General features: G+C 45.2%; 3 protein-coding genes across 5 annotated transcripts in view; 1 reads left to right on the forward strand and 2 right to left on the reverse strand.

The window, feature by feature from the left end:
- Positions 1-23184, reverse strand: part of CD58 (CD58 molecule) — a 26562-nt gene extending 3378 nt beyond the window's left edge. Inside the window, exons 1-10 of one of the 2 annotated variants that reach the window (XM_069020991.1) lie at positions 23088-23184; positions 10817-11110; positions 9912-10166; positions 7809-7901; positions 4501-4560; positions 4264-4320; positions 2729-2776; positions 1039-1110; positions 334-396; positions 1-2 (exon numbers count right to left, since the gene is read on the reverse strand). The exon at positions 1-2 is cut by the window's left edge and continues 67 nt beyond it. In XM_069020991.1, the coding sequence (XP_068877092.1) occupies positions 1-2; positions 334-396; positions 1039-1110; positions 2729-2776; positions 4264-4320; positions 4501-4560; positions 7809-7901; positions 9912-10166; positions 10817-11110; positions 23088-23130 (987 nt within the window). In that variant the 5' untranslated portion in view covers positions 23131-23184. The remainder of the gene's footprint in view (positions 3-333; positions 397-1038; positions 1111-2728; positions 2777-4263; positions 4321-4500; positions 4561-7808; positions 7902-9911; positions 10167-10816; positions 11111-23087) is intronic. The other variant, XM_069020995.1, reaches the window with a different exon arrangement.
- Positions 23185-29110: 5926 nt separating this feature from the next.
- On the forward strand, positions 29111-44535 carry PLA1A (phospholipase A1 member A). Its single transcript, XM_069020978.1, is given in 12 exon segments — positions 29111-29213; positions 30771-30972; positions 32554-32731; positions 33458-33507; positions 33509-33564; positions 35563-35664; positions 36486-36575; positions 37410-37577; positions 38624-38713; positions 39170-39278; positions 42623-42787; positions 44075-44535. Coding segments are annotated over 12 exon segments (1389 nt in total). The 5' UTR covers positions 29111-29119; the 3' UTR covers positions 44160-44535.
- A 2390-nt stretch (positions 44536-46925) lies between these two features.
- POPDC2 (popeye domain cAMP effector 2) lies at positions 46926-57901 on the reverse strand. Of its 2 annotated transcripts, none has more exons than XM_069021018.1 (4): positions 56963-57899; positions 54515-54623; positions 50896-51256; positions 46926-47094 (listed from the first exon to the last, which is right to left on the reverse strand). In XM_069021018.1, the coding sequence occupies exons 1-4, from the start codon at positions 57505-57507 to the stop codon at positions 47012-47014; spliced, it is 1098 nt and encodes a 365-aa protein (XP_068877119.1). In that variant the 5' UTR covers positions 57508-57899; the 3' UTR covers positions 46926-47011. The 2 variants fall into 2 exon arrangements, with proteins under 2 accessions (XP_068877119.1, XP_068877107.1); XM_069021006.1 differs by having other exon boundaries at positions 47007-47094; positions 50758-51256; positions 56963-57901.
- Positions 57902-60948: the final 3047 nt, after the last annotated feature.

The raw sequence follows: 60948 nt of genomic DNA on the forward strand, positions 1-60948 counted from the left end.
CTCTGCAAGGACAAAAGCAATACTCAAGACAGTCCTGGATCTCACAACTCTCTGACTCTCTGGCCCAGATGGATCAAGAATAATCTGACTGAGATTTGGGCCATTTGTTTGGCAACAGTAGTAACCCTGACCAACATGCCCCATTCCCATGGGATCACCATCCAACACCTTCCTTCTCTCCTCCATTCCTGACTCTCTACTGTCTCCATGATCCCTTACATACCCTGCAAAGGCCAAGCAGGGGAGGCACTCAGTGCCCGTGGTGCCACCCATTAGGTGGCATTAGGCAAAAGTCACAAGGAACAAAGGCTGCTCCACAGTCCAGGCACTTACCTCCTTCATTTATGCCATGCTCATCTGCATGGTTGGCCAGCACACTGCTGTTCCTAAAGGTGTCTGAGGAGAGATAAGAAGACAAATGCAGTCCCCTGCCTTGCTCAGCGTCAAGATATGGCTCTACTGCATCAGACTGAGTTGCTAGTTGCAGCTCTACGTGTATACACAACATAGAAAAGCTACTGGAGAGCATCCAAAGGAGGGCCATGATGATGGTGAAGGGTCTGAAGGGGAAGCCTTATGAGAAGTGGCTGAAATCACGTGGTTTGTTCAGCCTGGAGGAGAGGAGACTGAAGAGAGGCCTCAACACAGTCTACAACTTCCTTGTGTGGGGAAGAGGAGAGACAGGTACGATCTCTTCACTCTCATGACAAGTGACAGGACTCAAGTAAATGGCCTGAAGCTGAGTCAGGGGAGGTTTAGGTCAGATATCAAGAAAGGGTTTTGCACCCAGAGGGTGGTTGGGCACTGGAGCAGGCTCCCAGGGAAGTAGTCACAGCACCAAGCCTGACAGAGTTCAAGAAGTGTTTGAACAACACTCTCAGGTACATGGTGTGATTATTGGGGTGCTATCTGCAGGGCCAGGGGTTGGAGTCAATGATCCTGATGTGTCCCTTCCAACTTAGCAGATTCTATGAAGGGATCATGGCCTGTTTGCTTACTGGGTCAATAGCACTGACTGCTCCATAAACAGGCACTTACCTTCCTGATTTACACCATTCTTAACTATCTGCTTGTCTTTCAGGGCACTGTCCTCCTCATTCAATTCTCTGTCTGAAAAGAGATCAGAGAACAACTGCAGTCCCTCAGGAGCACAGTCCATTGCTTCTGCCCCTCCCCAGCACAGGCCACTGCTCTGTGCTGTCTAGGGCTCAGAGCACACCTCCTCCTCCCCAAGTACTGCTGTGCTGTCAGCAGAAGCCCTGCTTGGAACTGCTTTGTACACAAACCTCAGAGAACACCAGAGCCTCACCTACAGCTTCCCATCTGGAGAGCAGTGACTGTTCCCTAAGTGCTGCTGGGTGTACTGCACAGAGGTGCAGTAACTCCCCTTCCTGATGTTCTGTTCTATACTGCAACAAAAGAAAGTATTTTATTTTCTGCATCTCGTGTCCAAACTGACAACCTTTATCTATGGACCTGATTTCTCTTTTGCCTGAACTGTGTGTTTCACTCCTTTCTACTTTAAGACAGGCATAAAATAAGCCTCCTTTTCCTGTATCCATGTCTATGTATATGGAAATAATTACACAAGTGATAAGACAATCCCGCAGTACACCACACCTTCACAATTCCTATTTCTTCAGATGAAAAAAAGCTGTTCTACACCCATTATAATTCATGCAGGAAGAATAAGCAGCAAACTCCAGGGGCTCTGAGTTTTTCTGAGTTTCCTTTTCCTTGTTGTCATCACTAGTGATTTTTTCCTTTAGACTTCTGCCTTTTCCAACCCCGCTATTATCAGCCACTTGTGGAAAATGGTGGAAGAGATAGGGACTGAATGAATCACTAGTGCAACAGACTGGGGAAAAAACTGACAATTTTTTCTCAAGTTTAACAATAATGTTCAATTTCACTAGCCCTTTGGAGTTAAAAGAACTTCTAGAAAAAATACAGGTCCCAGAACATCCTTGAAATTTACACTGACTGGACTAAGAAAACAAAACTGAAGCTTTGCTTAGCTGCCTGATGAATGCAGTCAAAAGTGTTCTAAAGCATAAAGCAAATGGAAGATACAGCAGGCTTCTTTCCTTAGAGAAGCACATTTCTGGATGAAGTATTCTCCCAAATACGAATTTTGCAAGTTGGTAAGCATCCTGTCTCCAAATTGGTGTGCTGAGGCTTGAATCTATTTGGCATCAATACAAAGCTTTGAAGCCACAGCATTTTATTGTCTAAGGTCCTGGGTTTCTTTCCAGCAGAAAGCGAAGACCACCTACCCATGATGACATCCTATAAAAATATCCTTGCACTCTTTTGCATGCAAATAAAAGGTAACATTAGACAAAAGGGTAATTTGCTTATTTACTGTAAAAAGGGGTTCTTTCTTCCATGCTTAGTTCTTTTTCCCACAGCTGGAAAGATGGTTTGGAAACACACAGTAAGCACCATCATCCTCATCAAGAGGGAAGGTGAAGCCCCAAGAAGGTATTTGCTCTGTGCTGTTTTGCTGTTTACCAAACACAGGCCCCAGGTCTTTCTGACTTCTCTTCTAGTGATCTACCCATCAACGTTTCCTGTTCCTAAGGCAACAGGTTCTTCTAGGCCAACAGGAGAATGGTAAACTCTATACTAAGAACATGCTAACATGGCTTGGACTACAAAAGGCCATGTGCAAAATTACTTTCCCCCTTCATATATCTGTGTTTTAGGGCTCCATCTCACTTGTTACCTGCTTCAGGCTCTTCATTCTCATAATGAACAGCTTGTGAAAATGCAGCTGCAAAAAAACAGAAATCCTTTTCCAGAAACGTGTATGGAGGTAGCACAATAAGTCTGCAAAATATGCAACTTAGCCTTAAAGTGACAACTTCATCATAACACTTTCAACAGATATGGCAGTATGCTGTGCCACTTTAAGGACTCACAATTAATTTCAACTTCAACTTCCCTCCAGTAACCACTTAATGTCCCAGACCATGACCAACATTGTTCATATTTATGCCTACAACTTTACAAAAGCCTTGCTGAAGTAGATCTACTGATAAAGCTGCACAAATCTGCCATAAAAAGCCAGAGATAGCTGAGAAGAGAATCTGCATCTACCTTTTTTACTTCATCTTTGTGTTGCACTAATACTGTAACTTTAAACCCTTCCTCTTTGCAGACCCTAAAGAACCTTTAAAAGAAACATTCTAAAGCAAATCTAAGTGCAGTACCAAAATGAGGTGTTTTGCAGGGTTTATTGGCTTTTCCCCCTACCCCTCCTTCTCCTTTTTTCGCCTTCAGATTCATCCCTAGTTTCAACTTCAGTGGTCTCTGAACGATGGGCTAGAACCACAGCTTTAACAAAGGTAAGGTACCAGACTGAGCAACCCACATGAAGGCACTGAGCTCAACACCAGAACACTCCAAGAGGGCACTGAGCCTGCACCTGATGGCAGGAGCTTTGGCCATTCCCCACTGAAACACTGTTTGGTCTGGTAACAGAATATTTTTTAAGAATCTTCCCCTGCTCTCCCCAGTCTGCTTGACTGCCTTGGGGGTTGGTTTAGTTTGGTTCCTAAAAACAGACCACAGTCCTGGCAACAAGACTCATATATGTTAAAGCTAGAACATGATAGCCAAATTCACCCTTATGAAAGGAGCACAGACTAAATGAGTTGTCCCCTTCCTTAGCTGCTCACTATATAGAGTGATTTCCACACCCCAAAACACAAGAAGCCAGAGAACAGAACAATCTTGCTACAAATTAAGGAAGTAAGAAAACCCAAAACCACTCCAACAAAACACTTACAAAAAACAAAACAAAACATCCACAAACAAACAAACAAACCCCCCAAACCAAAAAAACCCCAATGCAGATTAGAATGGACAGCAGAAGTCCAAATGGAAATCTGGACAGGAAGAGAGGAATGACAGATTGCCCTACAGTGTGCACTTTTCCAGCCCTCATCCTTAGGCCAGCCCCAATTCTCCATCGTTAAAAAGGTAACTCACTTCCAAAGACAGCTGCTGACCAGGAAATTCTCAGCCCACTCACTGTCAGTAACTTTGCCAGCCCCACTAACACATTCATTAAGTGCAAGTCCCTATAATCATCCAATATTGGACCCCAACTGAGATTTTGAGTCTGCCTGTGCACACACTGAAAATCAATTCAAAAGCTTAGACCCTGCAAAAAACCAAAAAATCAAATCAGACTCCCTGCTCCAACCAACAGCAGACGTTTAGAAACATTAATACCCTAGAATACAGGTTTCTTACCTCCCTGTGAGGTAGGCTGTTGTTGGCTGTCCCCATAGAAAAGTTGCTCATGTTCTCCTATAAAGAAATGTATTTGTTTTAGAAAGTATATATTAATGACCTGCAAAAAATCACTGCATCCAAAGAAAACTTACTCCTTTACTTCTCCAATGCAAGGCTACACTGACACAGAATAAAAACTGACAAGCCCAGACCAAGCACTGGTCTGATTTCCACACATTTGTGACACCGTCTTACCTGAGCCATTCACTGGACTGTTCTGAGCAGTGTTTTTTCCTCTTCTAAAGTTAATTATACCTGCACACAAGCAAATAGAATACCTGGAGAAATGACTCAGAAATAAAGTTTTGTGCCTTCAGAAACTTGTTGACGGCTTCCATCCATTCCATCCCCCTCTCCCACCCCCAAACAAAAGAAAATACACTTCACTGAGAACATGCAACTGAATACTTGACTTGAAGAAAGAACAAAGAATGAAATACTGTTTTGAGGGAAAGACAATCAGTGAGAGAACAACAGAATGGGTCTCCTGCGACAGCAAGTAAGAACACTTCTAATCAAATCTAAGGTAGCGCTTAACAATTCCTGATTCTGAGTCTTGTACTTAAATCAGCAAATCTCTGCTGTTTGATTATACCTGTGCAATGCTTATCCTACCAAGGTATAACAGGTTTATTTTCTTGCATGTTCAAACACTCATTGTTTCAAGGGAAGTAACAGAATTGCTTTGATTCTAACTGCTGGTCAGTTTTGAGAGACATTCTTTGCATGTTGTCACCAAGAGCAGTGTTGTTTAACGCCACCAACATGAGCAAGGACAAAGAAGACATTTTCAGAAAGTTTGCAGATGGCATCAAACTGGGGAGAGTAGGGGACATGCTGGAAGGCAAGACTGCCACTCCAATTGACTTCAACAACCTGGAGAAATATGCTGTCAGAAAAGATGTGATATTCAAAGGGAAACAAAGTCCTGAATCTCTTGAAGTCACCCCATGGACCACTACAGGCTGGGCTCTGCCTGGCTAGGAAACAGCTCTGCTGGAAAAGACTTGAAAGCATGAACAAGCTGAACATCACTCAGAAAAATGTGCCCTTGCAGTAGAAGGCTTCCAAATACTGGGCTGTGTTAGCAGAAGTGCAGTCAGCCCAAACACATAAATAATTCCTCCTCTCTATTCAATATTTGTGACACCACATGTGGAGTATTCTCTCTAGTTTTAGTCTCCCAGTTAATGTAAAAACACCTACTTTCTGAAGTTAGTCTAACAAATGTCCACCAAGATGTCTAGGGGCAGGAGCTGTGCAAGGAGATGCTGAGAGAATTGGGTTTGCTCAGCCTCAAGAACATTAAGAGGATGATGGCTAACTGCTGTCTACAACTAACTAGAGAAAAAAAAGGAAACCCCTCTCAGAAGTATAGAGCCTAAAACCAGGAGGCAGTAGCTAGAAGTTGCCAAAGGGCAATCCCTAAGAGAAATAAGGAAAATATCCTTCCCTACAAGAGTGATTCAGCACTTAAACACGTGCTGAAAGAGGCTAGGGAATTTCCATCCTTGGAACTATTCAAAGTTGGACTGGACAAGGCCTTAAGTAACCTGATCTAGCTTTGAAGTTGGTCATGCTTTGAGCAGCAAGTGGGATGAAACTTCCAGAGATTTATTTTATTTTATGATTTAGCTTATTTTATGATTCCATGCCAACAGAAACTAAATGGACAATGAGCAGGAAAGCATAAGGTCCACATGCAATATGTATCTATTTATGTCCTGATCAAAGCCTCCCTGCAGAATATCATCAATTAGTCATTCCCAGATGGGATGCATCCAGTACTCTTCACCCTGCAGCCACCTCCAAGTGGTGGCCCCATCTGGAAGTCAACATGAATTTTCCATGCAGGGCATGAATAGGATGAAGAAATGTATTCCTGTTTGGGACTCTCTCCAACACAAAGAGAAAAGATGGTGTGCCCCTCTTTTTCAAACCAGAAGACAATTTGACACAAATCCAAAAATGCAGCAGAAAAAAATACACAGTGATAGCCTATAATTACCATTTCTGATTAAAGTGTCAGACTTACAAAAAAGATACTTGAATTCAGTGTAGGGATGGATCAAAAAACAAATACAGAACTCCAAGATGATGGCAATACAGGCTGACAGGAGGCACAGAAGGTCTCACTTACCAGTTGACCACACTGAGTTGTCAGACTCGGCATATGATATTCAGCCCTGGTATAAGCCTGTCCCAACAGTAAGTGTGATCTTGAGGGCAGCTTTATGATGCTCTCAAAAAATGCTATGAAAACACGCCCAGGTAGGAACGGGAGAGGCTACAAATACTTGGTAAGTAGAAACACGCAGTAAATCAAACATGCAGCCTGAAGGAGAAACATGGAAATGCAAACTGCCATGTTTCCTAGAACGCAGAGCCCAGTGTGTTGGGGTTTTAAGAGTTCTAGGTTTTTTTCTGTTAAAGGAATTTTCCCCCCATACTGTTGCTAGGAAGACAAATCACTGGATACTTAAGAAAAACAAAGAGCTACCCACTGGGGGTGGGGTGCTCCTGGCTACTCTTTTGTTTCACCTGGGTGTGTGGGGCAGTTCAGTCCCGAACTGTGGGAGAAGGAAGGTGTTTTTCATCGGCTGCTTTTTCCTCCTGCGGAGAAAGACCCCAGGATCCCTGGCCCACCTTCCCTGTCCCGCTGGAGGCCAGGCCGTGGCTGACCTGCCCCGCCGCTGCTTTGAGCCTTCGCTGCGTTGTAGCCGTGCTCACCCTGCCTGCCTGACCTCCAGGGGGTTCTCCCTTTGGATACACCTCATCTGCCATCCAGGATTTGTGCCCGTCCCTGCCGCTCCAGCCTGCTGTTCCAGCCTGCTGTTCCCGCCTGCTGTTCCCGAGGGTCCGGCCGGACACCAGGATCAGCTGCCCAGGGGTTTGTGAAGCTTTTTTGTCCCATCCCTTCCCGGGATCCCAGGGCACCGGTGCCGCGTGCTCCCCGAGCTCGCTCCGGAGCGCCCCCTGCAGCCGCGGGGGAACCATCGCACCTGCCCTGCTCACCGGGAGCCGCCAGCGCCCCTGCCGGCTGCGAGCGGAACTGCACCCGAGGGGAAAGGGCCCGACAGCCGAGAAGGCTGGGACTGGGTTTGGGATTGTTTGCTGTTACTGCCACAGTTATTGCTGTTTGTTTGACTGGTTATATATATAATAGTAAAGAACTATTATTCCTATTTCCCACATCTTTGCCTAAAAGCCCTTGATTTCAAAATTATAATAACTCAGAGGGAAAGGGGTTACATCTGTTAATCCAAGGGAGGCTTCTGCCTTCCTTAGCAGACACCTGTCTTTCAAACCAAGACAAGTGTCAGAATGCAAGAAAGTTCAGTACATTATTTCCTTCAAATATATTAGTCTTTGCCTAAATCGGACTTGTTTCTTCTACTGTTTTAACAAAACATCCAATGGTCAGAAATTTTCATCCATTCTACAGAACCTTAGATGAGCTTAATCTTGAAGCACATAAAGCTGTAAGGAAGTGTCATACATACCTTTGTAGAACAGGAATACTAGGATTACTACAGCTACAAGAAGGATGAAAGCTCCGAAAAGAGCACCTCTGTTTCGTATGTGAGAACTGCCTCCTTAAAAAAAAATCACCAACAAAAAAAACCAAAAGAGACTGGTTAGTTAAAAAGCAACTGTATGATACACTAGTTCAATAGAAATACAGCCCCAAATGTTTTATAGGTATTTTTTAAAAAGTAACCTCAATAAATTAATGCACTAGTCAGTTATTAGCAAAACCTTCAGCCATGTCCAGGACAGTTACATGTGAAGTAACTCATTTCAGTGAAGGCACATCACTTGAAAGGCAGTGGCTGTTCCACTTCTTGGCCTATGAAAGGCTGAGCCAGATTTCAAACAAATGAAATTTCAGCGAATATCGTGTATTGCATTTGCACTGCAAGGTTTTGATGGGTTCTGTGAGAAGATGCCAGAAGCTGCCCCCATGTCATATAGAGCCAATGCCAGCTGGCTCCAAGCTGGATCTGCTGCTGGTCAAGGCAGAGCCCATCAGTGGTAGTGTCTCTGGGATAACACTTCTAAGAAAGGGGAAAAACTGCTGTACAACAACAGCAAGGGTGAGAAGGGAATGACAACAGATGAGAGAATCTGCCAAACAGACACTAAGGTCAGTGCAGAAGGAGGGGCAGGAGATGCTCCAGGTGCTGGAGTTGAGATTCCCCCTGCAGCCCATGGAAGACCTCACACTTAAGCAGGTGAATGCCTCAAGGAGGCTGTAACCCTGTGGGAAGCCCACGCTGGAGCACACTCCTGGCAGGACCTGTGGTCCCATGGAGAGAGGATCCCACACTGGAGTAGCTTTGCTGGCAGGACTCATGACCCTGTGGGGGACCCACACTGGAGCAGTTTGTGAAGAACCATGGCCTGTGGGAAGGACTCTCATTGGAGTTCATGGAGGTCTCCTGTGGGAGGGACCTTACAATGGTTCAGGGAAGAGAGTGAGGAGTCCTGCCCCTAAGGAGGAAGGACAATGTGTAATGAACTGTCTGCTGACTGCAAGCCCCATTCCCTGTCCCCCTGCACTACTCAGGGGGATGAGGTAAGGATATGGGGAGTGAAGCTGAATCTGGGAAGAAAGGAGGGGTTTGGGTGAGGTGTTTTAGATTTGCTCGCTTCTCATTATCCTGCTCTGATTTTGATTGGCAATAAATTAAATTCATTTTCCCAAAGTTGAGTCTGTTTTGCCTGTGACAGTAATGGCTGAATGGTCTCTCTCTGTTCTTACCTCAACCCATGAGGCTTCTGTCATATTTTCTCCACCCTGCCTCACAGAGGAGAGGAAGTGACAGATCAGCCTGAAGGGCACCTGGCAGCCAGCCAAGGCCAACCCATCACATCCCTCATTTCTAACAAGTTTCTAACACATAACTCCAGTAAAGGAAAAATTCTATACTAGTAAACCATGACAATGACTTTTGCACAGAAATGAGCAATACTGTCAGTTAGGGACTGCCTTACACACCCTACAAACCACATGGTTCCAAACAGGTCCTCACTCTGTGTTTAAAAAAAACCCTAAAAATGCAAGCCTCAAGCTGAAGGCTGTCCCAAAGCAATAAGCAACAGGAGGAAAACTCTCTTTTCTACCTTTTATACCTCTCTATGAAGGAGGAAAGAAGTATGCTCACTGACTCATGCACATCCTAGATGAGAAATTATTTTATCTAATGGCTGCTAGATGACTCACTTGAAATGGCTGAATAGTTTCATTCCAATTCATGGAGAGCAGTACAAAGAGGACAAGTCATTAGCAGTAATTACATAAGGCCAGAAGATTCAGAAGAGATCGTCTAAGATCTTCTAATCTTTATTATTACTCAATCGAGTCATAGCTAAAGGCTTTCTTCTGTGGAGATCCCTGCAAAAAGTATCTTTCTAGGGGGATCAAACTGTCAACCTGATACTTTTCCCAAACTTTACACAAACTTTTAGCAGACAAATCACTTCTGATGCTTTTTATTCTTTAAATTTAACTTCCCGGGAAGTCAGGAGAAATCTTACAAAGGCCATGCTGCTTCCCAACCAAGCCTCTCAGACCTGTGTTTGCAACATGACACATTCATTACCCTTTTCATCTGAAAGGCATTGCATCAAAGAGATTTCAGAGCTCCTTTCCATTTGTGAGAATTTAATGGTACATGTAGCTTTCGTGGTAGCATTAACATCCTCCAAATGGATGGAAAGCTCCTGCTTCTCATGACTCTGTGGATTGTCACTCAGCTTCCAGCTGTAATTCAGAGGCCCCTGGAAATTTGCTGTACAGTTTAATGCAAGTTTACGATCGCTGGTGTTGCAGCTTATTTCAGGTTCTGGAAGGGCATCTAGAAGGAGAGAAAACATTCTGTATTACTTTAGTTATAAACTACATAGAATTTCAGCACAGGACAAGGGCTGGAGCAACAAAAACAGCAGGAGAGTGCATAGACAAAAGTGTAAGTGTGTACATGCGCATGAGAGAGGAATGTGTTTCTGAAAGTGACCTGTAAACCACCTGTTTGTGGTTCTTCCATGCCTAGTCCAAGCATCCTCATGGCTCACTGTCCATAGGACTAATAGACACACTGGTCACGCATATTTCCCAAAGGCTGCTAGTGAGGCTGAGTAGATCTGCACAGGATGATGCCACAGATATTGAAGCACGTATAATATGCCTGCAGGAACATCTTTAATAGGTACATAATGTCTGGGATTACCTGGTCAGATTGCTCCAAAAGTTTGGTTGTCTACCTCAAAGTGCAGTGTGCCATCTGCACACATTCTAGAAGTCATTCCAAGGTGAGTAATGATGGGCACACAAATGAGATGCCACCTTTGAAAATTTGTTCAAAGTGCCTAAGCAACTTAAAATTGAGACAAAGAACAGCCCGCTCTGTTTCTGTTTGCTTCCCTGACAAATATACAATCCCCTTTCTAGACATTTTAAAGTGAATGAAGTGGTTCACATTCTCTATGCAGCTCTTCCACTACTTACCTAACACAACAAGTACGAAGTTTAAGCAGTGATCGTTCACAGAATCCCAGTACTGTAACTCATATGTGCCAGCATCATCCTTCTCCAAGTCAACTATAGTCAAGGACCCATTCTCCATAAGCACACTCCTGTTCTGGAGACGACCAAAATACATTGGTTCGTTCAGCCCTTCCCATTCAGCCACTTTATCCCTGTTTTTCTTCCAGGTAGTTTCCACTACTTTTTGGTCTATTTTTACTGGAAAAGTAAAATTTTCTCCCACGATGCCAAAGACGTCCTCACTGTAGATGCGTGCTATGGGGAGGGGAAGAAAAAGTTACTTTAACAATCATTTTATAAAACACTGCTTGACTAATGCCATATGCTATATCAGATGCATTCAAATTTAGGCAAGAAACACATCACAAAGTTGCTGCATCAGTTAGGAATTACCCATCAGTTAGGAATTACCCAAACCCAGGCTGTCAGCACAATTGTATGACAGGCACAGGAAAGGAATCCAGTTTCCACAATCTGGTCCCAGGCAGAATCCTTGCCCTGATGATCTTCCCTATCCTAAGCCCCCCTATATCAGTACTTTCCCTCTGTTCACCTGAATTAGGCCTCCTGCCCATGATCTGGTGAAAAATATTAAAGAAGAATTGTCACTAGCAAAATCTGTTTTAACATCTTGTTGCAGAACACCCAGACTGAAGTTCCTGCTGATGAAATAAACCCCAATTTTTCCAGCATGAATACTTAGTTTTGAAAAAGCACACTTCTCACACAAAACTGCTACTGAGTTCAAAGCACCTGCTCTGAAATCATGGGATTATTAGAGATTTCCCTTGAAATGTCACTTAAGAAAGTTTATTTCGCAGCCAATATATGTGAAACAGCATCCCAGCCTCTGAGATCTAACAGAGCTGTCAGCAAGAATGAAGCTGTTCAGAAATCTCTACTACTTTCAGTCTTGGCCAATTACATTCTGCTAAAAATGCCCAGGCATTCAATATAAATAAACCACAATAGAAGAGAGGTAAGAGATTTTTCCTAATTTTCATTGAAAACAGCTGCGTTTGTGAGGAAAAAAACCCTACTGATCTAACAGACAAAATCCTGCTGTGAGGAAAAAAACCCTACTGATCTAACAGACAAAATCCTGCTGTGAGGAAGGGACCACAACCTTTAAACCATCAGCATCTCTGATGCTGCTTCAGTCCCCGCTTCAGTCTTCAGCAATCACCTCCTCCTCCCAAATAGCTCTGAACGGCTCTAAAACAATTGCAAGATCACTGCCATGTCAGACAGGAACATAGACAAAAACACTTTGGTACTGAGTTCAAGCTAAACTTGCGTTTAGGAATCAATTTTTCTCCACAGTAGCTGGTAACTTTTTACTACTACAGAGAAGGAAGGACATGGTTAAGATACAAATGAGGTCTCAGATTAAGTCAAGATTCCCATTGTGCATGATGCAAAACTTCCCATTAAACAGTAACTGTGCATGGTGAAACAAATATTTCAGATATTTACTCCTCAAGCCAACTGATTCCAAGTGACAGCTACTATTTTGGGTTTGATATTTTTTCATTTATTCCCAAATGGCATCAGTTTACGAAACCACCAATTCCTATATCATTCTGTGCTTCCCTTGCTTCTCATGTCATCATTGTAGGCAAGCTTACTGCTGTTGCTAAACCAGTGCAGATACTACAGCTTTATCACACCAAAGCAAGTCTTCCCTACACTGAATATGAGTCCAGAAAACCCATCTTTCTCCACATCTTATCTCCTTTCCATATGAAAGCAGACAGAAAGATCAGCTAGGCCTTCTTTTCCCACTGGCAAAGAACAGTGCTCATCAGGTCTTCTGCCACACCAGAGAAACACAGACTTTCTCTGACAGGACACTGAAGACAAGCAACAGAAATGCACTTCCGTGTGCTTGGGTAGAGAACTGCACACACAGGTCTTCTCCATGCCTTGCTTTTTATGGAATATCCAATCTGTTTGTAATTTACCCATTAAAGCACTCTTCTTGCTCCATCAGAGTTCCAACTTCTTGTTGCCTGTGCTTACATGGTGGCCTTTTCCAGGTACAGGGACTGTAGAAGTAATCAGGGTAAGCTATCAACTCCCACATCTTTTCAACACAACCTACCCATTTTCTTTGTATTCTACCCTGTTCAGGAAGATTTAAACATTTCACTTGAGCATCTCATTCCACACATCTCAATTAATGATTTCCAGAAGAAAAAAGAATGCATGAGCTCCAGAATTTGTGTCTGGAGACCACAAGATTGTAAGATGTTGGGTGGGGTGGAACACTGTTTTGATCTGACGAAGCTTGAAGCCTTGTTAGAGACTTTTGTTTCCTAAAGACTGTGGAAACCATGCCTTTATTAGAAAATGGACATAATGTGAACCAGCCATAAGACAGAAAATCCAGAGCATGTAAGACAGAAGGACTTGAACAGGGGAAAAAGTCCATGGGAAGGTTGCGAGAAAAGAACAAGCAGCATTGGGGAGGATGAGAATGAGGAACAAGCAAAGGAAGAAAAGGATAAGAAAATGCAAACTGAAGGACAGTTGTGACATACACAAGGGACAATGTGACACACATACAAGAGCCAATCACAAAGCATAAAGTAGCGTGTGAAAATAGGCCTCAACCAATAACAATTATGCATGATCGCATGCAGGGAAAGCAAGATTTGTATATTAGGGACAGTAGTTCATCAATAAAATGACTTCTGCCTGATTCATATTGAATCGTGTAGAGTCCATTGTTTCTGGCCGCAAAAGACAATTTCCAGGAGCGCATATTCCTCAAGAAGTCACCCCTCACTGCCTAAGGACCTATAGTATTCCTAGTATGGAGAAATACTCCCTGCTCTTCCGACTTTGAATTTCTACCTCTCAGTAGATTTGGGGTGGTCAAGCTGTGGTGGCTTGACATCAGCACAAGCCAAACCACAGTGGCTGTTGACAAGAGCCTTCAGGAAGGACAGCAGCTGTTTGCTGGGAACTAAGAAGATGAGCAAGGACAGCCACCACTGCTCAGCCAACCACTAATAACTTCCTAAGGTTGAATGTTGATCCTGGTAAACACTCCATGTCTTTACTCTCTTTCAGTTAGTCATAAGTGCTAGGCTGGAGTTATGAGAGCAAAATTGTTACTTCTTCAAGCCCAGGAATGAGACTGAAGGAAAGCAGAGCTGAAAAAACCCCACATTTTCTCTTCACAGGTTCTACTCGGCACAAGGGGCACTGCTGTCTTCAGCACACTCTCTTCTTGCTGGCTGGTGAAACCAAGGCTTGGCAGCAAGGAGCTGAAGAGCTCCTGCCCAAGGGCATTCAGGGCTCCCAACAGCAGGACAAGGAATGGTTATTCCTCAAGGATAAGTTATCTCCTCCCATCTTAAAAAACTCAGTCTCTGGTTTTATTTCCCTGCTTCATTGGTTGAGAGAAAATGTGAAGAAGTCTCTCACTTAGTGCTGTCAGCTTCCTTTTTTTGAAGAAATCATAGAGAAATGCTGCATAAGGTCATAACCATGCATGTTTGAGCTTCTGGAGAAAGCATGTGTCATCATGTTTTATAGATTCCTAAGGAACCCTTCCCCATTTTTCTACTTTATTTTAAATGGAAACATATTTCCCAGTCCACAGTGGTGGGCAAAGAAGGAGAAATGACAACCAGACACTCTCTCACATACTTTTTGGAAGGCTAGAACTGCCTTTTTTTAAGTTTCTCTGCTTTCTCCCTCTCTCCTTATTGTAGCCTATTATTCCCAGATAAAGTTCACACAATAAAATACTGCTGTGCTAAGGCCTCCAGTAGTCTCTACAGAAACCATCATACTAACTACTCCTGTATTGCCTAAAATCCACTCCAGATTCCTTCTTATGCCAAGTGCTAGTGTTCTTTCCTTCCAGTCAAATCACATGCTCAAAGTGTCACAGATAAAGAGGAGCTAACATTGTGTGGGCAAAGCCTCTTCTGCAAACCCACCACCTCACCTTGTCTACATCATCTTCTGCTCCCACTTCTCCAGCAGCCAGACCCACAGAACCCAGTGCTGTACTGGAGTTTTAATACTCTCCAGACTAGTTCTGACTCTTTCAGCATTTTAGCAGGCTAAAGGAATCCATATTCAGCTCAGACTAAGTAGAACTTGATACTCCATTTATCAGCAATAAATGCTTCATTACTTACTTGTCCGTTTATCAGCAATAAATGCTTCACTACTGTATTTATCTACCTGGTTTGACTATTTTTCTTGGAGCTGATGTAAGGCCTAGTTATTTTGGAGAACATCTGTAAGCTAATCCCTTTTTATTTTTAATGCTATCGTTAATTTTTTTGGTCTCAAATACCTATTTGAAATGCATATAGGGATATATTAGGTCTATACAGGCAGCAGCAGGGCTCTCCTATTACCATTAAGACACAAACATTCCACCTGCCAAAACTCGGTGGAAAAGTCCTTACTGCTTAGTTTATGGCAAAGAACTGTTTGCTTCAGGAGCAGGGCTTTTTAAAGAGCAGATTTTTGTTTGATTTTTTTTGTAACTTCCCAACTACCCCCTTTTAAGGCTTTTAAAAAATTTTTAATTCGCCCAGCAACTGTAATTAGCAGGGCCAAATATGTTCCCTGCTAGCCCTCAAAACCACCAGGTGCAGAAAACCCTGAAATAAATGTTCAGTCCAGAAGGACTATGGGAATATTCACCAACCATAGTCCTCTTAATTCCCCCACAGGCCACAAACACAACCCACTTCCCAAGCTCCAGTAAGAAAGCACTTAGACCCATGGTATAAAAGCACAGGCAAAAGCTACAGCCAGGAGAGAGAGAACACAGACAACAATAAGCTGTAGCAGCAACCCAGGCTGTTGCAAGATAAAATCAGGTTTGTGCAGGAATGAATGCAAATCCTACATGTAACACCCAAAGCAGAGGTTTTCTCCTGCATACTGCAGCATGTTCAGAGGTGTCTTTTGCTCCTCCCAGACAATGCAGAGCTGCCTGCATCCACACAGCTCTACACATCAGCAAAGGCAGGACCCAAGGGTGGCACCCAGCAACAGGCCTGGGTCCCTCCCATGTGGTGGTGCATTCCAACCCCCTCTTTTCCTGGTTGGAGTGTAATCTGAGAAATGCCTGCTAGGCCTTGGCCTTGAAAACAGCCTCTGGGCTCAGCTTTTTCTGAGCTTATCAGAAATACTGTCTGCTTCCAGGAATTGATAAAAAGCTCCTATTTTCCCTATGAGCAGCCTTGGAAAATATTCCTCTTTCCTGAATGGCATAATATTCCTGTTCTCACACTTTCAAAGAAAGTGCCGGCCCACGCTTTGTCCAGGATGAAACACTGTTATGACTGAAGCCCATTCTCTTGCAGCCCTATAAACAGCAGTCCAAAACAAGAGCCTTTTGAGCTCTCCTGGGCCACCACGGGCTGTGATCAGCATCTCCCTCTGAGGGTGATGCCTCTCAGAGCCAGCAAACCTTCAGGTTTGCTATACTTGGAGGATCGCCGAAACACAACATATCCTGGGCTGATACCCTCACTGCTCGAGGCTCTATCCTTCACCTGTCAGGAGATGCAAAAGCATCCAAAGTGAGTGTTGGGGTTTTAGTTTAGTCCTAGTTTTTTTTCTGTTAAAGGAATTTTTTCCCATAGCATGTTGCTAGGAGATAAATGGCCACACTTGAGAGGAGATAGCCATACTTAAGAAAGACAAAAGGGCCCGTCCAGGCTTTTGTTCTCACCTGGCGGACAGTTCAGTTCGCTCTCAGCGTCTGGAGGGAGAAGGTGCAGAGAAAGGAGCTGCTGGTTCCCGTTTTCGGCGTCTTTCCTTTCTGCTGGAAACAACACCGGGGATTCCATAAGCTGTTTTCCCTGCCCTGCTGGAGCCTGGGCTGCGGCCGCCCTGCACCGCTGCTGCTTCAAGCCTTCGTTACGCTGTAGCCGTGCTTACCCTGCCTGCCTGGAGCCCCGGGGGGTTCCCCCCTTTTGGATACATCTCGTCTGCCACCCGGGATTTGTGTTTGTGCCTGCCGCTCCAGCCTACCAGTCCAGCCTGCTGTTTCCGAGAACCCGGGACCAGCTGCCCACCGGTTTGTGAAGCTCCTTTGTTCCATCCTTCCCCGGGATCCCAGGGCACCAAAGCAGCCGCGTGCTCCCCGAGCTCGCTCCGGAGCGCCCCCTGCAGCCGCGGGGGAACCATCGCACCTGCCCTGCTCACCGGGAGCCGCCAGCGCCCCTGCCGGCTGCGAGCGGAACTGCACCCGAGGGGAAAGGGCCTGACAGCCGAGAAGGCTGGGACTGGGTTTGTGTTTGCTGTTACTGTCATAGTTACTGTTGTTTTGTTTGACTAGTTATATATATATCTATATATATATAGTAAAGAACTGTTATTCCTATTTCCCACATCTTTGCCTAAAGACCCTTGATTCCAAAATCATAACTCAGAGGGAAAGGGGTTACATCTGTTAATCCAAGGGAGGCTTCTGCCTTCCTTAGCAGACACCTGTCTTTCAAACCGAGACAGTGAGTATTTCACTGGCCTCTGAGGGGAATAGTTTTCAGGTACCTTGCTTGTACTGACTGTTTCTGTCTGTGTACCTGCACCTGCGCATACGCTATAGCAAATCTGAGACAGATGCTGCTTTCTTTGTTGTTTAAGTACCTCAGATACCTAAGTAAGTTAGGCATGTAAGTAAGGCTAAGTTATAGTTAGGAGCTTACTTAAATGCTGCTGAGTGTTGTTCTTGTGCTAAGTTATTAAACATAAGTTGTAAGCTACATTAAGTGTTGCTAAGCATTGTTCTTCTGCTGACTTGCTACTTGTAACTTTGAAATTATAAGTTAGGTTAAATGTTGTTAAGTGTTATTCCTCTGTTAGAATGTTAAGGTTAAGCTATAAATTAAGTTATAAGTTAAGTTAGGTATAAATTAACTGTTTTTCTTGTGTTAAATTGTTAGGCTTAAGGTATAAGTTAAGTTGAAGTATTGTTAAGTTTGAGTGTTGTTAAGCTTTTGGGCTGTGTACCTTTCTATCCTTGCCTGCACTCTTTTGTCACACACACACCTAAATATACACACCCCCCCCCCAGATAGTTCTCAGTTCATTTCTGTTTTGATTGCCTGGATTTAGTTTGGTTTTGTTGTTGCTTGTTTTCCCTTGTTGTGCCTTAGCTGTCCTGTAAGTAGTAGAGTGAATCTTGCCAACAAACTTGTCATGCTTTGTCTCTTAAAATCAAATCTGACTTTTACTCATACCCTTGCCAGTGATTTTTTTAAGCAATCTCACTCTTGCTCGTAACACCCCACTACAAAATCCATACTTTCAGTCATATCCCTCAGCAAGGGCAAAACAACATGCAGCATTCCCACACAAAAGCTACATGGTCATTTTTAAACTATGCTGGTGACCAAAAGCATGGGGATGGACTTACCTCCCTCTCCCTTGTATTTGTCTGCCTGCTTCTGCAGTGACATAGTCATACAGACAGTACAATCTGCTGACAGTTAACTTGACACAACACCCACTCCAACTAAAGAAACAACAAAAAACCCACAGAAGGACTGTAATTCCCGGATGCGACTCATCGTGGGAACACGATGTGCATGGAACAGAGTAGAAACGAGCGAAATGGGGAAAAGCAAGAGCATAGAGTAGGGCCAGACACTGATCTCTTCTCTGTGGTGAAGAGATCTGTCCAATGACAGGAGCCAAGAGAATGGCCTGAAGCTGTGTCAGGGGAGGTTTAGGCTGGATGTTAACAAAAGGTTCTTCACCCAGAAGGTGTTTGGCACTGGAACAGGCCCAGGGAGGAAGAGGCCTGGCAATCACCACTTTTAGTGATGGTGAACTATTAGGGAGGATCACTGTGTCCTGCAGAATATTGATTCTTTTCAGTCTCTAGGCTTTGCTTAGGGACAAAACTGCTCTGCATTTAAGCCTACCTTGAACTATGAAAAAAAGCAGCAGTTCAAAATCAGTCCAGAGACAACAGAACAGGTTACCCAGAGAAGTTGTGGATGCCCCGTCCCTGGCAGTGTTAAAGGCCAGTCTGGATGGGGCTCTGAGAAATCTGGTCCAGAGGCAGGTGTCCCTGCCCATGGCAGAGGGCTCGAACTGGATGATCACTAAGGTCCCTTCCAACCCAAACCATTCTATGATTCCAAACCCTCTGGTCACTTACTCCCAATATTCAGATAGCAGCACTTCCTATGCTGTACAAGCACAATCTTTATGTAGGCTCCATAATCAACAGGACTGAGAAGATGATCTGTCTTGGTAACTTTTTCCTTCAATCGAGTTAATTTTCAGCCAGATCATCTTTGCAGTTCTACTTATGAAGGATGGCACAAACTGATGACATGGAGAGGAACTGTTCTCGACCTGTGGCAACACCAGCTTAAACATACTCCAAATTACAACTTCTGTCTCTTACAAAGCCTGTATCACACAGCCAGCCTACAGTCACACTACCCTGAACACGGCCAACAGGCTCTCCTGAGGCTGTAAGCAGATAGGAAGACCAGTAAGGAAAAAACCAAAAATAGATAAACCTAGACACACTTTTTTTTTTTCTTTTCTTGATGAACACCTTTAACACACTCAGAATCAAAGAAGTCTGTGTATGCAATCCATAGATGATCCTGGCTATCTAAAGTCTAAGGCCATTAATTACATTAAGGTAAGAAACTATTCAGAAAGAGTTTTCACTCTGTGTTCATCCTGTAGTGTTAAATAGCAATGGCAAAAATATTATTTGTTTCATTTTGGTTTTAATATGATATAACAGCCTCAGCTCTTATCAAGAGTTTTTAAGCAGAGGGCAGACGTTTGGTTTGATTTTTTTCCTCTGTGAGGAATTTATAACTTCCTCTATTTATTGAGGAAAATTCAAGAGTAAGGTTACAGGACAACACAAGCAGGTGTCAGGTTGACAGTGCTGATAACTGATTTTTCCATTTACACTATTCAAAATTGTGTTTGATATTTCTATTAGCAACACACAAAATAACTACATTCCACAAACAACCCAAATTTGTTAGAAGTCCAGGTTTTCCCCCATTCATCCCAATGTCTTGTAATGTAGTTCCCATGACACCTCTCATGAAGTGGAGAGACACAGAAGAAACATTGAGAAATCTCCATGTTTTTCTGATCAAAAAAAAGGAAAGGAAGGAGCACATATTTCTGTGTACAGAGACAAAAACACAGGAAAATTTAAAATTACAAAAAAGCGCCAGCTCAAACTTGTTGAACTGCCTAATGACACAGAAACAAAAAGCCATATTGAAGTAAGTCTGGTTTCTATGCTGGTTACTCTCAGAAGAAATCTGAAACAAAAATAATTTTTATCAGCTCTCAGGTTGTCAGTCTATGCTCAGTACTGGAGATGGCAACTTCCGCTTTTAGGTGAACCAGGTTTTCTCAGTTTAACTCAATTTTTATAAAGAAGTTGAATTGGGAAATGAAGCAACCATTAATGCAAGGATGCAATGAAAATGGCATTAAGGAATCCATCTAAATATGCAAGAACTAGAAGGCAGTTATACTGCATGACAAAGAGCTGACGCTCAGAACACTGAAGGAGTTGTCTGGCTTTAAGATGAGCCTTACTACAGACACAGAATGCTTCTAGGTGCTCTAGTTCATATATCCAGCTTATTTCCCACATCCTCTCTGCTTTTGGGGCAGGATCCTGACACAGCTAAAGCAAGTAAAAGTTTGGCTGCCATCTGCAGTGACAGACCATCCCCACAGGTGTGGCTTGCCCTGCAATCCTCCTGTTGATGTGGTGTTATTTATTCACCTCCTACAGGGAGGTGAATCTCTCTCTGTGGGTTCCTTCACCAAACTAGGCCACAGATACCACACTGACTTTCTTCCCACCCACATACAACATCCAGGATCCCAAATCTGAACACAGTTTTGTCCTGAACTTCCAACAACTGAAGGAGCACGCTCTTGGTAGGTCTAAAAATCTAAGTCCTTCCATAGCCTCAGGGAGAGGCTTTGCACTGTAACTGACAAGCCTGAGGTTTTATCAGATGAAAAACTGACTTGGCCTGGCACTGTGAAAAGCAGGAATACCCTATGTGGTGAGTAGGAATTCTGAAGACACCAAAGCTACACTGCAGCTTCTGGGTCCCACAGGGGAATGAAGAAGCACATCTCCTCCCCTACTCCAGACATTCAGCAACATGACTGGGACAAGCGCAGTGCTTTGAACTTGGATGGAGAAGGGATTCAGGAGGGGAAGGCTGATAGAGGATGAGGATCTACCAACAGCATCCTGGTGTTTAGAACAGGTGTTTGCAAGGCTAGAAACTTGCATGCCCTGATTTGCTTTATGTACTTGGGCAGATCAGTCTGACTTCCAGGGTCTGATTCTCACATAGAGAGATGATAGATTGTTTTACCTTGTTAAAATCAACATGAAACATTTACACAGTCAACACACACATAACAGCAATAATGCAAGCATACAAACAAAATCATGGTGTGAAACCATGTCTGTTTAGTTTACTGAACAACAGTAAAGAGTTTGCATTCCTGATCTCCTGCCCTAATCAACCACTTTGATTCTAAAGTTTTACAGAGAAGACAACAGAACTAGCTATGTTTTTCATTAAAGGAGGACATTATGATACTTGAAGCCACAATTATCCTCTCCAGATGTCCAATTACCACCATCTCTGCCTTAGAATTGTATGTTCTTTGGAACCTGGAACCTTGTTTTCTGGATAAGTCCATAGCACAAGGATCAGATGTTCAGATCAGCAGCAGGCCAACTTACATAACACAAGGTAACAAAGTGCCTTAACTGTAGAAAAAGTTACAAGAGGATACTCAGTTAATTATGCCTGAGTCATACTCATTAGAAACCTCTGCAAAAGCACTGCAGGTGAGATAACTTGCAGCTAAGGCTTAACATCAGCAGACTCATGCAGGTGGACAGTGTCCTGGCTTCTCCACTGGTCCTCCCTGCACACCTGGACCCCCAACGCCCTTACAGAACAGGATCTCACAATCTCAATTAAATAAGTTGAAGACTGTTGGAACAGGAGGAAATCACAGGGAGTTGCTCAGAACTTTCAGCAGCGGAGAAGTTCCTTTTTAAACAGGGGGATATAATAGCTCCTATTTTAGTCACATTCAGGAAACTCCCAAAGCAAAAAAAAAAACCCCAAAACCCAAAGTCAGAAGAAATCCCTTAGAATAGAGGAATGATAAGAAGATCTTCACAGATTAAATCATGCTTTTTGGCCCATCTAGCAATAGCAGCTCGCTCTGATGACAAGAAGAAAGTTTGTACATCCATCTTCAATTTCAAAAATCAGCAAATTTTGTTTATACTTCTCATGTTCACAGCCCACTGCAAGGGCTATGGGTTTAAGGGTTATGCTCCTCAGGCATTTGGATTAAAAAGGCCTTTGATTAGTATTTCGATAGCAGTTAATAGTAATAATTTACTTCTGAAAAAAAACAAAACAAAAAACCACGAACCAACCAAATAACAACAAAAACCAAACAAAAAAAAAAAACCAACTACTAAAAAAAAAACCCAAACCAACACAAAACAATTGAGAACGTTGATGCTTTATCCATGAGCAAGAAGGAACACAGAACACAAAATAAACAGCATTTTCACATTTAGGGATGACAAGAATACTTTTACAATAAAAGCTGGTTTCCTGACTTCCTTAACACCTCAGGACCCGGAGGAAACCGTGCGCCCCGGTACGAGGAGGAGGAGGAGGCTGCCCTCGTGCTGTGGTGCTGCTTCCTTCGCAGCCAGGCAGGAATTAACTCCTCGTGCGCGGGTACCATAAAAACCACACACATCCCCACTCCAAGCTCCTCGTCTATACAAGTTTGAAACAAACGGGGCACAGGATGCCGAGAACAGGGTGGGGAGGTCCTGAACGTGCTGATGGCCGATATGTAATTCTAATTTTATGTGCGGGAGAAAGGCAGCCGCCCGGTTGTGCCCGCCACGCCTCGGGAGGGCAGCGAGCCAGCGGCCAGGGACGCCCCGCTCAGGGGCGCTCCCCGGGCACCCTGGAACCCCCCGCCGCTCCCAAATCCCTGCCGCGCCCACTCCCGCCGCTCCCCGGGACCCAGCACGCCCTTCCGAATGCCTGAGGAGCGGCGGCCGAGGGTGCCCCACTCCCGCCGCCCCGCCCGGCACGGAGTGACGAAGGGAGAGAGGGACAAAAGCGAAGGGCTCGGGAAAGGTCCCCGCCGCCCTCTCACAGCTTACCCAAGAAGGGCGCAAGGCACAGGAGCGAAGCCAGCAGCCGCATTGCTGCCCACCCGGTCTCTGCCCGGGCAGAAAACTCGTGGGCGACCGCACCCAGCCCGCCCCGCCCCGCCCCGTCCTGCTCCGCCCCGGCCCGGGCCAGGCCTGCGTCCCGCACTGCTGGTGGCCCCATCTGCTGGGAGGGCCCCATGGGCGCTTTTTCTGACAACTCCGAGACTGCGGGGAAAGGGCGTTTCAGCCGCGGCGGCCGCCTCCCGTGCGCCCTGTGGGGTGTCGGATGCCATACAGGAGCTCGGAGTGCCAGGTGGTGCCGCTCCACCAAAGGGCGCAGCTCCACCAAAAGCTGGCGGCAGAAGTTGTCGTGTTGCTCTTACGTTAGGGAGGTTCGGCTGTGATAATTGAAAAGCTGAAAGTAAATCAATTTCGTGTGGAGTGGGAGCAGATCAGGGGAAGAACGAACTTCGGCAGGCGGCACGCAGCTCGCCACCTCAGGAAACGACCACAGAATAGTTTGGGTCAGTTCCAACCCCTCTGCCATGGGCAGGGACACCTTCCACTCCTAGTATTCCCTGGAGCCTGGTGTTTGATATTCGTGCTTCCAAAAATGCCCATTGTTCTCTTTGAGGGACACCTGGCAATATCACCTTTTGAGGGATGGGCTCGAGGCTAAGCCTGGCCACGCTCTCCTGTTCCACCGAAGGTGAGGTTGGTCTCTGTGGGGGTGAGTGAAGGAAAAAAAATGGAACAGAAACCAACGCTGACTTCTGGGGGTTTTCTTTGACACCAACTGCTCAGCAGCCCATTCACAAAACTAAAACACACTTAGATTCTGTTTCATGGATGACTGGCCTCTTGACACTACTGAGTGTTTTTGAGGAAGAAAAGGAAAATGCCACAACAGTTTGGAAAACATAAATACTCAGCAGCTGTTGAAAAATCGCTGCTCTGACAAATACTCCAGTGGCAGCTGGGAGTCAGCTTTCCTCTCACGCCAGTGAGTCACTGTGAGTGGATACTTCAGCCTCCTTCGCCTGCATCCCACTCAATGCATTACCCTGGCTGAGAAGAGTCCAGCTGCAGACCTTACAGCCTCAAAGCATGCTCAGCCCCAGCGGCTTGGCTGCCTGTCCTGGGGAACACCAGCACAGCGCAGTGCTGTGAGCGAGGCTCTCACCAGAGGTTTCTCTCCCAATTGGATCTCTCCCACTGCACTTGGCCCCCACACTCATGAGCAGCTGTATCGGGCTATTCACCACCCCTTTGAGCAACCTCAGCTTTACTCTTCACACAATAGAATCAGAAAAAAAATTGGCAACCATGGATATCTCTAGCCAGAGGTCCTCCCAGAACAAATACTGAAGATATTCCAACTCTGAGGAACTTTTTTTCTCTCTCCTTCTAGGAATTACTGTAGGCTCCTTTAACTCATCGCTGAAGGCTGCAGCATGAGCTGGAATGACACTGCATCTTGGGCTGAGCAATGCTGTCTCATTCAGTTGTTACAGAAACAGAGTAACACTGATCCTTTTCCCATAGCTGTGTTGCAATGTCATGACATGTAACTCACTTCAATGTCATGACATGTAACTCACTTCAATGTCATGACATGTAACTCACTTACAAATGGAGTCAGGCCTGTCCCATAAATTCCTTTTGCTCAGTGAGAGAAACCCACATGGAGCCTTTCTGTCCCTCAGTTACCTTTTCCCCTCTGTTTTCAATGTCTGACGAGTGTCAAAGGGAGCTCCCTACCCTGTAAAGGCTCCAAGTCCCAGTGTTTATGCCAGAAATGTAACATAGCCATCTTCCTGCAGCATTCTCAGGCAGCAGCACATATTCTCTGCTGCTGACTAGTCCTCTTGTTAGGTAAAATGTCTTCCCAAGATGTCAGAGACTTTGGATTGAATCTTGTTGCTGGGAGGATGCTTGCACACTACAACTTCCCTGTAGGTCATGAAATCTTCAGGGTTAGGAGAGAAGAATCTCAACCAGACAGTTTCACTTTGAAACAGGTTATTTTAGGGTGGAAGGAACCACAGGAGGTCGCCCACATGCACTTAAGGCAGGCCTATATTCTTCCTACTGAGCTGCTCCACGTTGTAGAAGATGATTAGGGCTTCACAGGGCAGAGAAAGTGAAACTTGAACCTGGAGGCTAGTGCCCTCACCTAGGCTCCTCTACTTGCTAATACTTGGTAAGGATGCATTCTCCCTTCTTCTGCATACTTATACAGGCATACCAGGTGGAAGATCCATTAAGTACTCACGAAAGGCTCAGATGACTGGTTTTCCTCCTTCCCTGACAGAGTACCCAGGCAGACTTGCCCATGTTTTGTCTTCCTCAGTTGCCAAGACAATCTTCAATGTTTACTTCCCGCTCTGCCATTGTTGGGACACTCTTCTGAAAGCTGGGAGTTCAAATTGCTTTTTGTTGAGATGAGAACTAATCCCGGTTCCTCTGTCAGTCCTGGGAACAAGACACAGGAGTCTACATGCTTAACACAGAGCCATGGTTTCTACTCCACAGGCAAATGACAGAAAATACAGGAGCTGTGAGACCAAGTATTCCAGCAGTAGGAGCAATCCGGGATGTCATATATGAAATGGAGTGTTGGCCTTTGCATATTAAGTGTTTCAAGTTTTAATAGTTAATTGTTTAATTATTGCTTATTCAAATTATCCATCAACCCAGTTGAGAGTTATTAAGTTCCAAAGTTATTCTCCTGATTAGTTGATTAAAGAGCGTTTTACATAATTCCTTGTTAAAAATCCCTTGTTAATAAAGTTCCACAAGTTTGTTCCCCTCTTTAGTCCCTAAAAAGTGTAAAAACCCATAATGTCTTAATTCCTGTATGTGTCCAAGTTAATTACCCTGTTCTTAAGAGTTCTCTGAAATACTTATAGCCCAGTTTTAGATCTTTTACCAAGTGTTCTTAACCTTTGTAAGTTTCAAGTGAGTTTTGAGCTTTGCCAAAAAGGAGACCTTCTAACCGACAGGGAGCTATTTCTGCAACCTGGCCGTTGGCCGGCAGCTCAGCACCATGGCAACCTGGAATTTTAATGAGGACTTTTTCCCCGAGACAACAGCGAGCCATTGGCAGACTGAGATTACCTCACCTCAAGACACCACCAGTCATCCAGGACCATGGAGGCTGGACAGTGGGCAGTCATGGGTGGGACCCAGAGTTTATGAAACTGCTGGACACCAGCTCGGAGGGGCCATTTTCACCTCACGTGAGCTGCTGGTGAAGTCTGATGCTGGGTGCACAGGCCTCTACCTCTTTCAAAAGGCATCTTAACCATTCTGACTTTGGGCTAGCTGAAGTCACCCCAGTGTTGTAAGGTCTCTGCCTTGGGACTTTTGAGCCGGTTCGGCCAACAAGATCTCTAATCACTGCAGACCCAGGGTTTTTTTGGCTTTATAATTCTTTTGTACTTGCAATTTTTTTTTTTTTTTTTTTTTGCTGACTGTTCTTTTAATAAATTGTTCTTAATTATTTTAATTAAGAACGAAGAGTTGTCTCATTCGTCCACGGGACTTAATGAACAGCAAGCTAAGATCTGGGTTTATTTCATGCCCTTTTTCGAGTGCAAAGGCCACAGGGAGAAATTTTAAATAGTCATCATTTCCTTAGCTCACACTTGGCTTCCCCCAAGGTCTGGTGCTGGTACCCCAACTGCGTTGTTTCCAGTATCAAAAATTAGTTTTCCAGTCTCTGTGAATTTTCTTGTGATCAGATTTCCACTTGACCACTGGGTATTTGCAGTGCTTACATGCCTCTGCCAGCTGTTGCTTTGTGGGTGGGGACTCAACGTTTTTGGCTGAGTTTGGCACTTTCAGCATTTGCTTGAACATGCAGAAAGCACATTTAAAAAACTTTTTTTTAATTAAAAGGATCTGTGCATAAAATCAAGTTTGTTTGCTTTCCTTATCCCTGACGTTCTCAAGCAAATCACACTGTGCTTCATGATTGTGCACTTAAGGGACTGTTAAAAGAAATCTAAAGTGGTTTGAAAGTCTTTGCAACAGTGCTCCCACTGCCATTATAATCACTTCCATTGGCAAGTAAAACAAGTGGAATTAAGTTTCTGAACTAATATATAGTTCAGAAACTTAATATATATAAAATTACTTTAAAAACTTAATAATACATAATTACTTCGTAATTAAGTTCACAAGTAATAAAAGAAAACTCTTCACACCAAAATAGTTTTACTAGTACAAGCATTTTAAGCACAGAGTAACTGAGTGGCTTTTGCTGCTTGCATAAGAAATTGCTTATGTGTGTTGCTATAATAAAAAACATCCTGTAATTACTAAATATGAGATTACAGAAAAAAAACCCAACTACTCAGGAAACAAAATTTTCAATTTCATTAAGACATTTCTTTTTTAGAAAACACCAGTTTTGTGCATTTGCAGAATTGTTAAACACCAGGATCTTGTTTAACAGGTCTGCAAATACACAAAATGAAAGTAGATCTGCACATCTTGGCCAAAGTTTTGTTTAACTCTAGGGGTGTAATACTGGTGCCTGCTTTGTATTACATGGCATTTCAAAATTCCCATAGGACTTGGCAAAGAAGGAATGGGCCCATTGGAGTGCACAGGCTTTATTTTACTATCTGAGAATAAGCATGAATCTAGTGCTGGGGATGGAAAGATGAAGACTGGGGTGGAAGCCAGGAGCCGGCTATTTGCATTGCAGCTTTCAATCCTGGAAAATTGTTTGGGCTGACAAACTCAATCACATATTTGTGAGACACTAAGGGCCTGCTCCTCTGACAATAAGCCAGCTTGATCCCAGAGGCAAGTGTTTCAGGGTCAGAATGTATCTGTGTATGTATCTCTGGGAGGATGTTGTTGGGATGGGGCTTCAATAGTCCTCCAGGCCAGGCAGCTGATGCTGCCTAACTTTGAATGAAAACTGGAGAAATTTATGTCAGTAAACTTGGAAATAAAATGGTCTTCTGCCTAAAACAGTCCCAAAGCCTTCAGGTGGAACAAACTGGGGTAAGGAAATTACTGCTATCACCAGTAGTTATAAAGAAAAGTAATGTCTGATGCTTTTTGAAATGTCTTTGGTCATCTTCCTGATCAGACTGATGAAATTTCTTCATTTTATTGTTCAACTAAGCCACTGTAGATTTGTGCCTGGACAGGGAACTTTACTTTGCTCATTACCATTCCTGCCATTTAGCACAGTCAAGAGCAAAGCTGCCTTGTTCAGCATGATGGACCAACACACAGGACACAAGTGTGTCATTACCTGAAAGTCCATCTCAGCCGGGGATATGGAACCACTACATCCTGAATGTCGTGTTAGACATTTGGGTGTGCACTTACGCTTCTCCATCTGTATACATCAAAGTGGTCAATTTTTATATTCAAAGGTATTTTTTAAGTATTTGCATGCTTATGATGCTGGCACATTACTGAAGGGTGCCCCCACTCTAAAAAATGTAATCTGGGCGTGTTATGGTGAAATGACCACCAGTTACATTTTAGCCTTTCCCCTCACTTTTAAGATATAATCCACTGTTTTGCCTTCTTTAGGCTGTTACAGGTATCTGACCAAAAGTAGAAATACAGGAAAGACAGCAATGCAGTAGGAAAATACGATTCAAGGCTGATATGAATCTTCCTGGCATGGACTTACTGTGAAGCCTTGTGATAAACCAGCATCCCTAGTCAGAATTTGGCAGAAAGGTCTAGGTAGCAAGGATAAAGCACTGTAACTCTATCGCTTGCTGGGACTGGTTTCACTAGCTGATTTCTGAAGTGAGAAGTTTCCCTTGAGGAAAGGGAGGTAGGGAGGAAAGGAAGGTCGACACCTCCTTTAGTCAACCAAAAAGTCAGTGAAGCCTCTGCTTCAGATTTTGACTAATGGTTAAATAAGAGCAGAGGTAATTGCTCAAAATCCAAATTTGGTCATTTTCCCAAAAGTGCACAGGCTGGTTGATCATTACAGAGTCAAGCTGATAATTAACCACAGCTGTTTTCCCCCTGTATCCTATTCCCAGTCCTTATACATGTATGGGATGAACAGGAAGATGTTTGAGGATCCGAAGAGAAAACTGCTCATTATTCTTGCTGTCCTCATGCTGCCCAGCTCAGCACAAACAGGTAAGAAAAACATGAGTGCCTAGCAAGGGATTGAAGGCTTTACACAGAAGGATCTGAATTCAATTCTCCCTAAACAAGCTGTCTGTCAAGAGGTCCTTGCAATAATCTTGTTACGTGCTGAGAAGAAAAATTAGTGCAAGAATGGTCCTTTCTTCTCCTATGCTTTGATTCAATCACTCTCAGTGATTTAATTCCATTGACCTAATTTACAAGAATGATCCAGGTTTACCCTGAAGTGTAAGGATGCAGGAAAGGGACCACTCGGCCTCTGGCAGTGGCATCTCCTCCTTCTAAAGCTCGGCAAGTGTACTCTGTGGTAGCTGAGAGAAAATAAACAAATGCCACAGTTCCATTTCTTTCTTTAACTGTATTGTCAGTGAGACTGCCTTAGTGGTCACATTTACAGTCCCACATCACCCGCAGCTTCACTGCAGTGCACATCCTGCCTTGCCTTTACTGATGATCCCCCACATCTTATGCCATTTCTGACATTCGCTGTGCTGGCACTGGATCTGCTTTTGCTACTTTGGCTCCTGACCTACATTTTTTCCAAGATGATCTCTAAAAATATCTCTTTCTTCCTTGTCAGTACACAGGAAGACCGAAATAAACAACAGTAAGGGATTTTCGCATTCTCCAAGGGAATCTGAATATTGAATGTGCTGGCCCATAGGACATGTTTTGTCTAATTGATGTAAAGGGTCTTCTGAGGGAAATTGGGAAGCTGGTTGTTTGATTTAAAAATAAATAAATGAATAATTGTTTTATTAATTTGTGCAGATTCAAGGCTGTTTCACTTCCTCCGGTCCAGAAAGGGAAGGTGCATGTATTGTCATTGCAGCAGGATGCCACTCTTAAAGTAACACTGCTAGTGACACATACTGCTGAAATTTGTGCTTGCTTTCTAGACTAAATTAGCTGGTTTTTTACTAGCTACAGGTCAGATGTTTTTTTTTTTTTTTAGGTCAAAGTTCCTTCCAGTAGCTGCCTTTTCCTTCTCATGAAGTATTTTCATCCAGTAAATGAATCGATTTTGAAATTATCATTGACATATTTTTTCATCAGCATTCTCATATTTATTTCTGGACTTTTGATGTAATTGTCACTTAGACTTGTACCTTCTACTAAGCCTACCAGAATTTGAATAGAAATATCCCCATTCAGTGGTGACTACTTGTCAGCAACCATTTTTTAAAAAATCTAACAACAATCTCATAAATGTACTTAGTAGGTGGTGTATGTGGCCAATTTGCTAAAAGAAACCAGCAAAATATCATTTACCTCATGCTAAAACAACTCACAGAAGTCAAAGCTCATATGACATCCACGGTTATTTTCCCAGACAGTGCTGGAATTACATCAAAGGACAGAAACAACTTTATCAGTCGGGTAAAGTTTCCAGAATAGTCTCATTTTAATTTATGCTCTATACTTTTATTCTTTATCAATAGAAGCAAAATTGCTACCTTTGTTTTCCTAATGAATTAGAATGAGGGCGGTTTTTTTGCCCCTTGCCCAGACACAGACTAAATGTGCCACTCCCTCCCTCCTGTGCAGGGAATATGGACAAACTATCGGGGCATCACTGCACTGACTTCCAGACAGCCAATTTCCTACAGGGCAGCAAACTTAAGGTCCAGTTTCTTCTGTTCACCTCCTCAAGCCCCACCTGTGGAGAGCTGATTTCAGCTGATGATGGCATCAAGAACTGCAGCTTCAACAGCAGCCTGGAAACCAAAATCATAATCCATGGCTTCAGGTGAGAGAAAGAAGAGCACTGTGACTAAGTTTTCACTGGTAAATTAAACACTGCTGGGGCATTCCCAAGCACTGGGTGGGCTGTCATGGAACTCTCCTGCTTGTGTGACCTTCTTATCTCCTCAGCAGAGTGGCTGCATGAAAAACAACTGCTAAGAGCAGAGATTGGGATGTTCAGCCTCAAACTGGATCTGGGAATTTTCTGGGAGGCTGTTGGTGGAAAATGCTCCTGACACCCCTCATTACAACACAACTTGAAGTACTTAAGTTTGTGACCAGTTGCCTTTTTTTGTGTCTGCTTCACACTTTCTGGATCTTAAAAAAAGTTAGAAACTAGACTACATCTTTTTCTTTTTCTTTCTCTTTCTCTTTCTTTTTCTTTTTCTTTTTCTTTTTCTTTTTCTCTTTCTTTTTCTTTTTCTTTTTCTTTTTCTTTTTTCTTTTTTTCTTTTTCTTTTTCTTTTTCTTTTTCTTTTTCTTTTTCTTTTTCTTTTTCTTTTTCTTTTTTTTTCTTTTTCTTTTTCTTTTTTTCTTTCTTTTTCTTTTTCTTTTTCTTTTTCTTTTTCTTTTTCTTTTTCTTTTTCTTTTTCTTTTTCTTTTTCTTTTTCTTTTTCTTTTTCTTTTTCTTTTTCTTTTTCTTTTTCTTTTTCTTTTTCTTTTTCTTTTCCTTCCCTCTCTTTCACTGTTACTAATCTCTCTCTCTCTCCCTCTTCCTTCACATCTTTCCTTTTTTCAACATTTTTAGTTAAGAAGTATTCTCTTTAAGATTCTTGTCCCTTTAAATTGTTTTCTGGGATTTCATGCCCAATAGCCTGGATTGATGAGCCATTTAGAATCCCCAGCAGACAGATTATCCTTCTATTCTTGAAGGTGTAGGGATTGGAGCTGGGTTGGGTATTTTTTAACTGCCATCACTCTGCATGCTTCTGTGCTGTTTTTTAGTCAGGTGTGACATTATTTGTTTTGAAGTGCAAAAGCCTGAATAGAAAGTGCACAGAAGACCAGGATGAAACCACAGCAGATGTTGCAGGGTCTTCTCAGAAAACCTGCTGTTGCCTTCAAGTGAGATAGCACACTCTTCACCAGATGGCATTAGGAAAACTGGGTAGAACAGAGCCTCCTCATTTTTTCTGGAATTCTTGGGTATAGATTATCTTTTTTTAATTGTCCAGAGATGAGGAAATGTAGCCATGAAAGAGCAGGTGATCTGGCCAAGGACTTCCTGCCAGTTGGCAGCAGAGAAGGATCCAGGTGTTCCCAGTCAGCTCACTTACTGCGGGTGGGCTCTGTGGTGGCTAAATGACACACCACAGCGAGACTGAGATCTCAGCCTGAGCTCTGCAAATGTTATCTCATTCATTAAAATAGCTGGTTCCCTCCTGAACCAGTGCATTCTGGAAAGTGTTATTATATCACCACAAAAAAAATTTCCAGGTGTGGGTGTCTGGCACCAAAAATAACTTTCAGAAACTGTCTGGCAGCTTCCTCTGAGACATGTGAAGCTCCAGCACCAGTGAACAACACACTGGCACATGCCCTGCTTGGGGAACACCTAACATCCTTGTCTCTGGTGGCTCCACAGGGCTTTGGGTACCAAACCTTCCTGGATTGAAGGGCTTGTCCAAGCCATACTGCACACCAGCCAGGTGAATGTGATTGCAGTAGACTGGGTTTATGGGTCTACAGGAGCCTATCCCTCAGCAGTGGAAAATGTCACACGGCTGGCCCTGGTCATCTCACAGTTCATCAGCAAGCTCCTGGTAAGCTACTGTGCGTTTCCAGTGCAGGGAGCATGAGCAGGGAACTGCTCCCAACCTGTTGTATTCAGGTGTTGGACAAGTGGATTTTTTTATTCCAGATTTTTCTTTTTTCCCCTCTTTCAGTCCAGGCTTGAGCATGCCACCATTTTTCTTCTTCTTTTTGAGTTTTGACATTTTCTGGGAAAAAAAATCCTGGTTGTCAGCTGCCTCTCCAGCTCAGGACAAACCTAAAGCCTGCCTTGGGTTTTCTCAGATCCATATTCACTGGACAGTCTTCTTCTTCTTCTGCTCAGAAATTTTGTCCAGGAAGCTGGAGGAAGTGATATCTGAGGCTGGATTATATTTGCTCTCGGCTTCAGATATACTTCCCAGTATGTGGAAATACCCAGATGTGTCCCACTCTGTTCATGCAAAGCACAGCTGAACAAGACTTCTGCAATCAGGGTAATGAATCTTTGTGTTAACCAGCTACGTGTTAACTCTCCACAAAATGTTTGCATTGCTGACCGACCTGTTTAGGGTTGGATTTGCATCTGTGGACCTAAAGAAAGGCTCTAAAAACCAGAAAGGGCAATACCCATAATTTCCTTAACTATCTGGTTTTCCACTCTACACCTCAAAAGCAATGCTACATCAGGAGAGTTATAGAGCTGCCGTGTGGGCTGGGACAGGGTATTTCACCTTTCTGCTACAGAGACATAAATTTGTATTTTTGTCACCCTGCAGGCCCTGGGAGTCTCAGGGACATCTATCCACATCATTGGAGTAAGCCTTGGAGCACGTCGGGGGCCTGGTGGGGCACTTCCATGGTGGTCACCTGGGACGGATAACAGGTATCACCAAACTGAGTCTGGGGTCCTCACCTGTTCTTCAAGAGAGAATGAAAGAGCAAGAAAGGGGAGTCATTCAGAGTGTCTTTTAATTTCATAAGGGCTCATTAGATCCAAGCTTAGATTCTGACAGCGCCTTTCCAGCCATCAGTCCCCTCCATACTTCCAAAAGAACACAAGTATTTGCAAAAAGGTCCTTCCACCTCTGCTACACTCTTCAAATTGGTGCCAGTTTAGAAAAGTATGAGCCCTCATGACTCATGTTGTGAAAACCCACAACACCCACAAGCCTTGCTTCCAAATTATAGCATGTACATGTGGTTCTTAGAATTAAAGTCCACAATGCAATTGTGGGGGGAGCAGCAGGAGTGAGCTGCTCTGCAGGAAAACGTGAGCTGAGAGCCAAGGGGACAGTAAGGTGGGCAGTGGCCTCACTGACAAGGAATATGGTCCTACTGTGTCTGAACTCATCTCCTGCCTCCTCACACACATGTGTACACTCACACGGGAATGTGATCCCAGAGCCACTATCTTTGGAGGTGTTTTCAATCAGCTAAGAAGGGCTGTGTGGAGCAAAACCACAGGGAGTCTTGGGGATCAGAGCACAGACTTGACTTTAACAAAGTGACTTTCTTTAATCCATGCCTGTTCCAGTGGATATCTCCTTGTGCGGGAAAGAAACTGGAATGAACAGCACTTACCAAACTCAGAAAAGAACACTTTGTTTCAATACTTGCAGAGGAAATTAAAAACCTTGAAGGAAGTAATTTGCATGTAGAGCTCCAGTAAATAGTTTCCTTAGCTGCCAAAGATGTTCATCTCAATGGAGTTTATGCAGCTTGTGCCTGGAGAAGGAAGGGATAGAGGAGAGAGGATACAAAGCTGCTTGCATTGGAGCTGTGCTAGAATTGACTGCTGTTCATATTAGGTTTCTGTCTCCTCAGCAAGAACTTCATGCCACACCAAAGAATGATTTTCAGTATCTTTAGAAGCCTTTTACTACAACGTGGTCTGTAGAAGTGGGTGAGGAACCTTGAGCTTTTTGTGCATATCAAGATTAAAGAACATTAAAGTCTCATTCTTAGCTTTTATTTACAGAAAGAACCGGAAAGAAGGTTTTTTTCCTTCTTTTCCTTTTCCCCTTCCCTCTCCCCTCACAATTGCAGACATGCCCATTTGTACATAGTTGATATTGCCTTCTCCATAGAGAATTAATAGGACTGAGTCCAAAGCAGTGAAACCAGCCAGCTCTGAGGCTAAGTGGCATGTGGGCCAGACCTGTTTCCTAAACTATTGTTGTCTGGAGAGTGAAAAAAACGTCTTGTGAGGTTACTTTTCTACAAAATGGAAATAGGATAAACCTCAGAAAAAAATGCCTTTAATCTGCTCCTTGGTAATGCCAAGGATACTTTTCTGTGTTCCTTTGAGTCCCCAAGAAGTTGCTCTAGGAGCAAATTTTAGGCAAAAATGTAGATGATTCCTAAAGACTCAATTTTATTTGTAGGGAGAGGGCTCAGAAGCCTCTTTGTTTTAAAATTGTTAGATAGTATGAAACTTTTGTAATTCCTGAGTTGGTTAATGCCTGGGGTGCTGAATTCACCACCTAACTGCTGATCTCGTGATATTTCTCAGACTGTAGTGCCAATACAGATGACAGTACAATTTGGGAAGGCATTAAAATTTTGATTCTCTTTCATCAAAACTCCAAGAGACGCTATGCACCCACTCTGTCAGAGCTATTTAAAGCTCAGCCATGGCTATACAGCCTAGAGTTAAAACATTGCTAAAAGGGTGTGCAACAGTGGAGGACAATGCAAGGAATCTGTAGTGGAAGCTGGTGCTGGCAGAAACTATTCCGGAGCGTAATCGCTGAGACCTGGGAATAATTTATTATTTCTGCCTAGCAAGATTTTTAAAGTTTTACATAAAATAACTGGTCCAGAAATAAAAAGGAAAGGGGCTGAAGAGTACTTGTTGTTGAGGTGTTTGATTTTGTTACAGCCCTGGATCCTGCAGGCCCTAAGTACACCAGAGCCAGCCCTGAGGAACGCCTGGATCCTGGGGATGCCCTGTTCGTGGAAGCCATTCATACCGATGCTGACAGTAAGCTGCCTTCCCTCTTCCTCGGCCTGGGCTTCTGGTCCTTCTGACATCATTATTGCTGAGGAGTCTGTAGGTCATTGTCCCTTTTTTGTCAGACTACTGTGAGTTCAGGTTCACTCTGAGGAAGTTTCTTGTTAAGAAAGGGTTTGATGATGAATTAATGCCCCAGAGCAGTTCAAACAACAGACAAACAGGTGGAGATTGCTACAGCAGATTGAGTTTATGCAGAACCAGCTCGGCAGGACTTTTACTGCGTGAAAGTAATTTATAGGTCTACTCTCACTTTGTTTTTTCCCACCTGATGTAAGAAAGGTGCCACCAAGAGTGCTGTTGGAAAATAACAGAGTCAAACCAACAGCTGGTGCAAAAATTGAGTAACTTCTCTAAAGCACTGAGGATCTACACAGGACGAGCAGGTGCTGAAGAATAATGTGGTGCCTTTGAGTCACACCTTTTGCCTGGAGACCACAAAAACCTCTACCAACACAACTCTCAATTATGCTTCATAATCCCACATTAAGGCTGTGGTGATCTTAGTTCTCCTTTACATAGAATCAAAACTAGACTCGCTGAGGTGGTGGTCAAGACAGAGTTTCCAGTAATTTTGATGGCAGGACCTGGAGCGTTTTCTGCTCTATGCATGAAACCTGCACAGTGCAGGCATGTAGAAGCAGGAAATCTGGCCTTGATGTCTCCAGCACTGGGGCTGGCTCCAGTACTACTAATGTTCAACATATTATTGGGACCTGTCATAAACATGTAGGGTAAAGCCTACAGAAGAGCCAAGTCTGAAAATGAAGTGGCAATTCACCTCCTTTCAGATTTCGGGATCCGGATTCCTGTAGGCCACATCGATTATTTTGTCAATGGAGGCAAAGATCAGCCAGGATGCCCCCGATTCATCTCTGCAGGTAAGAACACTCTCTGGCCAAGCAAAGAGCTTTCAAGGCCACTTAGCAGACTGTGAAAATGGCAAGCAGCTCTTGCTACAGCCAGGGCAGACAGCAAAGCAAGACGAACATGTATTCACAGCCCACCTCTCTTCTCAGCAGTACAGGAAGCAGGTGACATTAAAATCACATACAGATCAAGTGTCTTGGCAGCACCACTGTCAAGAGATGTGATTTTGGTGATGCTTCCCTATGACACAAAACCCTAGCATCAGTAGAGATGACACTTTTGCTAAAAAGACTCTTCAGTATCACTAATGAAAGCTGCTTTTGGTTTTCCTGCTGCAAGTTGTGTCTACTTAGAGAGGCAGTTTGTACACTTACTGTCCTTTTCTTCTAGAGAAGAGGACTTTCCACAGTAAACAGTATGGACTCATTAGCACTCAAATGTGTTCTGTATGAGTCAGCTGCATTGAGGCTCAGCTTACCTGGGATACCTCATTTCCCATAGCTGGGGTTCCAGTACAGGTGGGAGTCAAAGCTGCTGCACCCCCTTACAGAGAGCTTGGGGCCTGACTGATGGGACACTGACAGAAACATGACAGCTCTGTGGTCCCCCTCTTCTAAGGGACTCAGTCTGAGAGATAGATACACTTTTAACTTCCTGCAGAACTTTTTCTGCAGTGGGATCTGAGCTTGCAGTCACAGAAATGTCCTGCAAAATGTTATTAATGGGAAGGTGATCACTGCAGTAAGAGTGTTCCTTGACTCCCAATTCCTTGGGAATGGGCAAAAAAACTGCAGCCAACAGGAAGGCTCATGGCTGCTTTTCTCTGGTTGATTTTTTCCTTGCAGGCTATAACTTCCTGATCTGTGATCACATGCGGGCAGTACATCTCTACATCAGTGCCTTGAACCATCCCTGTCCCATCATGGGGTTCCCCTGTGCCAGTCATCAAGATTTTCTAAATGGTCATTGCCTGGACTGTGCAGAACCCTTCTTGTACTCCTGTCCCAGAATAGGTACAGTACCAACATGAGACCTTCCCGGAGCAGATGACAATATGATGGTGTCAGTGCAGAGCACAGGATGCAGTCTAGATTTTTCTGTGCAGGATTTGCTTTGGATTTCTTTGGGAAGAGTGAGAAGCTGTTTTGTTTTCAGGCTTCTATATATACACATATAAAAGCTCATATATTGCCCTAGGTAGAACACCAAAATCTTGAACATTTCTGATCTTTAAACATTTCCTAGGACCCAGATATGTGTTGAAAGAGTTTCCAGAATCACCTGCCAGAATCAGTGGGCAATTGCTTAAAAAAATGTCTTGTTCAGAGAAGCAGCTGGAAATTTTAGTTCAAGCCTGAAGTCTCATTCTTCTACACTACTCAGTGTTGCTGAGTCACCTCCTTCTCATAAATTTCTGCCACGGTCACGCCAAAGATGAACTCTCTGGACTGGGAGAAGGTAATAGATGCCTCTTTTAGGCTTCTGAAATTGGGCTGTGGCATGAGGAAAGGAAGTGTCCTCTGCTGCTATTTGCAGTATGGTACCAGAGGAACATAAAGAGAGGCCTTTTTTGGTATAGGTTCTCTCAGATCAGCCACTCCTTCCCCATCTCCCCAAGCCATTTTGCCAGCTAGTCAATGATGCAGGCCAGAAGTTACGGTGGTTTCCTCATTTGACCAAGGAATTAAATTTCCCTTGTGTTTGCACTGTCATTTACATCTGCACTAAGTTTCCTGACTTTAGTAGTGTTTAGTCTTGCTCATTTTACACAGATGCAACTGATAGCACAGTTTGTTATCGGAGGAATGAAAAAAAAGCCATCAAGATGACTCAAGATGACTCTGGTGATGACTACCTGGGGTAGCCAGAGTAGGTTTTCTGAGGGAATAGTTAACCTGTCAAACAGACACCACAAACTTGTACTTGCTCTGATTTGCACTGGTGTAAAAACGGGATCTGTTCTCCAAGGGGGGAGAGGCAGGGTGAAAGGAGGTGACTGATTATATTTCCATTCTGTCATTCATGGCTTTCCCTACACTGACTTTATTTCCTCCCACAGGCCTGCTGGAGCAGGCAGGTGTCAACATGAGCAGGCTGCCCCAGGAAGTGAAAGTTTTTTTAATGACAAGTCCTTCAGCCCCATTCTGTGGTAAGTAGCATGAGAGAAAAATGAGTCAGAAGGGTGTTGGCCAATGAGGCAGATCCTCCAAGTAGCCTAGGTAGTTACAGCACGCTATCCTATCAGAATCAGCTGCTGTGGGCCACAGGGTCTGCGACACACTGCTGAAGAGCAATAAGCCTGCACTCTCCCTCCACAAAGCCCTTTCCAACAGCTTTATTAGTGTGAGCACAGCCCTGAACTGACACAACCACATGGTTTCAGGACTGAAGAAAAGGGGATTGAAAATGCCTGTTTGTTCACACTGGACGATACAGACATGCCCCCTGTGCCTCACATAGCACAGAGACTTGATTCTTTCTTATGTCTGTCTAATCTTTTCTGCTGGTAGGGCCAGGGAATGAGTGCTAGAGCCCCTCTTTTGGCATGGGTAGGTCCTACAGATAGTACCTGTCCTCACTCCCACATTCTTTGCCTCTTGCTCAGTCCACCACAGCCTGGTTGAGTTCCACTTGCAGAAGAAAAGAAACAGAGTCACCAGCATTGAGATCAGTTTCAGCAGCAACAGCACCAAGGACACAGCAAAGATCACCATGTGAGTGACAGTGCGTGCTTCGGGCCTGTTCATCCTAATCCAGGAAAGGCAAAACAACAGTGTATTTCCCTGAATGATGAACCACAGCCTTGTTTCTTGAGTCTCTCCACATTTTCCTTAAAGGCCCTGAAGAATCAGGCATGTGCTGCCATTACTCAGTAACCCTGACTGGGTCCACATCTTCCCTGAGTGCACAAAGCAGTAGGAACACCCTGGGACCCCCAGATCTGCATACTTTGTGTGGCTGTGCTGCTTTCCTTTCCACACCATAGCCTGGACCTGGTGCCACCAAACTGCAATCACTGTCAGATAGTTATTAGCCCTGCTCTGGCAGACCAGGGGTGGCTTACAGCAAGACCCCATCCACCAGAGGCTCCAGACTGATAGATTTGGTGGCTTAGATGTTTCTCTTGATGCCCAAGAGGACAGCAGTTGCAATGAGGAGACAAGTGCACCTCAGCATAGTCAGAAATGTGCTAGTAGCTTGCTGCTTCTGCAGTAATGCAGCAATGCTCTCATGCTCCCATTGCAGGGAAAAGCAATGGGCAGGGGATCAAGATCCACTATGTAGACAGAAAGATGTCTCTTGAAAGCACCACCCTCTACCAGACTGTGTCTGAATTAAAGGATCAGACTCCACAGCTTCCACAGCTTCCACAGCTCTTGCCACAAGGGGATCTCCCCACCCCAGCAAGTTCCCTAGAACTCTTCCTCACTTCTTCCTACTCCTTGCTCATTGCTGTGGACTGGGAACCACAATGCAGCTAGCACATGCTGCTGGCTGCCTCAGGAAGCAGGAAAGCTGCCTGCTAACGAGTCCCAGCCAGCTCTCCTGGGATCAGAGGGCTTCCAGTGCTGGATCCCACACAGTCCTCACTGCTAAGCCAAAATACTGTGACCTAGAGATGATGGTGTTGCTGCTTCAGTTGTGGGCAGGAGGTAAGGGTGAGAAATGGGGAAGGGGAAGCCACACTCTAGGGTACTCTCCAGAGTGACATAGATGCTTGGTCACAGATTTCCAGCCAGGCACCACAATTTGGGTTTGTACTCCAGCCTGGTGGAGCTCAGTCTGTTCAACTCCTCCTGGCTTGGAAGCCAAACCTGCCTTTTCCACAGATGCAGAAGGGAAGAAATAGGAATACCCAGGTCAGACCAGGACCCGTGCACCACTTCCAGCGGCAGTTGTCGGACGTAGGGTCTGGTACAAGTCCAGCAGGAGGCATGTGAGCGCTGGAGGGAAAGGCTGCCCGGGGTTGTGAGCCAGGCAGGCAATCCCGAAGCTTTGCTGTACCCTCCGGTTTTAATGAGACAGTGGAGTTAGAGCAGGGTAACCTATCCAGAGATGCCCTGCGGGGGGAACAGCAGCTGTGTTTCATTTAAATGCCTTTCTTAGAAGCACAAGGCTAAACTGAAAAATTTGCCCACAGCAATAAACCTACAGATTTGAGAGTATAAAACTGAAGATACTCCTTTTAATTCTCACTGGTAACAAAGGGCAAATTTCCCTGCTCTAGGCAAAGCTCAGGCTTCCAGTGCAGTCAAGCTCAGAGTATCAAATGGGCATCTAAACATAGATCCTCACATCACAGTTCAGACACTAATCGATCAGTGACTTATCTCAGATGATCTGATATATATATCCTCCTGCAGTTTCCCAGAAGTGTGGAAGAACTTACTTGGGAGTGTTCAGCTAGTCTCAAACCTTCAGCAAGGAACTCACATGGTTGTGTATTGCCCCACATTTCCCTTCTCATCTCCTCTCCCAAATACCCATTCCAGTCTCACTCCTCCCCACATGTTGCTCAGAGTGTTCCAGGAGATGTCCCCAAGCATCAGTAGCTGACATGGGGCTGATGAGTGAGGAGTTTGTTACACAGGATATTTCCCAGCTGCACTGCTGGGCACTTACACATCACATGACATCATCCTCCATATCCAAGAAAGCAAACCTCTGAAGCCAGCCAAGTCTCCTACATCCATCCAGAGGTTGTGCAGGGTTGGACCAAGTGTCAGTCCCAGAAGTGGCTCTCTTCAACACGGTTAACTGTACTGTGTTCCTCTGTCCATGGACAATATGCCATAGAGAGATGGCTTCCATTTGCTATCCATTATTCACTTTTATAACCACAATTTTGTCATGCCTCTTATTTTTAGCAGCTTCAAGCCAGACACAGACACACAAAACCCAGCAACTACTGCTGCAGCGTAAGAGAGGGACTGGGTGTGCTGGTGTGGGTTGGCTGCTGTGAGTGCTGCTGTCAGCCTGTACCTGAGAGCTACTTTGGTTAGCAGAATTGTAGACTCTTCCTGACCCTTTTGTCACCTCTCCCCTTTCCCTGCCATCATGTTTCTGATCAGACAGTCACCCAGGTGGTTCTGGGATCGTGCCAAGTCAGCTGCACAGATGTCATTCTTCATGGGCACAAGGAAATCAATGATCTCTGTGCTCTAGGAGGTGCCAAGTACATCAAGTGTAAGGCTCACTGAATGGACTCCACAGAAGGGACTTAAAATGCCTGGGCAGGACACATCTGTGGCACATAACTGACTGGGCTCTGGTCATTTGCTCATTACCAAACCTCTGTCATTTATCAGTTCACATTGCCTGGGTAAGAGCATAGTGACAGACAAAGGTCCGTCTATCCAAGCATCCCATCTTCAACATGATCAAAAGCAAGTAGCTAGAGAAGAGTATAAAAAATCTCTGGGTAAGCATGTAGCAATAGTTCCCCACAGAGTTTCCCAGTGTCTAGTTACATCTCAGGGACTTTCAGAGCCAAAGATGAGATCTTTATTCTTACCAGCTTTTGTATTCCACAAACTTGTCCAGTCCCCCTCCTCTGACTTGTAGAGCCATGTAAACTTTCTGGCATTCACAACATCCCACAGCAAGGATTTTAACAGCTTGAAAGGAATGGTGCAGTGTGCATTTTTTTGAGCCTGACACCTCTTGGCCTTCTTTGATGAACCCTGGTACTGGAAGAAATGGTGAACAACTGGTCCCCATCCATGCCACTCACCATTTCATAGATATTGACTTATCTACCATCTGTGGCAAGGTGAGCAGTGTTTCAATTGATACACAACAGTTAGAACAGTGGTTGTAATTGTGTGATGGAAGGAAGGCTATTTATACAGAAATATTCCTGAACAGAGAGGTAAAACATGGAGAGACAGCTCATGCAATGTCTAATTTTGACAGATGAGTCTTCTCACTCCATTTTATTATGTGAGGGCTTCACAATAATAGTGCAGGTTCCTCCAGTGTTTCCATAGACATGCACATGGACTGCATCTGCAGGTTCATGGAACACACCCCTCACATCTCTCATCCCGCCTTGCAGACCTAAGGACCAGGAGACAGGCAAACAGCTGCTGGCTCACCAAGTTCCCCTCTGCCAGATAAACAGTGTGACCCTGAAGTATATCCCCAAGAATCGTTTTTGGAGCAAGGATGAGCCATCCATTGTTGGCACGCTCTGTGTAGCGCCACTGCCTCTCAACAGCAGGTAAGCCACAGGAATGTTGTACAGGGATACACTGAGCCTGTGGATGCAGCCTGTGGCTTGAAGCAATGCATTCTTCCTCCTATTTAGGGACACATGTAAAGAGGTCTTTCCCATCACCTCTGTGTCCCATGTAACTCATTTCGTATTTGTGAAAGTGAAAAGCTGCAAAGGTAGTTTTCTAGGAGTTTTCTGAAATTCTTCCCCCAGGACAAAAGTATTGTGCCATGGAAGGAATATGGCTGCAACTCACATCACCTTGAAGATACTTAAGTCACAAACCATGGCAAAAGCTTGTACTGACTAGAATTTATTCCTGTGTCCTTGCTTGCCCTCTCCATCTTCCCCTGTCTACAATGGGCCCCCATCTAAAACATGACAGGTGAACATTTTTCAGGATGAGACAACAGAAGACCAATAATATATTTCTGTGTCTTATACAACAAGGTTTAAAAAACACTAAGGCTATAGACAACCATTTTGGCATTTTCTAGGCCAGACATGGTAGAGTATAGACCTTCAGCCATATTTACCTTTCCTGGAGTAAAAGCAGCCAAGTCCTTCTCATCCTGAGAAAGGTCTTCTCCATAATACAATATTCTTGCCAGGAGTTTTGCAGATCCAAGTTCTTGCAGGCAGGACAAAACAGCTGGGTCTATACTGACACATTAAACTGTCCACATCGCTTCTGAAATGCTGGCGGAAGGCTGAAGCAAACTACTGGATACTTCAAAGCAGGTTCAAATTCTGTTTTGGTGGACAGTAAGGAGGCTGAAGCTCTAGGCAGTAAAAATATATTCAGTAGGCCCAGAAAGGGGAAAAAAAAAGGAACTCCTACATAAATACCAGGTACTCCCTTCAGTATAAGGACTATTCCTTACTAGCATGTTTTGCACTCCAAAGTTGGGATTGATGTGCTTTTATCACTTATGAATGGGACAGCAAGGCACATTGCCTGAAAGAGGTGCTAACCTGCACCCCTGGAAGCACTGGACTTGGCTTTGATACAGATAGAAAGCTGTAGAGTTGCACAGGCTCACAACTGTGCTGCTGTCACTATGCTGGGAGCACCCAGAGCAACAATGGTGCTACTTGGAGGGATCAGGGAAAGGTGAAGGACACAAGCCCATACACGCCCTTCCAGCCAGTCCATCCCAGCCAGGGCACAGCACCCCATCCACTATATCCTGGCAAAGCAGCACAAGGTCCAGCACCTTACTTGCTTCTGTGTTAGGATAGCAACTTCCATCTGCTAATGCCCAGCCTGACTTCTCTGTGCTCTTCCCACAGCAGGACAATGTCATGTCTGCCCTGGAGCCTCACCCTCCACAGCAAAACAGACATCTCTTATGACCTGCCTACTGCTTGTGCCTAGCTCTGCCTTCAGGATATACAAAACCAGAATGGAGTTCTAAACCTACTGCTGCTCTCTGCTACCAGATGATACATTGACCATAAAACTGGATGGGTTTTTTACTCCCTGCATTAGGGGCAAGATGTCAAGGAAAAGAAGTGTGTGGCAGATTGGCAAATACAAGGTTAACTGGTTACAGCAAAACCTTCCAGTTAAAAGGCTGGATTGAAACTTTTGTCTCACAGGTTCTGTACCCAGCTCTCAAAGTGAGACAGGCAAGTCATTTAATCTCAAGGTTCAATCTGTATGAAAGAAGGAGTAGATAATACCACTTTTCATAGTGGGAGTATTGGCATAATTCATTAGTGTTTTATATTAAACTGTCCTGAAATCTTCATATTAAAGGTGACGGGTATTATTTTTCCTCAGCAAGGGGAAACAGTGTGGCCCAAGTTTGGCACAGGAAGGAGTCATTCTTAGCCAGGACTCCAGTGGGAAACTCACTAGTCCCATCTATGAGATGCTTTCTGCGCAGCATTCTCTCTGAAGCTCACACGAAGTGAAGCTGACACCAGGAGCAGCACAGTGCTCTCACATTCAATTTTGCACTGCTTTGACCATCTGCCCAGAATAGAAGGGTAGTGGGAGAATGGAGCATTGTAGCAACAGGGCCACCTAACACAAATTAGTCCCAGGAACTCAGCACAGCCTTTCAGACCTGAAAAAATAGTTGATGTCTGGAAATAACTGGTGAAAGATTACAGTGAGATGCATGACCACAGAAAAAACACACCCACACCTTTTCCACACCATGCTACATATGCAAATTAAAGAGGTGACAAGTCTTTCATCATTTCTGCATACAAATCACAGCTTCTGTTGACCATTTTCTCTGGTTCCCTGTACTGACTTCACTGAGCTATAGAAAAATGCACCAGGAACTCCATGATCAGGAGTGAGGGACATGCTAAAGGCATTTTTGCCATGAAGACGTCTCAAGTCATTTGCCATGAGCTGTCACTCCTCCACTAGACAGTGTCACAGCAGGATTAGCTCCTGCTTTCAGTTCACATCCAAGATTTTGGGCCCTGCCTTGTGACTGCTTGGAAGGACAGCTAACAAATACCATCTCCAACACACACTCGGGAGGGGGATAGAGCTGGACTCTGACAACCTGCTAGAGATCCATGTTAGTTGGCACCATGATTGAAGAGTTTCCTGTGAGCTTCCTGTTGAAGACTGGAATATGTGCTCAGCAGACACCTGTGAAGAGCAGTGTGTAATTCAGCCCAGCCTGGTCCACTGCTTCAGGCAGGTGTATAAAGCACCTTGACAGATGGACCCAGTTCCATTATGCATTTCAGTTCCTTTGTAGAAGAGACCGCAGCAGCTCTCGTGTCAATCTGCTGGAGACATTTCTGAGCTGTGAAGGGCAGTGGGATCAGGCTGAAGCACCAATGTATTGACAGAGTATGGTGACAACCATCAGCATGATGATTCTCAGGCCTGGGGCAGCCCCATTCTCCTGCCCTGGTGTGGGAGAAAAGATGAGTAGTCCAAGGAGCTGTGTACATCACAGATCCCACATACTCATTACTCCAGAGGCCCTTGGTAAGAGTGCCAGATCCCAAGGGCACAGGATTTGCTCAGCTGAGACTTGAAAAACAGACCAAACCAGGCTCTGGGCCACAGCCCCTGTGTGAGCAGGGCAGGGGAGGTGGGGCTGCCTCCACCAACCCAGGGCTGGCACAAAGCCAGTCCCACAGGCAGAATGGCTGTGCCCCCATGAGGCACTGAAGGACACCCTTCCCTGTACTGACAGAGGGACTGACACTCCTTGCTCTTTCCCTGAATACCTGCCCTGGAGAGGCTCCTACCCCCGTTGCTCAACTTGATTGCACCAAGCTCTGCGAGACACAGGATTCCTCCACACTTCCGATTCCCTCACTGAGGAAGTGGCTGGGGAAGCTCATCAGACAAACCCTGTTGCAGCTGAACTTGGAAGAGGCCTTCTATCTCCACACTATTTTCATTAAGGCATTGTCCTTCCTACCAATGGCTGCTCTCTTCACAGATGTTTTGTATCCATTCCTTTCTTCATTTGATGTTTGTGCATGCTGAGGTCACTGCCCCTTGAGCACACAAAAAAAAGAGTTCTGAACTACACCTGTTCCCAGTCCCAATTCCTTCTTTTTCTTATTTCAAAGGAATCAATGCAAACAAACAACCTTTCACCAGAAGTCTTTTTTCACCAGCTTCTTTGAGAAGTTGTGCTTGTCATAAATGAGAAATCCTAACTCCTGAAAACATAATTTCTGGTCTTACTAGACCAGATGCCCAGTGAGATGCATATCATCAAACACTCCATTGCAAGCCCTTTATCAAAGCTGTCAGGTGGCCCACTTTCCCTTGCCCTGTCCACGCTGTGCCTTGTGATCACATCAAGTGATCTCCCTCTTCAAATCCTTCCCCCCCTCCCACTGCTCTCTCCCTCTTCAAATCCTCAAACACCGTTAGTTTAATCTCTGACTTTAATGGGAATCAGTGAATCAAAGGGAACACAGATTCTGCAAGCAGGCTGGTATTGCTTGCAGAGATATCAGTGCACTTTGGTGACAGAGCTGCTGACACACCTCAGAGAGGCAGGACTAGAAAACAAACCGTGGAAGCACGCTGGGGAGGGCAGCTCTGGTGAGCAACCATGGGGTGGGAGGTGCTGGAGTGTCACACTGCAGTCTTAAGCATGTGCTTCATGTGCTCCTGAGTGTAGATGTCTGCTGGCAGACATGCTAAAGAGTGTCTCTGTGGTCAAAAACCTGTGTGAGCATCTGCTCCCTTGGAGGGGCTTCAGGATCAAAACAGCCTGTTGTTCCCTAGAGTTCGGGGGTCTGAGTGGGAGCCAGAGGGGCTCGTCCTTTGCAGAGAGGGTGAGAACTCTGGAGATGGTTTTCGGAGGCTGCAGAAGGAAAGCAGTGGGGGAGGGAGGAAAAGGGGGCCGGGGAAGAGAGAGAGAGACAGAGAGCACACCGTTACTATCAGTACTTTCAAACTTTTCCAAGACACAAACCTCATGGAGCCCACCATTACCTGTTCTTCTCCCCTCCCCTCCTAAATGAGTATGCAAAACTACGTAATTCTTCAACTGGTAAATCAGGAAACAGGGTTGTGCCCCCATTCTGAGATGGCAAAACCAAACCCCTCCAAAGTGCTTTCTATGATATTGGTGAAACAAAGCCCACAGCTCCTTTCCTTTTGCTCTCAAAGCAGGCACAAAACATTAACTACTAACTTAGATACCAAGTTGCAGACCATCAAGCATCCATCCACCCATCTCACCCACAAAATAGAAAGGCAGCCCCAAGATGTAACTGTAAAAAAACAGGTAGCAACAGCTACACATCCTGCAAGCACTTGACAGCAACAAACTAGAACAAATGCAATATGAACAGGAGAGAAAGCAGGTTGCTTTTGATTGTTTAAATTTCCATGCAAGGAATAAATCTTAGTTTCCTCTGGAGCACTGAGCTATACAGCAGTACACTGTTGAAGCAAGTATTGAACAGAACCTTTGAACCTGACTCCTTTGAACAGGCAGCATCCTCCTTAGAGAAAGAATGTGCTCATCAGTGGGACATCACAGTCCATCTTACTCATAAGCCGACTAGAAATGCTTTTAAGGAAGTAGATGATAAGAATAGTAGGCCAATATATCTCCCTGTTGGAACCCTGAGTTCAGAGAATTTCAGTCTTCCAGCACTGACAGGCAATGAATCTCAAAAGCACACTGTATTTGACCTGAGGCCTTGGGGAAAGGCTTACTAAATTATGTGATAGCACTGAGATTATTGCTATGTGATTAAAAAGAAACATGAAACAGAGGCAAAGAAGAAAAGGAACACCTCCCATGAATATTTTCTTGTGTAAGACCTTTGTAGCACTTTGGGCATTCAGGAACTGCCCTCCTGCCCTGTAGTGTTGCAAGGTGGCTGTTCTAGTGACAGAAAAGGAAAAGGAACGTGACCCACAGAAGCACTTCAGCATGGGGAATTTAGAGAGATGCAAGGTGATTACCCATGTTGGGAGTTACTGGGGAAGGAGATGAGAGCACAGACCAGGGGAAAGCCCCAGGGAAGCTCTGACCTCAGGGATTTACTTTGAACAATGACACTGCAGGGAATTTCCCTGTTTATTACAGAGGTAGGAAAAAGTTATGAAAGTGCTTTACCTGAGCCATGGCAGACCTACTCAGATTATTTGCTGAGCTGTGACAAGTGTTTGGACAGAGGGAAAACCTGCAGCCTTTCTGTATTATTAGTATTTGTGGCGAGGCACCCAAGTCGCTGTGGAATATCATCCAGACATGACAATTGCTGTTGTGCTGCAACGTGATGTGGGATGTGCTGGGATGTGATGTGATTAGGACACAGAAGTGGTGAGCAGGGTAACAGGGAAGCGCTCATTCCACCATTATGAACATACTAAAGTTTTGATTCCTTGTCTAATTACCTTAAAAATTAAAATACCACACTGGCTATTGTCTCCAGACTGACAGACAAGGAGATCATCCTCCTCTCCCACCTCAAATACAGCCTCTAAACATCTGGGCTTTTATTGCAGGTCTCTGCTGCAAATACCAGCAGTCCTTGATACTGTCTCAGTCACAAGATGTAGAAACACAAAAGCTTCCAGCTCACACAGGACTGTGTGAAAGAAAGAATAGCTTTCTGCTGTGTGGCAAAGTTTTGCCCAACATGCACACACCTCTTCTGTGTATGTCACAGTATTGCCTCACTGCCAAAAATGGGTGGAAATTTTTCAAAAAAAGCTACAGTGTTCCTTGCCTCCTACCTTTTAAAATTGCATTTGAAATTCTGGTTTTATTGAGCTTGATCAACTAGGAGAATTCTACCAATGATCTGAGAATGGATATCCTCCTTCTGAGAAGGCAAAGTAGAATCAAAGCACAGGCAAAGTGACTTCACCATGTTTGCAACACTACTTGCATTCACTTGTGATTGCGTGTGTTCACAGACACTCCTGACAGCCAGGAGAATGGCTCTCTCATAAGTGATTCAGTGTTCCTGCCTCTCCAAGTAAGGACTGAAAAAGCTGCAAATTCATATCTCCAGCAGTCTACCAGCAAAGTCAGGGACTTCACATCCCTAGAACAAATGTGGATTTTTTTTTTCTCTCTGTGCCTCCTTTAAAAAGAAAACAACAACCAACCATACAAAACCAAACAAACAACACCACCAACAAAATCCTAATCAGAACTCTTGCTGACTCTTTATCTGATTCAGCCAAAACCAAATACGCTTGTTCTTTCCCTGGCCATGTTCTTCATAGCCCAGAAAATATGAAGAAAACTGCAGACTTTGTCAGGACTCATGCCAGGAGCCAATGCTCCCTGCCACTGAGTCCACAGCACAGGTAGAAGTAGACCCCAGCAGGCACAGAGAAGAGGAGGGCACAATGTTGCACTGTGTTCAAGGCTGCCTGGTGGAAGACAGCCTCCCCAGCTGCAGCCCAACCCTGCAACTTCCTCCCTGCCACGCAGACCCAGCTGGAACACATGCAGGGGTCACTTCTAGAACAGAAATCCTACTCCCAAACTTGGTGCCTGGCAGCTGGATTATTGTGGGGCGGCAGCAGGAATGCACATTTTGGGGTCTGCAGCTGGTGTGTAGCAGCTGGCATGCAGTGGCTAGCTAAAAGTAGCTCAGGGTGGAATTTCTCTCTTGGCTACTTGGATTTGAATTTCAAGCACAAGCCACTCTCCCATCTATTTCTGCTTGCCTGCATTGTTCCTCTGCCCCAACAGCCACCAGGCACAGGAACGCTTTTCCCTTGTGGACTAAGGAGCTGGCGTTTTGAAAGAGAGAAACTAATTTCCACTCACTGGAAAGCAGAGTTTGGGGCATCTTAAAACAATGTTTAGCCTGTCAGTCCACCCAGGGTGACTGGAGGCAAGACCTATACCACCTAGGGCAGACTTTTCACTACCTTACTGATCTGGCAGAGAGGGATCTCAGCAGAAACAAGGAGAACAGATCAAATGCTGGGATGAGCTGCAATGGGCAGGGAGAGGAAGGACTCTGAGCTTCCTCCCCCTGTCCAGACTGAGCACTTGCAGGGTTGATAGCAACTCCTGGCTACCCATTGGCTATAAACCCTGGAGCTGTTTCTAGTCCTGTTGGCATCTCCTGGGATGTGGGCTCTCTCACCTGCAGAGCTCTTGCTCAGCTCAGTACTGGAGTATCTCGTGGCATAGCTCTACCTCATGGTCTCTGCGACCACTCATGTACCACCTGCCAGCCTAGACACCATTTCAGTTTTTCTGCCTCTCCTGAGGGATGGGGAGAGAACTGGGCAGGGAAGAGCTTTCTATGGTCAGGTTACAGGCTCTTCTACCCCACATACAACTGGTGCCTGGAGCCAAGTCTCTGCCCTCCTGCATTTCCTTAAGAAAATCACATAGCTTGAGCCCACCTTCTAGGATTCCTTAGGGCAGCAGGCCAAAATAACATTGCAGAGGTGCAAACCCATGGCAAATGGCAGCCACTGCTCTGTCCAGGCAGATGCATCACGGGAAAGACTTGCTCTGCAAGTGGGTACTTACACAAGGGTCCCACACAGGGTGAGGTGTGCCCGTGCCAGGAGTGCCCTCACTTCATATACTCCCCTTCGCTCACATAGTCCATAAAAGACCCCGGCAACTCAGCAAAATCTTCCAAGACAAGACTGGTGGAGTCCTCACCCAGCAGGTCACTGTCGGGCCGGGACGCCCGGGGGCGTGAAGCCGGCAGTGGCGGCGGTGGCGGCTGCGGCTCAGAGACGCTGGCCTGGCCAGAGCCAGGCAGCAGCTCCTCACAGTCCTCCGACTCCCCCTCAGAGGAGGCTGGCCCAAGGACATGGTAGAGGCTGGGCAAACGGATGTCGAAGCGAAGGCCAAACTTGGCGAAGAGCTTCTCGTTGAGGGAGTAGAGCTTCTCCGAGATGTCATAGCCCAGATGGGAGGAGAAGAGCCGGGCGATGTAGCGGTCCTTCCTCAGGAGGAGATACAGCTTCTTCCTCGGCCAAGTGATGTAGCTGCAATCGGTCTCGGCTGTCAGCGTGACCTGTGGGGCAGGGAGTGAGTGGAGTGAGTCCCACTGCCTGGGCGGGGGTCACCCACCTTGGAGCCATGTGCTTCACTCCAGGGAAGGCCCTCAGCCCCTTTGGTGCCTATTCTCCTTGGAGATGGTGGGGCTGGAGAGCCAGATTGTCCTGGTTAATGACTGGATAAATCCTTACCTGCTGCTGTTTCCTCTCCCTAAGGACGCAAAGACTCCATTTTCCTATCCAATTAGTACCACATCCTCATTTAACCCAGCCACATGGATGGCTACGCTTCACCATCTTGCATTCAAACAGTGCTCCCTATTGACCTCTGAGGGATGTAGCTGAAATGAACAGGGCAGCACAGACACCCCTATCCCTCCACAGAAATGCTACAGAGGGGGATGTTTCTGCATGCCCAGCCAGTTTGAGTTGCCAGCAAGTAGCCCTGGGGGAGGCTGCTGACCAATTCTGGTGCTGGGTTGCACAGCCCCAGAAGGCCCTGAGTGTTGGAAGGGCCACCTGAAAGTCTTGCCTGGTCATCCTATGCCAGAGGGACATCCTTTCTCAGCAGTTCTGCTGGACTCTGTAGGGCTGAATGGCCTTGAAGAACATGGCAGCACAGGTCAGTGAGAGAGGAAGTAATGAGGTTTTATTGTGTTCGTGTATATGTAAAAAACTCATGAGGGTTTATTGGATTGATTTTAGAGAACATTTCGTATTGTTTCTTGTTTTGCCAATGTAAAGAGAGATTTTTTCCCCCTAGCTGTAGGACAAGACTAATTCCAGTAAAAAACATTATATAGTATGTAAGTGTATATTATAATAAATAATTACAATAAAGACAAGAAATGCAGGAAGGGTCAAACTGCCCTGGACCAAAGAACATCCGAGTGTAATGGAGACACTGGCATGCGAACAAGTGCCAGAGCCAAAATATCCCAGGGGCTCCCTTTCACTCTATACCCAGGGGTCTCCTTGGTCAGCCGCCATGGCACAGGGCCACTGGGAAGCTGAACATGGCTTGGCCGCATGTGTGTGTCCTTGGGTTTGATATTTAATGCCATTGCCCTGCAAACAGCTGTCTGATGAAAGAAATATAGGAGATAAAACCTGAGAACTTTCCCAGGCCAAGCAAGCAAAAAGAAGGGTCACAAGGAAATTGAAGTGAACAGAAACTCATTTTCCTAACCAACTTCTGACACAGTGATCAAAAGTGATCTTTTCTTTTGAGGGATTGAGATGCAATAAGCAAACCTGCCACCTAACCAAGACAGCAAGACAGATTTCACTCATTAATCCCCCCTGATACAAGTGCTCCAGCATCAGCAAGAGCCTGTAATTCAGCCTTCTGGGGGAAAGTGCCAGCCCTGAAACCAAACTCCTTCAGGCACTGCGATCCAGCAGTCCTGTGGGAAGCAGACACCCAAAGCAGAAAGCTCAAGGAAACCAGCTATTTTTGTAGACCAAGTCATGCTTCTGCCATTTTTCAGCAGGCTCAGAATTGAAACTGTTCAATCCAGAGAGCCATGGGGAAAGCAAAACCTGGGGCAAGAAAAACCTTCCATGCCCTCCTCCAGCAAAGATCCAGAGTTCAACATGCACTTTTTAAACCAAATTATTGCATTGCTAAGGTTGAGATAAGGGAGAGAGTTTTATTAACTGCTCAGGTGAGGACTAGTGGGTTAAACAGCTGCCAAAAGCAGCATGTCACAACAATTAAGCATGGGCATCAAGAGTAAGGTCCTTCCAGGTACATGGACTGGTCAAGTCACACCCGATGACTGCTGGTCTCACACAGCTGCTACTTCTTCATGCTCCTCAGTAAGCAGATGTGGCATTTAGGCATTTCTAGCACGTGGCCCTCCCTACCTAGGGCTCTACCTCCCCATTCTGGTGCCAGGCACAGCTGGCCTCACTGTCCAGCCCTGTCTTGCAGAGCAGGAAAGGTGCCAAGAGCATGGTGCTGGCAGGGCTAGTGCAGCCCGGCACCAGCCTGCTCCCAAGCTGTCTCCAACACCACAGATAAAGACCTCAGGAGGTCTGGGAACATTCAGTTCCATGGAAATTAGCTCTGAAAATGCTGTGAATGTCTTTGCAGGTTGCATGCCTGCTGTCAGCCACTGCAGTCAGCCATTTCCCTGCCTGGAGCACTGGGCAGCCATCACTCTCCCTGCTGGATTCTTGGGCAAATACAGCCCAGGAGCTAGCAGCAGTCTGCTGCCAGACTGAAGACCTGTGCAAAACATGAGATACCACCAGCTCTAGTATAGCCACGCTGTTGTTGCCTTTTCTGCTTCATTACCTTGGTCCGACATCCCTATTTCTGCTCACCATCTGTAGCCCTTTGCCACAGCTATCTTCTGGAGCCATAACCACTGGCAATGGCCTGTTTTCAGGAGCAATCACCCTGACCCTTTCACACATGAGCCAAATTCAGAGGCTAGGAAAGCAGATTTGGAGAGCTGCCCTGGTTTAACCAAGTCTGCCTGGGGCTACCCTCATGAGAAAGCATCATTCCCTCCATGACCATGGTGCTCCCAAGGGATTAGCAAAATCCCTCCTCATATGCCCTAATTGACATAATCAAGATCGACATCCTGACAGGTATCAGGCCATCCTGAGATGTGAGTTACAGACAGAGGAATGTAGGCTTAAGTAATCTTCTCCAGAAGGAAAGCCAAAGAAACACTGTGGGGTGTTGACAGCAAGGCCAAAATCCTTTCAGTTACTGCAAATGAGAAATGGTCTGCCCTCTGAGCAGGGGATTTTTCTGCTCAGAAAGAACCATATTGGGGTGTGAATCATCCTTTCTGCTTCTCCACCCAAAACACATGACCATCAGAAACTTCTGTGAGGAACAGGATGTTTATGGATTTACATCACTGCTGCATATTGCCACGGCTTCCATCCTGATGCTAGCACAATGCACCCTGCTAGCAGCGTGCAGGGCAAACTCATCAGTACACGTACTAGGGAACACCATAATGGAAGAGAGCCAGCAATTTGACACCTCGATTCCCTGATAAACTGGAAGGAGCACCATTCTCCACCCTCCTTGCTATCAGCAGATAGTAGGAGCATGCCCTGAGGTCTTCAGAACAAGGTGGAAAAAAGGTAAAACAGAAAAAAAGGTAAAACACAATTCTGTGCTGGCCAAACCATCAGGAAGGGGAGGAAAGTATTCCTGGTCAGCTTTGAATGGCATAATGAGGCCCCTCCATCCCCTTTTCAGACATGCAGCAAAGCAGCAAGGAGTGAAGCTGAGCTGGGGTTACCTGGAAAGTTCCTTCTTCAGAGGGTCGCAGTGACTCCCATTCTGGAGAGTCCAGAAACTGGTATGGAAAGACGTAGTGAAGGAATTGTCCATCCTGGCACACTCGGATCCTGCAGGGGACAGGTGAGGCACACAGGCTTAGGCCACAAAACAGGTGTTACACAAACCTGATGGCTCACACAGTGTGTCCCACCAGGGAGGAAACAAATACTTGTCTCACACATGTCTCGTACCCTCTTGGGACAGCTGCAGGTGCTTTAGTGATGAGGCTATCCCTCCTTTCTCTGTGGGAAACTATTTGCTGCCACTTCCCCATATTTCATCTGTTTTCTGTTTCTTGCTACAAAGACAGCCCTCACAGGTGCAATGTTTGGTCCTAACCCAAGACTTCACAGCCCACAGGACTGCTGCTGCTTTCTAGGTACTTCTAAGCCAGCCTGTGTCTCTTTGTACTTGTGTCTTCCTACCATCCCCAGGACTGCACAGAGGCATCCCCTGTCTCGGTATTGGGAAGTCATTACACTCAGAATCCCCCAAAATCATGCTGCCCATGGTTCCTGACAGACCACCCTGTGAGCTCATAGTTTGCTGCACATTACTGCTCACTTTCTCTTGGCCTTCTAAGTATCCCTTTCGCCTACTTTTGCTACAATTGCCTGCCAGTGTCAAGGTCAAACACGCACTCAGCTCTGCTGTGGGAATAGGGAAGGACCTGCACAGGCCTGGAGCAAAGACAATGGCAGGGTGCTCTGGAGTTCTATTCATAGCTTTGCATCACCAGACCTGGGGCCTCTTGCTTTCCCATCACCAAGTACCCCTGTTGCACGATCCACAAAGGCATTTCTTGCCTTCAGGAGTTAGAAGACTCAGTTCACCTTTGGCTTCTAATCAGCTGGCAGTGCTGCCTGGAAGGGTCAGGGATTGTAAGGCACATTTCCTGATCCAGGCATATTCTGCATTTCCAAGAACCCACTTGTTCAGTTAAAGAGAGAGCACCATAATAGTAGCAATGCTGTGCTGGGTCAGCAAAGACCTCACAAGGCAATACAGTGGGTACCAGGAAATGTAAATCCATTCCCATCTCCATGGAGCATCTTGTACAGCCAAGATGCATAGTTCCCACTGCAAAAGAGAGCCCAACAACCACCCACCATCACCACCTTACTGTCTGTTGCAGCACTTCCATGTCCACAGAGCAGCATCACATTATCCAGTGCAGGTCAAGACAGCACAGACTCTTCCCCATCAATATTATTTGCAGATACAGTAAACTTCAGAGCCAACTGCTCAGCAGAGATGTTTGGTAAGGGCAAGCACTAATGGAAATGCACATACCAAATTACCTTCCAGTGCTTTGCCATTCAACATCCTGCTCTTAACACATCTTAGAAAAGGGACCAACATCAAAAAAAAGGAAAGTCAGCCATTCTTCACTGCACACTCCCTCACCAGAGAGGATTGGCCACTGCAGTAAAACATGGCCCCAGGTGATGCTTTGTATTCCCAAAGGAAAATCCTTGTGAAACACACCTCCTGCAGCTCAGCACTGCTCCTATTTAGAGATCTTCTTCCTTTCCCATTCTTACGTAACATTAGTGCCAAGTTCCTGGCAGCAGCCTGGAAGCCAACACTATTGCTATTTGTATACATCTGGATTTTGCAAACCATTAAGTAGATATGCTGCTACAGGCATGCCACAGGATCTCAGGTGAATAAATGCCAGTACTTGATCAGCACAATTCATTCAATCAAATCTCCAGTGAGACTGTCTAGAGGTCCCTGAGGCTCTCCTTGGTGGTCCAGAGGAAGGAGTATCACAAATGCTTGACAGCACAGGGAAAGAAAGACACCGGATTAGGCAGGATCCACCACAGGAGAATACTTTCTCTTTTGATGAAATGATGCTCAAAGTGAAAAATGTCAAAGCCCTGAGGGCTGGGATGTTGGGAACAGGAACCTCTCCCTGAACACTGCTGGCCAGGGAGAGCAGGTGAACTGAGGCCTCAGCACACTCAGCACACAGCTCTTCGCATCACAGAGGTGTGCCTGGTACCCACAGAGACCACAGGTCCAGACACTGCCCTCCTGCCTTGAGGAACACTTTCTCACAGCCAGTCTGCTCCCATCATAAATAAGATCACTTCAAAATGACAGAGAAAGGGGTAAGGATTCATCAAACATATCACAGGTAAGGCTGAGCTGGCCACTTCATTGCCCATAGCTTGAGTCTGCAAACCATTCCCTGCAATTGTCTTAAGTTAGAAAAACAGAAGAAAACTAACCCCCCAAAAAGCAAATTTCCCCCTTTCCCAACAAAGTGCTGCATATCTCAGATCCTCTTCAGGGGAAGGACACAATCCTCACCCCAGTTTCTACAGAGGGTGAAAATATAACAGTAAGCCACAGCGCTTTGCTGTCAGACTTTGTTCAGAAACAGGGGAGCCTTTACCTGCCAGACAGCAGCAATGAGAGGCGGTCAATGGGCGTCTTGCCCTCCACCGCATAATTCTGGTCTCTGACTAGCGACTGGACCTGCTCTTCACAGCACTTCACGATTTCTTTGTAGACTTCCAGGGGCACCTGCAAGGGCAGGTACATGGTCTTGTAGAGGAGGTCAAACTCTTCCGGGATGGTGTTTCTGCGGAGCCGGTAAGCCAGGTGAGCCAGCTGAAGCAAGCAGGCGAGGACCAGCAGCATGTTCCAGATGAAGATATCCAGCCCACAAGCGCTCAGCCAGCCCCACAGAGCATAGCACAAGTAGCCTGGGGCCAGGAGGCCGAAGATATAGAGGGACCCAAAGATGCCACTTCCCCCCATGTAACCCAGGAGGACAATGCAGCTGGCCAGCTGATAGGCTGCTTCCTCCATAATCTCCTTCCAGGCATCACACACCGGAGGCCGGAGAACAGCCTGCTCCCAAGAGGGGCTGTTTGTGCTCATCCTTCCCCAATCCCCACCCTCCCCAGCCGTCCTGCGCTCAAAGTGAATTGTCATACACAAAGGGTGCTGCAGAGGTTTGAAACCAGGGCTGCTGGATAGCTGTTCTTCCTCTCTTCCTCCTGAGCACTGTCTGGTCCCACAGCACTGCTTCAGAGCGACATGTTAAAAAAGCGCTGCCAAATGTTTTTGCACCCGAAAAATTCCAAAAGGGTTCGCTTCTCCTCTTTGTGGCTCACAAACTGTCAGCTGGCCCCCTTCTTAGCCACAATGGTGAGAAAAGAAGCTGGCAAACGTGAGGCCAAAAGAGCTCAGTCAAAAAAAGAGTAGAGGCCATTAGCTGGAAAACTCACAGACAGGACAGAAATCTCCTTGCACTCTGTCTCGCCTGCACTCCGGCAAATGGAATAGCGACCGTGAGAGAGCAGCAGAGGGAGCTGGTGTTGAGTATGGAATGTGTATCTCTTGGCAGTGGAACGGAGAGAGACCCCAAATGGATAACCATGTTTGGAATTGAAATCCAAGGAGCAAAAGCAGCGAGGAGAACAGAGAGCAAGCATGCACCCGCTACTTAACATAACTTAGGCGGCCAGATAAGCTCAGCGCAGCGCGAGGAGGGGAGAGGAGAAGGGAAAACAACCAGCCTTTGTGGAGAGCTCCAGTCACACATCGGGCTCTCCACCGCCCTGCACTCCTGCAAGAGAGTGACTTTCACCCAGCATAAAAAAGGAAAAAGGTTACCCCCTTTTCCCACTGTGGCTCGTAGCTGTGGCAGGGACTTAGCAAGAGAAGAGAGGCTGGCTCTCAATTAATACTTTCCAGGTGCATCACAGCCCCCCCCTTACACCAGAGAGCTCCCTCTCATGGGGTGTTTTAGATCAAGGGGCACAAGGAAAAGATCTGCATAGCCAGAGAACTGTGAATGCAAGGGATAAAACTAGAGCAAACAAGCCTCTGGCACCCAGTTTCATCTATCATGAAGACAAGACTATCCTGCCAAAAGCTTTGAGAGCGTGTAACACTTGGAAACATGTTTTGTGGGGAAATCCTAGTTCAGGGATTACAGGCTCTGTTGAGAAGCACTCTTGAGAAACATCATCTCACATTTTCAGTTTTTTAATAGCTATTTGGAACCTGCCCCAGACCTTCATTTAGTCCAAAGAGGACAGCCACCACTTCCCACTCAGGTAACCCAGGACACAGGCACAAGAGGAAGCCTTTGAGGTCAGTCCTCCACGGTCAGCTACACAAAACATGCATAAATGCAATTCCTCCTCTGCTTCAAGTAACACGTTATCAGTCACACAGGCAGGATCTGCCCCACTGCCAGGATGCAGTTACATTTCAGGCATTGACGCAACCCACGTGGTCTCCCAACACAGTATGAAGTCAGCCTGCACAGGTCAGTGGGGTAGAGATAGGGTTTCAAGGGTGGTCATGTTTCAGGCCGAGCTTGCAGCTGCCCTGCCTAACATACCATTCCCACTGGCACCATTCAGTTAAAGACACACTTATTGCCTCTCTTACTAATAGTGCTCTGGAATAACACTGTCTCCTGGGCAAGGCTGCAGCAATGCTTTATGGCAACCTTAAAGAATTAATCATGGTGTTGGCCAGTACAATCTTACTTCTGCAATGATTAGGCCACGTGTGATACAGAGCTGCATGGATCCTAAGAGCCATCCTGGCAGGTTGCCATGTGGGAAGGAAAGAAGACAAATTAAGCTGTGCACAGGGTGAGTACAGTCCATTCAGAAAGGTGCCTTCTGTTAAGGGTAAAGTGTAACAGGGAACCTGGTCTTCAGTGGCCCCTTAACTAAGTGAAGAAATAAATCCTACTTACTGAAGCAAAGCAGCACTCATTTGCAAGAGTTACAGGGAAATTAGGAACTTTCTCTTGACCTTCTCTGCAAAGCAGGAAGGATGATCTTATAGCCAAAGCACTACAATAAAAATCTTGGGATCTGGGTTCTGTTTTTCATATCATTGCCATATACTCGCTATATGATCCAAACAACAACTTGTCTACCTTTAGGCCTCTGCAAAAAATGCATATTGTAAGGAGCCTTGTCTCCAAGATAGGCTGACATCGGATAAAATGGGGAGCTGGGATGTCAAGATTGTGAACACTTAGGAGAAAGACACTTTACATAAGATCTGTGAGACAAAACTGAACTGCTGTGAATAGAAATGTAGAACTACATTAGAGGAAGCATCCTGAGAAGCACCATTGCAATTTCTCCTACCTTTTCATACCACCAAAACCCTTTTGCAGCAACATCAAAGAAAGTGGGAAAAAAGGAAGTAATTAATTTCATTCTTCAGTTAGGTAAATGGGTAGAAAATAAACTAGAACACAATGTTACTGACTTGTTAGGACAAAAGAAGTCCTTCATCTGACATCTTCCAGAACATAAACAGTGGTGTTGCAGTGATGCCGGAGCCAGCACCGTGGGTAAAGATAACCTGTTGTGACTTCTCTGTGGAAGGCAGACAGGAAGCTTTCAACCCACAGCAGTAACAGCACAAAGCTCTCATTAGAAACTATACAACTTTTCTGCTGGGTCCCAAAGTGACATTGTAGAGAGAATGATGCAGCATTTTACAACATAGATCTCGAAGCACACACTAGAGATCAATTTAGTGTTTTCAGACCCAAATTCCTAAAAGGAAGATTTGTAAAGTGATTGAACCACCAAGACTAAATCTTCCTTTCTGCCTTGACAGTACCATGACCATACAGATCATCTGCACAGCACTTTCAGTTTTCCACCCAGCAAAAGTAAAAAAACCCTCTTATTGCCAAAGAGACATTTTATTTTCAAGCCTTGCCTTGGACTAGAGTAAGTGTCTTTCATCCAGAGATGCTGGTTCATCCAAGATGAGTGTTCGAAAGCTAATACTGATTCAATGGGAAAGGGCCATACCAAAGTTGGAAACAACTTGGAATGAAGATGGCAAATTCATAGAAAACACTGGAGCAGCATTAAGACCCTTCCCTGGAAGTAAACACATAAGCATTACTACAAGATGTGTTTGTAAAGAAGAAAAATAGACATGTCAAGCTTTCCAGCACTGAAACAGGCAGTGTGGAAACAGATACTTCACTGATTTTCCCACTTAAAATGGACTCAACCAGTAGCACTTAATATTCAGCTGCATGTGATGATGCAATGCAGGTACAGCCTGCACTATGTTTGGCAAATAAATCCCTGTCCTTGAAAGCCACACCACACAGAGATTATCAGTCCCAAATCTCACAGTAGCTGAATGACTGGTTATTTTGTCCATCCCTTAAGAAATCTATAGGTTCACTACTGATCCCATAAGCTGAAAACTAGTTCAATCACCTGTGTTGAGGACACTGAAGACCTTGGTGGCTTGAAATCACCTCTTTTTTAATTTATGATATAGTGCATTGCTGGCATTTGTCTGTAAAACTGTTACTTACACACAAATAAACCCTGTAGCTCCAAAAAATCCACATTTGATTTACAA

Source organism: Aphelocoma coerulescens, chromosome 1 (genome assembly GCF_041296385.1).
Source record: "Aphelocoma coerulescens isolate FSJ_1873_10779 chromosome 1, UR_Acoe_1.0, whole genome shotgun sequence".
In the NCBI taxonomy this organism is placed as follows: domain Eukaryota; kingdom Metazoa; phylum Chordata; class Aves; order Passeriformes; family Corvidae; genus Aphelocoma; species Aphelocoma coerulescens.

Excerpts from the sequence above, each read along its gene's own strand:
- POPDC2 (XM_069021006.1), bottom strand. The coding sequence starts at position 57,507 with ATGACAATTCACTTTGAGCGCAGGACGGCTGGGGAGGGTGGGGATTGG. Across the intron at positions 54,624-56,962 it reads TCATTGCTGCTGTCTGGCAG|GATCCGAGTGTGCCAGGATG; the intron begins GTAAAGGCTCCC and ends TGTCCCCTGCAG. Across the intron at positions 51,257-54,514 it reads CTGAAGAAGGAACTTTCCAG|GTCACGCTGACAGCCGAGAC; the intron begins GTAACCCCAGCT and ends CCTGCCCCACAG.